The sequence below is a fragment of the Scyliorhinus canicula genome, chromosome 6, assembly GCF_902713615.1.
Source record: "Scyliorhinus canicula chromosome 6, sScyCan1.1, whole genome shotgun sequence".
NCBI lineage: Eukaryota > Metazoa > Chordata > Chondrichthyes > Carcharhiniformes > Scyliorhinidae > Scyliorhinus > Scyliorhinus canicula.
The window spans coordinates 81,209,300-81,281,388 of NC_052151.1; positions in this window are offsets into that span (position 1 = coordinate 81,209,300).

Sequence of the window (72,089 nt, forward strand, 5' to 3'; positions counted from 1 at the left end):
GCATTCAACTCTAGTCTTTGTGTAATTGATCATGCATCAATTTATTACATTAAGTTTTCAGAAGATGGACCTCCGTATCAAGCCGGATCGCCTGCAGCTGGATCCACAATCAGACAACGCCAAAAAGGACTTTCAACATTGGCTAGCCTGTTTCGAAGCATATATCGGGTCTGCACCAGACACAATCCCAGAACCTCAGAAGATTTAGATCCTCGACAAGTGGCTGAGCTCCAACGTCTTTCGGCTTATCCAGGATGCACTGACCTACGCAGACGCCATGGCGCTACTGAAAGAATACTACGCTCAGCGGACTAACACGCTCTACGCCAGGCACATCCTCCCCACTCGTCAGCAACTTCCCGGTGAGTCAGTGGAAGATTACTGGCGGGCCCTGATTCCCCTAGTTACAGACTGTGACTGTCAGGCTATCACGGCCACGGAACACTCAAACTTGGTTATGAGAGACGCTTTTGTCACAGGGATAGGGTCCGATTACATCCGACAGCGCCTCTTAGAAGGGGCCACGCTCGACCTCGGGGAAACTAAAAAGCTAGCGATCTCGCTTACAGTCACTTCGCACAACATCCAGGCCTACACCACCGGCTGCGCGGCCCCTCCTGCACATTGTGGACTCCGCAGACGGCTGCCCCATCGTGAACCTCACCAGTGAACCCCCCCCAGCCAACACCACGCCTGTGCCAAGTGGCAGCCAACCAACCCTGGGGGGACCCAAATGTTACTTCTGTGGGCAGCCTAAACACCCTCAACAGCACTGACCGGCCCAGAGCGCCCTTTGCAAGGCCTGCGGAAAAAAGGGACACTTTGCTGCGGTGTGCCAGGCCCGCGCAGTCACCGCTATTGTCCCGACTCCCCCCACGTGCGACCAGTTGACGCCGACGTCTTCCCCTCCTCGGACTACATGAGACCAGTGGGAACCGCCATTTTCCCCTCCTCAGACCACTTGCGGCCCGTGGGTGCCACCATCTCGTTCAGCCCCCACCACGTGCTGCCCGTGGGCGCCACCATTTTTTTCTCCCCAGGATCGTCGGGCGCCGCCATCTTGTCTTCCTCATGACACGTGCGGCCTGTGGGCGCCGCCATCTTACCAGGTCCCATGCCCCCCCCCCCCAGCACCTCATCCGCCCGCCACCATCGACGACTAGCCATGCGTCTCTCCTCGGTCACGATTGACCAGTCTCACCCACACAACCTGTCAACTGCTTCCACCAACATGAAAATCGATGGGCACTAGATCTCCTGTCTGCTGGACTCCGGGAGCACCGAAAGCTTCATTCATCCCAATACAGTAAGGCGCTGCTCCCTCGCGATACACCCCGCCAACCAGAGAATCTCCCTGGCCTCCGGGTCCCATTCCGTGGCGATCCGGAGGGACTGCATAGCCACTCTCACCGTCCAGGGCGTGGAGTTCAACGGCTTCCGCCTCTACGTCCTCTCCAACCTCTGCGCTGCCCTGCTAGTCGGCCTGACTTCCAGTGCAACCTCCAAAGCCTAACCCTGAAATTCAGAGGGCCCCTACCACCCCTTATTGTGTGTGGCCTCGCGACCCTAAAGGTCGACCCACCTTCCCTATTGGTAAACTCAACTCCGGATTGCAAACCCGTCGTCACCAGGAGCAGACGGAACAGGGCCCAGGACAGGACCTTCATCGGGTCTGAAGTCCAGCGACTGCTTCGGGAAGGCATCGTCGAGGCCAGCAACAGCCCCTGGAGAGCCCAAGTGGTAGTGGTGAAAAATGGGGAGAAACACAGGATGGTCGTGGACTACAGCCAGACCATCAACAGGTACACACAGCTCGACGCGTACCCCCTCCCACGAATATCTGATATGGTCAATCAGATTGCGCAGTACCAGGTCTTCTCAACTGTGGACCTGAAATCCTCCTACCACCAGCTCCCTATCTGTAAGGCGGACTGCTCATACACTGCCTTTGAAGCAGATGGCCGCCTTTACCACTTTCTCAGGGTTCCCTTTGGCGTCACCAACGAGGTCTCGGTTTTCCAACGGGAAATGGACCGAATGGTTGACCGGTACGGACTGCGGGCCACCTTCCCGTACCTGGACAATGTCACCATCTGCGGCCACGATCAGCAGGACCACGACACCAACCTTGCCAAATTTCTCCACACTACCACTCTCCTCAACCTAACTTATAACAAGGAGAAGTGCGTGTTCAGCACAAACCACTTAGCCATCCTCGGCTATGTGGTCCAACCCGGAGTTCTGGGGCCCGATCACGACCGCATGCGCCCCCTCATGGAACTCCCTCTCCCACTGCCCCAATGCCCTCAACAATGCCTGGGTTCTCTTATCACGCCCAGTGGGTCCCAAACTATGCGGACAAGGACCGTCCACTCATTCAATCCACTCTGTTTCACCGGACAGCCGAGGCTCACCAGGCCTTCAACCGTAATAAGGCTGACATCGCCACAGCCGCGATGCACCCAGTCGACAAGACGTTACTATTTCAAGTTGATAGCGACGCATCAGACGTCGCTCTAGCCGCCACCCTCAACCAGGCAGGCAGACCCGTGGCATTTTTCTCACGAACCCTACATGCCTCCGAAATTCGCCATTCTTCCGTCAAAAAAAGAGGCCCAAGCCATCGTTGAAGCTGTGTGGCATTGGAGGCATTACCTGGCCGGCAAGAGATTCACTCTCCTCACTGACTAACGGTCTGTAGCCTTCATGTTCAACAACACACAGGGGGGCAAGATCAAAAACGATAAAATCTTGAGGTGGAAGATTGAGCTCTCCACCTACAACTAAAAAATTTTGTATCGCCCCGAGAAGCTGAACGAGCCCCCTGATGCCCTAAACCAAGGTACATGTGCCAGAGCACAAGTGGACCGACTCCGGACTCTGCACGACAACCTCTGTCACTCAGGGGTCACACGTTTTTACCATTTCATCAAGGCTCGCAACCTGCCCTACTCCATCGAGGAAGTATGGACAGTCATCAGAGACTGCCAGGTCTGCGCGGAGTGTAGACCACACTTCTACCGGCCAGACCGTGTGCGCCTGGTGAAGGCCTCCCGCCCCTTTGAACGCCTCAGCGTGGACTTCAAAGGGCCCCTCCCCTCCATCGACCGTAACACGTACTTCCTCAGTGCGGTCGATGAGTATTCCAGATTCCCCTTCGCCATCCCATGCCCTGACATGACGTCTGCCACAGTCATCAAGGCCCTCAACACTAGCTTCGCGCTGTTCGGCTTCCCCGCCTACGTCCACAGCGACAGGGGATCTTCATTCATGAGTGATGAGCTGTGTCAGTTCCTGCTCAGCAGGGGCATTGCCTCGAGCAGGACAACCAGCTATAACCCCCGGGGAAACGGACAGGTGGGGAGGGAGAATGGGATGGTCTGGAGGGCCACGCAGCTGGCCCTATGGTCCAGAAATCTCCCGTTCTCCCGCTGGAAGGAGGTCCTTCACTCCATTCGGCCACTCCTGTGCACCGCAACTAATGAAATACCCCATGAACGTCTCTTTGCCTTCCCTAGGAAGTCGACCTCCGGGGTGTCGCTCCCGACTTGGCTGGCAGCTCCAGGACCCATTCTCCTCCGCAAACATGTGTGACTCCACAAGGCGGACCTGTTGGTTGAGAGGGTACAGCTACTTCACACCAACTCATGGTACGCCTACGTAGCGTACCCCAACGGCTGCCAAGATACTGTCTCCCTCAGGGATCTGGCACAAGCTGGTTCCCCACACACACCCCCCCCGACCCGACGCCACCCTCCCCTCCCCCGGCGCACCCCACCACAGCCCACGCCCCAGGACAATCCGTCCTCCCTTTGCCCACACCCGAGGATGAAGAGGGTTTCGACACGCTCCCGGAGTCACCGAAGACCAAACTGACACCGGAAACACCGCCAGCATTGCGGCGCTCCCGATGGCAGATCAAGGCTCCGGACCGACTGAATCTGTACCATGACCTGAACTTTTAAAACACCATCCCTTTGTACATAATTTTCCCCTCCACCCCGCTGGACTCAATTTTTTTGCTCTCTGTACTTTGAAAAGTCTACCTGTATATAGTTCACCACCACCCCCGTCGGACTCAATCTTAACAGGGGGTGAATGTGGTAGTCACCACTGATGTATATATTGTATATAGAGGATGTCAGTGTTGGTGTTTTGTGGTAAGGCCCTGTACTACAGGTACGGGGGTAGTTCCCTGCCTGCTAGCTCCACACAGTAGGCGGAGTGTAAATATGTGTGCTCCCAGTACAGCAGCCACTTCAGCAGCTGCTGTAGGAGGCCACACATCTTTGTGTAATAAAGCCTCAATTGCCTCCAACTCTCGTCTTTGTGTAATTGATCGTGCATCACAGGAGACAGCTGGACAATTTTCCACATTGCCGGGCAGATACCAGTGTTGTAGCTGTGCTGGAACAGCTTGGCTAGGGGTGTGGCGAGTGCTGGAACACAAGTCTTTAGTACTAATGCCAGGATATTGTCAGGGCCCACCGTCTTTTAATATCCATGTTTTGCTTGCTTTCAGTGATTGGTATGCAAGGACACCCAGGTCCCTTTGGACATCAATATTTCCCAATCTAGCACCATTTAAATAATACTCTGCAATTTTGTTTTTCCTACCAAAGATGTGCAGGCTAGGTGGATTGGCCATGATAAATTGCCCTCAGTGTCCAAAATTGCCCTTAGTGTTGGGTGGGGTTACTGGGTTATGGGGATAGGGTGGAGGTGTTGACCTTGGGTAGGGGGTAGGGTGCTCTTTCCAAGAGCAGGTGCAGACTCGATGGACCGAATGGCCTCCTTCTGCACTGTAAATTCTGTCTGTGTAAAAAATGGATAACTGCACACTTATCCACATTATACTGGTGCAAAATATCTGAAGGATGAAGAAACATTTAGCCGATGATGCTATAGTCTCATCATTGTTACAAACAAGGAAGGCTGTCATATCATGTGGTCCTTCATAGTTCAATGTGATTATGTTTAACCTGGATATTTGTGTGAAGCCATTACCTGGGGATTGGAGACAATCACCACTTTAGTTCTGAAAAGGCACTTTCAAGAAAGGAAATCTCTTCTGGATGGTCTCAGGTTATGAGTATTGACAATTCTTAGGAATATGTCACTTTGTTTTGATGCAGGCTGGAGGCCAGACTCCATGTGGAAGGGGCCGCTGCACACCCTCAAGCCCCAGCCGCCCATCAGGCTGATGAGAAACTTGGAGGGGGACGTCAGCCATGTGCAAAAGTATGCAGGTGGTCTTAGTCTTTTGAGGAGATAACAGGCAGCATATGCTGCAGGAAACACCATCTCAATAAAGAGACAGTGCGGCACCTGTGTCATGTCCTCACAGACTAGGCACTCCATGGAGGAGGTCACCATGCCCCTGTAGATGGATGCCCTGTGTGCCCGGGCATCAGGCTATATTAACTTTGAGCTGGACCAAGGCCACCAACATGCCTGAGCAGCAGGATTCTCTGGCAACACCGGATGCCCCAGGTTCAGGGGGCAATTAATGGCAGTCATGTCGCCTTACACCAGGGAATAAGGGAGCATCTTTCATTAACAGGAAGGGGGTCAGCCCAATGGATTAGCATTGCTGCCTCAGTGCAGTGCCAGAGATCTGAGTTTGATTTTGACATCAAGTGGGTGTCTGTACAGAGTCTGCACGTTCTCCCCGTGTCTGCGTGGGTTTACTCCGGGTGCTTTGGTTTCCTCCCACAGTCCAAAGATGAGCAGGTTAGGTGGATTGGCCAGGCTCAATTGCCCTTAGTGTCCGGGGATTTGCAGGTTAGATGGGCTTATGGTGATAGGGTGGGGAGTGAACCTAGTAAAAGTGCTCTTTCAGAGGGTCAGTGGTGACTTGATGGGCTGAATGACCTCCTTCTGCACTGTAGGGATTCTGTGACTATAATTCTACGATGACTGCCTCTGGCTCATGCATGTGTGTGTGTCTACACTTGCCAGGGAGCTTGCATGACAGCTACCTTCTTGGACAATCAGAGATCACCACCCTCTATGAGGACTACCCCAGGATGATGGATTGGCTCTTGGGAGATAAAATGAACCCCCTGAGGTCCTGGCTGATGACGCTAGTGCAAAGGCCAGAGACCGAGGTGGAGACGCAATATAACGGGGCCCATGTTGCCATGTATTCTGTCATTGAGCAGTGCATTGGTCTGCTCAAAATGCGTTTCTGATGCCTGGACCGCTCTGGTGGTGCACTGCAGTACACCCCCTCAGAGGATCTCCCACTTTGAGGTGGTCTGCTGTGCCCTTCACAACCTGGCACAACAGCAGGGCAGCATGCTTGAGGAGGAGGAGGGACATGCGGCCTAATCTGAGAAGGAGGAGGACCAGCAGAGGTCGAGCTCGGGGGGGCCTCGCAGGATGAGTCAAAGAATGGAGGACAGGCGGTGGTGGCAAGGGTCCAACAACCCGGACCAGGCAGGCTATCATCCTCACCCACCTCATAAGACCAAGATTTATCTGTCAGCTCACCCCTCGCCCTCCTTCCCCCTGCCATTCCTCTCCTTGTTCTCCCCCCAATCCTGGCTACCCTGTTCCACTCTCCCACGATCTGTATAAAACCACCCCAAGGTAATGGGCCTGTGTAAACACTGTATGCGGGTCATTATACAAGGCAGCGAGTGATGAGGTTAGCTCTGGTGCTCCTCAGTTTATGCTGACTCCTGTCGTTCTGCTGACAGCGCGCTCATACCCATCCTCTGAATGGGGTCTGCGTCGGGGGCATTTCATCTTGGACCACTGTGGCCGGGGTAAGTTGGGCGGAGCAAAGGGCGATAGGAGGTGGGGATTCAGGCAGACCCGCTGTGAAGATTAAAGTGACAGAGACATCAGGTGTAACATGCTTTAGTAGTGAACATTAGACATTTACATTTTCCCTAGCTACATATAGTGACCCCCACCCCACCAGTTCCACTCAGTGATCCTCTCTCTTCTTTATCTTACCTGGTCTAATGCTGTGACTAGGTGTGTCCTCAGGATGCACATTAAAGATGGAGGCAGACTGCTGTTTTCCATGCTCTGTGGCCTTTGATGCCCTTGGTGGATGTCCTCTGGAGGGGCCAGAGCTGGAAGGCACAGCACAACTTATCAGTATCACTGGCATTGTTGTGCTACCCTTGTCCGCCAGCTGCCCTTTGGATGTACTGGTGTCAGAAGGAGGTATTCAAAAGAACCGCCATCAGCTCCTTCATGGCAGGCCCTGTTTTGACATACAGCCCTTGCTCTTTCCTGGTGGTGCCCGTAGGGACCTGGGTATTCCCATGGGATGGAAGGGCAGCTGGAGCGAATTCCAGATTTCTCCAACCCTGGCACTCTCCATTGTCTGCACCCTGGTGTCGATGTCCTCAGCAATGCTCCTCAGTGACTGGGTCACACTCTACAGTGCCTCAGCAATGTCCAACTGTGTCTGGCTCAGCGATCCCTCAGCAACAGGGACATGCTATGTAGTGCCTCAGCAATATCCACCTGTGTATGGGACATGTCCCTCAGCGATTGGAACATGACATCGAGGCCCTCAACCATGAACCATGCCCTGGACACCACCACTTAAGATGCTGACCTCATGCTGCATGCTTTCCACTGCAGTCGCCACCCTAGTAGTGTTTGCCTCAGTGCCATGCATTGTCAGCATAATTTCCTGCGCCCGTAGCCTTTGGGACTCCTCCAATCAGCTATGCATGCACTGGAATGTCGCTGACATCGCTCTGCATCAGCTCTGGGATATCCTTGTCCATTAGACTGAAACTCAGCTGTGTTCTGGAATCCAGCAAACCTCAAACTGCTGCCTCCCTTGGATGTTCCTTCCTCCATCTGATGTGCATCAGCAAATGTGTGTGCTCACCAGATTATGCCCCAGAAGCCTGGCCACTAATCTCGCCCACCAAGGTGTGTGTTACTGCGCTCATCGAAGGTAGGAGTGAGCGCTGCGACACCTCAATGGTGGCATCCTCTGAGCTCTCCCCCGAGGTGGCCTTTTGTGAATGGAGCTGGGGGAAGGCTCTGGATGGCTGCTCACTGCACACTGCCCACTGAACATTACCTTATATATGGCTCCCTGGGGGGTGGAGCCAGAGGCGGAGTCCCCCAGGGTTCCAAACCCGGTCTTAAAGGGATCATTACATTAAAGATGCAGTAATCATTCATCACAGGGAAGGACCACCTTGTCTGACATGAACAACTCACTTGAGACAAGTCATCTGGATGAAGGGGCAATGGATCCTCACCTCTGAGGTGCAGGCCAACCTTGCTGTTGGTGACTGCTGTCTCCTCAGACTACACCATGATCTCCAGGACCTGTTCTTAATGGAGGGGTGAGGACTCAGGTCTCTGGTCCTCTGTCCCCAATGACCTGGGGGTTCTGAGGAATAAGCACGCAAATCGAATGTGAGGAGGATGCGTGGTGCCAGCCAGTGATTTATTGGGGGGATGGTGAAGTTTGGGAATTTGAGGAGTAGCAGGCGAAACTGATGCCAGGAAAAAGGTAACGTAACCTTGCAGCTCGGTGCAGGGCGTTGGTCCTCTTCTGACATTGGACGCTGGCCTTCCTGGTCATGCTGCTTGTACTGCAACTGCCTCCCAGGCAGTATTGGTGACCCTGCTGCTGGTCCTTGGGGGAACATGATGTCCATTCTCTCAATCACAGTGTTGAGAAACCTGCCCAGATCGGCATCTCCAAAGCGAGGAGCAGGTCTGTATGCTGCCATGTTTGTGTGTTAATTGGGAGTGAGTGGTGAGGGAGCGTTTAAAAATATCTCCCCTTTGTTAGCGGTGAGATGCTGAGGTGTGTGTCCAGCGAATCAAGCAGCGAGATAGCCAGCAATGTTGAGAAGCTTATGGGGGCTCATTTCCGGCATTAAGTGCCATTCGATAAGGGCTGTGATCTCACCAACACGGCCATCGAGAAACACTCCGCCAAGCACGCCCAAAATGACACTTAGAAATGTTTCTGTCAAATCACACCCATTCTCTTCACATTCACCCTGTCAAGGCTGTTCAGGAGATTATATATATTTGAATCAGGTCACCTCTTATTCTTCTTAACTCCAGCAGATACAACTCTAGCCAGTCCAACCTTTCCTCATGAGGCAACTTGCCCATTCCAGATATTAGTCCAGTAAACCTTCTCTGAGCTGATTCCAGCGCATTTATGTCCTTCCTTAAATAAAAGACTGAGACTGAAATAGTACTCCAGATATTGACCACAAATGCTCTGTATAACTGAAGTATAACATCCTTAGTTTTGTATTAAATTCTCACAATAAATGATCACATTCTTTTAGCCTCCCTAATTAGGTGCTGTACCAGCTTACTAGCATTTTGTGGTTCATGCAATGGAAACCCAGATATATCTACATATCAGAGCTATGCAATCTCTCACCATTTAAATAATAAGGTTTTTTTTACTCTTCCTGCCAAATTGGACAATTTCACATTTTCCCACGTTATACTCCATTTGCCAGGTCTTTTCCCACTCACTTAACCTATCTATGCCCTCTGTGGCCTCCTTATGTTCTCATCACAAATTACTTTCTTGCTTATCTTTATGTCATTAGCAAATTTAGCAACCATACCTTTGGTGCCTTCATCCATATCATTTGTATAAATTGTAAAAGGTTAAGGCATTGATTCCTACAGCGCATCGCTCACTATAAGTTGCCAACCAGAAAATGATCCATTTCTGCCAACTGTTTCCTGTTAGTCAGCCAATTTTATATCCAGGCGAATATGAGCCTTTATTTTCTGAAATAACCTTTGATGTGGCACAATATTAAATGCTTTCTGAAAATCTAAGTAAAATACACCCAATGATTCCCCTTTATCCACATGTTACTTCTTCAAATTGTTCAAACATGATTTCCCATCTACAAACCCACGTTTATTCTGCCTGATTACCTTGAATCTATCCAAGTGCCTATGACGTCTAACTACTTTTAGCGGTCCTCTTTTGCAGCATTTAATGGATATACATTTATAAATAAATGCTAGTTCCAGAAGTTACCAAACTGATTACAGTTCAAGTTTTAAAAGTACAATACCCCACCAGTTATTCTATTTCATATTTTATTATATATTTTTTATGTTGGGGTGTGCCCTTCTCCTCTAAATATGTGTATATATATATATATATATATATATGTTTCTTATTCTGTGTACATAACGGTAATTATACTTTGTTCAAAAACCCAATAAAAACATTTATTAAAAAAGTTTTAAAAGTTATGGATATGGCATGGGCTTGTCACTGTATTTGCGCAAAGGTGAAGTAAGGTTCTGTGTCTGTGAGAAAGGTTGCAGTTAATATTTGCTTGACACTTCATTTTTTACTTGTCTGTAAATCATATTAAAAGCGGTCATCACACCCCTCACGCACAACGTAATTGTGACTACAATGATCTTACTAATAATAATCTTTATTATTGTCACAAGTAGGCTTACATTAACACGTAATGAAGTTACTGTGAAAAGCCCCTCGTCGCCACACTTTGGCACCTATTCTGGTGCACAGGGGGAGAATTCAGAATGTCCAATTCTTTTTTTTTAAATAATTTTTATTGAGATTTTCACAAAACATCAAAAACAGAAAATATCAACAAGAAAAAGAAAAAAAGAAAAAAAAAGAAAAACGCGCAAAACCAACCCCCCCCCCCCCCCCCTCCCCCCAGTAATTACAAAAAGAAGGAATAGGTTAGCACCCATGTACACATTCCTCCCCTCCACCGAGGCCTCGTCTACCTCCTGCATTACGTGGTACACGTCCAAAATCCTCCCTCCTCCAACCCACACCCCCGAGAGCACCCTGTCCCATACCCCACGTGGGGGCAACAGAGGGAAACCCTCCACTTGCCGCCTGGCAAATGCCCTAACCTGCATGTACCTAAACATGCTCCCCGGGGGGAGCCCAAACTTCCCCTCTAACTCACCCAAGCTCATAAACCTCCCATCTACAAACAGGTCCCCCAACCTCCTAATACCTACCCTGTGCCAGCTAAGAAACCCACCATCAATGCTCCTTGGAACAAACCGGTGGTTCCCCCGTATCAGGGACTCCGTCGAGCCCCCCACCTCCCCCCATGCCGTCTCCATTGCCCCCAAATTTTGAGGGTAGCCGCCACCACCGGGCTCGTGGTATACCTCGTTGGAGGGAGCGGCAACGGCGCTGTTACCAGCGCCTCCAGGCTCGTGTCCACACAGGATGCCATCTCCATCCTCTTCCATGCTGCCCCTTCCCCGTCCATTACCCACTTATGCACCATCGCTGCGTTAGCAGCCCAATAGTACCCACAGAGGTTGAGCAGCGCCAGGCCCCCCCCCAAACCTGCCCCGCTGCAAAAACACCCTTCTCACCCTCGGGGTCCCATGCGCCCACACAAACCCCGTAATGCTCCTGTTGACCTTCCTAAAAAAGGCCTTCGGGATAAGGATGGGGAGGCACTGCACCAGGAACAAAAACCTCAGGAGCACCGTCATCTTGACTAACTGCACCCTGCCCGCCAGCGACAGCGGCAACATGTCCCATCTCTTAAACTCCTCCTGCATTTGCTCCACCAGCCTTGTGAGGTTAGGTTTGTGTAGGGCCCCCCAACTCCTAGCCACCTGGACTCCCAGGTACCTAAAGCTCCCCCCTGCCCTTTTCAGTGGGAGCCAACCAATCCCCTCCTCTTGATCCCCCGAGTGCACGACGAACAACTCACTCTTACCCAGGTTGAGCTTGTACCCTGAAAAGCCCCCAGATTCCCTGAGAATCTTCATCACCTCCGGCATTCCCCCCACTGGGTCTGCCACATGTAGCAACAAGCCATCTGCGTAAAGTGACACTCGGTGCTCCTCCCCACCCCGCACCAGACCTCTCCAATTCCCCGACTCCCTCAACGCCATGGCCAGGGGCTCAATTGCCAACGCAAAGAGCAAGGGGGACAGGGGACACCCCTGCCTCGTCCCCCGGTGCAACCGAACGTACTCCGACCTCCTCCTATTCATGGCTACGCTCGTCATCGGGGCCTCATATAACAGCCTCACCCAACTGACAAACCCCTCCCCGAACCCAAACCTTTCCAGCACCTCCCACGTATCCCCACTCAACCCTATCAAAGGCCTTCTCCATGTCTAATGCCACCACTATATCTGCCTCCCCTTCTACCGCCGGCATCATTATAACATTCAGAAGCCTACGTATATTGGTGCTCAGCTGCCTTCCCTTCACAAACCCCGTCTGGTCCTCATGAATGACCCCCGGCACACAGTCCTCTATCCTTATGGCCAAGCTCTTCGGCAACAGCTTGGCATCCACATTTAACAGTGAGATCAGCCTATACGATCCACACTGCAGAGGGTCCTTGTCCCGCTTAAGGATCAAGGAAATCAGCGCCCGTGACATAGTCGGGGGCAAAGCCCCCCCCCTCCCTTGCCATGTTAAAAGTCCTAACCAGCAGGGGGCCCAGCAGGTCTGCGAACAATTTATAAAATTCGACCGGAAACCCATCCGGCCCCGGCGCCTTCCCCGACTGCATGCTGCCTATCCCAGGCCCCTCCACCTGCCCCTCCTCCACCTTCAGAAATCTCAGCTTGTCTAAAAAGCGCCCCATTCCGCCCCCCCCCCCCTCCCTCCCCCCTCCACCGGGGGTTCAAACTGGTACAATTCCCCATAAAAGTCCCCAGAATGTCCAATTCAACTAACAAGCACGTCCTTCGAGACTTGTCGGAGGAAACCGGAGCACCCGGAGGAAACCGATGCAGACTCGGGACAGCGTGCAGACTCCGCACAGACAATGACCCAAGCGGGAATCGAACCTGGGACCCTGATGCTATGAAGCAACAGTGCTAACCATTGTGCTACTGTGCCGCCCATCCCTTGGTATTCCAACCTCTTTTCTCTTCACAGCAGAAAAATGTTTGCTAACGCTTTTTTTATCTTGTAGATGCTATCCTTATGAAGTGTATTGATGGATGGTATAGATCCTGGCACACTAACCGTAATTTAACAGCGATGAGCTACGTGTAATACACATGGTGTATTGCAGAGATTTCTTTTCTGTGATGTAAAATACACAGATGGAAGGATATTCGACTAATGTCAACATGTTAACTAGACAACTCTGTTTTTCATTTCTTAAAGCAACTCCATTTAAAATCAATGCTGTAGTTGATAGACGAACTGTCAGGCAAAATAACTGGCAATTTTTTTAGTGAGCATTAAAGATTCAAAAATAGGGATTCAAAATTCAGAAGCTGTACATCTTTCCATAGAAATTGTCAACAAATATACACTATTCCAATTTTTCATATCAAGCACAATCTATCCTTGCCGAACTACCGAATTGCAAACTTGATGACTTTCATTACCATCTGTCAAGTGCTGCAGAGAAAAATCTAGAGTTGTAAAGAGGTGCCAGAATTGTGAAATTTGCCAGAGTATTGTTCTGTGTGGCGCACTGCATAAAATTATAGCGGAGTTGCATTTATATTGTCAAGTGTCTGTTGGCTTTTAGTAATTGTGGGAATGCATGAAAGTGAAACTTATTGGCTGTTGGACAACATGAGAGCTTGAGATTTATTTATTTTGCTAGATTTGCAAACTTGCCATGGATTGATAAGAAATTATTTCTGCTTGTAGTTCCCCACATTTGTAATATCTTTGGATTTTGCCAAAATATGGCGATAAGGTGCTTGCTTGTTTGGAATAAGGCAAGATCAGAATGAATGGTCCTGAACTACTTTCATGCAACTCTTCACAGCTTTTTACACAGAGGTTCTGACAACAACCTGGAGCACCTGGCTTGATGATCAGCCCGAAGACTGGCATTTGAGGTCCTAAAAGAGAAAAAAGAACCTGAGAAAACAGGTGATCAAAATAGCACAGTCACTCCAGACAATAAGGTAGCAGTAGAGGTGGGCGGGGAGGACAACAAAAGAAGGAGAATGGTGGGGAGGAATGGAGATATGAAGAGAGGACAGGAAAATAGAGGAAAGAGAGAGGGAGGAGATGAGAATGAGGAGAACACAGAAAGGGAAAATGATAGGGAGTTTTTCAATGATTAGTGGCGATGGAGAAGAATATCTCACCCCATTTGTTAATCTCAGCCATGTGCTGTGTATCAGTTTCTCTGTTCTACGGAATTGGAGATCTGAAAAATTACTAATGAGTGCAGGGCTAAGCAACCACAGTAAAGTTGATCATTGAAGAGGGAATGTTTATGGTCTTCAGGGAAACAGGACTTCAGCTTGCAGTGGCAATAAACAGAAGGGATGGCCTATAACCACCAAAGGGTAGGGCCCTGAGTAATTGCCTGTGGGTATCAAGGTGGCTATGTGTGACCAACTGGGCCACTGGAAAGGAGGCTGCAGATGTCAGCAGCAACCTGTCGTGAAAGCCTGAACCTCATGAAGTACTCAGCACTCTGATTCAGACATGGTGTGATAATTAATCCTCTGTCTATAGACTCTGTGATGAGGGTATTTCCTCCATCAATATGGATCTCTGTGCCTATTCCTTCTGTCTTGCTGGGTGACATGTGGCTCAGGAAAAGACAGCTGGACCTGGGTTGTATCAATTGCTACTGGTACATCCAGGTCATGACCAACTCCAAAAAGAGACACTCTAACCAGCTTTGTGTTGAACGGCATGATCATCTCTGACTCCCCCCGATATCACATCGTGAGGGTTACCATTGACTAGAAGCTTAACTGGACTAGCTGTATTGTAAGGGTCTGTAGGATCTCTTATTTTCTAATAAGAGACGGGGTCCGGTAGAAATTTGAGACTGAGTTTATTGCAAAACTTGGTTAGTACACTTTCAAATATAAATAAAAGAAATAAAAGCCCAGCAGAGCATAAGGAAGAGAACAATGGAAAGAGAACAAAGAAAAGAAAGAGCACCAAGTTCTCCAGGAGCTTTTTACCTGCTCTTTCTGGTACCGCCACCTCTCTGCCCCTAATTGGCTTACAAGTTTTGAATTGTGACTTCTGAACGGTGCTCCATACCATCACTGGTATCTAACTTACTGGCTCTGCACATTTGCAGTCTGGATCCTGAAAGGCTGGTGTAACATTTCACTCTTATCATCACCAAATTGCAAATGTATAATCTGACCTTGACTCAGGACAATACAAGCTTGAATTTCATCTACAACCCAACTAATTCTTTATTTGACTTTCCCACAATTGCAATACTTTCAAAAATTGGTTTTAATATTTCCCCACAATGTCGGAGCCAGGGTCTGGCAGTCAGCGGGATGGCACAGAGCAGGCAACTGTGCTCCGGAGTGAAGCCGAAGCTGAAGCAATGGCAGAAAGGGCAAAGCAGCAAATTTAACCTGGAGACCCAGTGTAACTGGGAGGCTGCACGGAGCCACTTCTTCAGCAAAGCGGCAGGAAAGAGTGATCTGATGGTAGATGTACTGAAACTGCACAATGAACTCCAAGAGTTTATCATTTGGACCAAGAGGGACTTCGTCAGAAGAGCTGTTTGATGAGTGTGAGGAAGGTGCTCTCACAGAAAAAGTAATTGTGTTTAAATTTAAAAACCAGATGACTGCATTTATTGGGCAGCAAGAGCCAAAGGCTACAAGTATTTGTCTAAGAATTTGTGGTTAATTCACTTGCGTTGTCACTCCAGCTCAATTAGGGCTAGCCAGGGTTCATAACAGTAAAAACAGTGTGGCTGTAAGAACAGGTGAGGGGCTGAGACTTCTGTGCGAAGTAATGCACCTCTCGTCTCTCTCAAAGTCTATCTACCATCTCAGGCACACCTCAGGAGTGCAATGGAATGCCCTCTACTTGCCTGGATGAGTGCAGTCCCAACAACACTCAAAAAGCTTGACACCATTCAGGTCAAGGCAGCCTGCTTGATTGGCACCCCATCAACCGCCTTAAATGTTTGCTCCAACCACCAATGATGTACAGAGGCAGCAGTGAGTACCATCAATGCTGCAGAAATCAGTCTGAGCTGCACGCTAGCCATTTACACATTTGGGCCTCAACGCAAGGTTGGAGCTACACCTCCTTCTGTCTCTCTTTCCAGTCATGTGATCTGACATCATTATTGCATCAAGCATCATGTATAGTTCTTTTTTAAAATAAATTTAGTGCACCCAATTCATTTTTTCCAATTAAGGGGCAATTTAGCGTGGCCAATCCACCTTCACTGCACATCTTTGGGTTGTGGTGATAAAATCCACGCAAACACGGGGAGAATGTGCAAAGTCCACATGGACAGTGACCGAGAGCCGGATTGAACCTGGGACCTCGCGCCATGAGGCAGCAGGGCTAACTCACTGCGCCACCATGCTGTCCCCCCATCATGTATATTTCTGATGCTAACACTTTACTCTACATCTCCCCAAAGTCTTTACTCCTTTCATATTTACATCCTCCTCCATCGACCCCCAAAGTCTAATTTCAGAGTTAGTCTCCGAGATTTCTTGATCAATCTCCCTGATCACACTCTGACCTCCTTTTGAGGTTAGGAGTATTCTGAACTTTCCCTTATGTCAGTGTTAGTGTTCTTCTCCTGGCTGGCTGTAGAACTTGTCGTGAGTCTTTCTTCAGGATCTGAACAATAAATCCAAGTTTTTATTGCTTTTCTCCTCAAGGATGGATGGCAAAGTTTCCCAATGTTTAGCACTGTTGCTTCACAACACTTGGGACCCGGGTTCGATTCCTGGCTTGGGTCACTGCCTGTGCGGAGTCTCCGTGTTCTCCTTCTGTCTGCGTGGGTTTCCTCTGGGGGCTCCAGTTTCCTCTGACAAGTCCCGAAAGATGTGCTTGTTAGGTGAATTGGACATTCTGAATATTCCCTCAGTGTGCCCGAACAGGTGCCGGAATGTGGCGACTAGAGAGTATTAAAATTGCATCAAACATTTGATTTATCTCTGAAGTCTGCTGTCCCACTTTAAATCTGATCATTGCAATTCTCTTTAACTCAGAACTCTTCCTTTTTTACTCTTCCTTGATTTCTCCTAGACAATACCTTGTTCTCTGTTCTCTTAACTCCAGTCATCTTAAGACAATCTTTCTGTGCCAATTCCCTAGTTATCTGATTGTACCTTGTACCTTAGGAAGCCTGCATCTTTGCAACTCCTTTGTCCTGTCCAGTCCATTCTGGCAGAGTTAAGCAATGTTCATTCCCTAGTGTCCTGTCTGCAACTTCAATATATGCAGCAAAGCTAAAACTTAAAAGCTTTTCTACCATACAAGGGCCTCAGTTGCTAAACAGCAGCCACCTGTTTTGGCCTTTTATTTATTTTTCATACCTTATCCCCCACTGAGCAAAATAGAAACACAGTTGGAACTTTAAAAAATATATATTCTTATTAGGGTATTTGCAATTTTTATAATAATTATTTTATAATAATAATAACAGCAACATAAACATGGTACAATAATCATTTCCCCCCATCACAAACTTCACACACCCCAACCATAATACCCCCGCCTTTGGCATTCTGCTTCTGCTGCCATTTTAATTTTCCCTGAGAAAGTCAACGAACGGCTGCCACCTCCGGGTGAACCCATAAATTGACCCTCTTCAGGCGAACTTTATTTTCTCAAGACTGAGAAACTCAGCCATGTCACTAAACCAGGTCTCTGCACTCGGGGGCTTTGAGTCCCTCCACATTAATAAGATCCGTCTCCGGGCTACCAGGGAGGCAAAGGCCAAGACGTCGGCCTCTTTCGCCCCGTGGGCTCCCAGCTCTTCCAACACTCCAAAGATCGCCACCCCTGGACTCAGCACCACCCATGTTTTTAGCACCGTGGACATTACCCTAGCAAAACCCTGCCAAAACCCTCTAAGCTTCGGGCATGCCCAAAACATGTGGACATGAGTTGCTGGGCTTCCCACGCACCTCGCACGTCTGTCTTCCAGTACAAAAAACTTGCTCATCTGGGCCACCGTCATCTGTGCCAGGTGGACTACCTTGAACTGTATCAGACTAAGCCTGGCACATGATGAGAATGTATTAACCCTGCTTCAGGCATCTGCCCACAGACCCGCCACTATCTCTCCCCCCAGCTTGTCTTCCCACTTGCCCTTGAGCTCCTCCACCGGAGTTTGCTCCGATTCCAAAAGTTCTCTGTAGATATCTGATACCTTCCCCTCTCCCACCCATGTACTGGAGATCACTGTGTTCCTCTCGCACCCATGTACTGGAGACCACTCTGTCCTTTATCCCCCCTGGCTGCAGCAGCGGGAAGGCCGGAACCTGCCTTCTCGTACCTGAAGATTCCTAAACCCATTCCCTGCTGGCAATCCAAATTTATCCTCCAAGGCTTTCAAGCTGGGCAGCTCCCGTCTATAAATAGATCCGCCATCCTCCTAATTCCTGCCCTTTGCCATCTCCGGAACCCACCATTCAGCCTACCCAGTACAAACCGATGGTTATTATAAATCGGGGTCCAAACCGATGCTCCCTCCACTCTCTTATATCTCCTCCACTGTCCCCAGATTCTCAGAGCCACCACCACCATCGGACTTGTGGAGTATCGTGCCGGCGAGAACGGAAGAGGTGCCGTTATCATTGCTCCCAAACTTGTGTCTTTACATGACGCCGCCTTCATTCGCTCCCACATCGAACCCCCCCACCCCCCACTACCCACTTCCTAATCATGGATATATTAGCCGCCCAGTAGAAATTACAAAAGTTCAGCAGCACCATCCCACCCTCCCCCCGACTGCGCTCCAGCGACACCTCTTCACTGGCGGGGTGTTACCTGCCAACACAAAGCCCAAAATAACCTTATTTAGACACAGTTGGAACTTAACCAACGCCTACACATATGAAGAACCTTTGTCCAATACGAACCGATCTATAAGTTTTACCCCTCCAGATGCAGAAACATTAAATTAATCCAATTAAAACTATATCTTATTTCAGCTGACATGTCTTCCTTCTTCCTTTATCATGGTTTTCCACCTACTATGGTTGATAAGGCTCTCAACCATGTCTAACCCATCTCCCACACTTCTGCTCTCACCCTATTCCCTCCCTACAAGAAGCAGGATAGCGACCTCTTGTCCTCACTTTTCACTCCACCAGCCTCCGCCTTCAAAGGATCATCTTCCCCCAGTTCCGCCAACTCGAACATGATTTCACCACCAAACACATCTTCCCCTCAATTCCCCCTGTTGGCATTTTGCAGGTACCGTTCCCTCTGGGAACCCTAGTGCACTCATCCATCAGCCAACACCTCACCCTCTTCCCGCAACACCTTCCCATGCAATCGCAGAAGATGCAGCACCTGCTCCTTTACCTCCTCACTCACAATCCAAGGGCCTAAACACTCTTTTCAGGTTAGGTAGAGTTTCATGTGCACCTCCATAAATCTGGGCTCTAGCATTTGCTGTTCCCTATACCCTACATTGAAGAGACTAAACGCAGACTGAGTGACCACTTTGAATAACACCTTTGGTCTGTCTGCAAGCAGCATCCAGACCTTCCTGTCACTTTAACACACCATCCTGCTCTCATGTTCGTAGGTTCGTCCTTGGCCGGCTGTAATGTTCCAGCTAAGCCCAATGTAAACTGGAGGAACAGCACCTCATTTTTCGATTAGGTATATTACAGCCTTCCAGACTTAACATTGAGTTCAACAACTTCAGACTGTGAACTCTCTCCTCCAACTTCACCCCATTTTTCGTTTGATCAATTTATTTAAATTTTTTCCATCGATTCGTTTTTCCCTCACCATTGTCTCCCCTTTCCCCACCTCATCTCACTCGGGCCCTGCCCCAAGTTGACCTTGCGCGGTTGTTTGAAGGCAAGTAGTGGGGGTGTGGCGATGACCTTGGCAAGATCTTCGTCTTCATCGATGACGTGTTGAAGGCTGCGAAGAAGATGTTGTACTTTCTCCACTCCAGGGAAGTATTGGACGACGAAGGATACTCTGTCGGTTATGTCCCGTGTTTGTCTTCTGAGGAGGTCGGTGCGGTTGTTTGCTGTGGCACGTTGGAACTGTCGATCTTCTCGTCTGAGCAGATCCTGTGTATAAGGAGGGTTTGTCCATAGGGGATGGCTTCTTTAATGTGTTTAGGGAGAAGTGGAGCATCGTGAGGTTATCCGTGGGCTTGCAGTAAAGCAAAGTGCTGAATGATGCGATGGCGGTGCCTAAGTGACGTCAGCCGCGCATGCGCAGGTTGGCCGGCTCCAACCCGCGCATGCGCGGCTGACGTCACGACGGCTGATGGCTCCAACCCGCACATGCGCGGTTGCCGTCTTCCCCTCCGCTGCCCAGCAAGACGTGGCGGCTTGATCTTGTGGGGCGGCGGAGGGGAAAGAGTGCGTCTCTTGGAGACGCTGGCCCGACGATCGGTGGGCAACGATCGCGGGCCAGTCCCCTCCCGAGCACGGCCGTGGTGCTCACTCCCCTGTCCGCCCCCCACAAGCCACAAACGGAACTTTGGCGCCCATGTTCACGACAGTAGTGACCAAGTGTGGTTGCCGCCGTCGTGAATCGGTCGGGAACGTCAGGCCGCCCGGCCCATTCGGGCCGGAGAATCGCCGGTCGGCGTGAAAAACGGCGAGCACCGATTCATCCAAGCGGGGGGTGGGAGAATCGCGGGGGGTGCCAGGGCGGCGTGTCGTGAGTCGCCCGGCCCTCCCGCGATTCTCCCAGCGTGGGGAGCGGAGAATCGCGCCCACTGATCTCCATCAGGACGGTCACCTCAGCACTTTGCTTTTTCTGGCCTGGGCATACAAAATCCTACCAACTGTCCTGGCTTGAGACAATTCACATCTCTTTAACTTGTGATTGTCCGTCTCTCCAGTTGCTCCGTCTGGACCTGTAGGCTTAATTACCCGCAAAGACTTGCATTCAAAGTACCGTATTGCATCTTTGACTTTGTCTCTATAAATGTTTCTGGAATGCACCTTTCCATTCACTTGAGGAAAGAGCAGTGCTCCAAAAGACAGTGATTCGAAACAAATCTGTTGGACTTTAACCTGGTGTTGTAAGACTTCTTACTGAATTATTGGTAACATAATCTGAAAGTTTTTGACACATCCATGTTTCCAAAGTATGCTGCACAAGTCTGTAGTTTCTCAAGAATATTACTCTTTATTTACTGCCAGTATTTACACGTTTGGAGCTTTACTCAAGGTTGGAACTTTTCCTTCTTCCAGATTTCTGTTACTTCTCAGACATGCAGCCTGACATCATTATTTCATCAGCATCATGTGTGCTTAACCCTTTACTCTACTTCTCCCCACCTGCCCCCCCCCTCCCCCCCCCCCCCCCCCCCCACACACACACACTCATCATGACTTTCTCCATGTCATATTTGCATCCTCTGATTGACACTGAGTCAAAATCCTGGAGCTCCCTGGGTCAAATCTTGGAAAACCCTTCCTAACAATACTGTGGGTGTTGCTACAACACATGGACTGTGGCAGTACAAGAAGTTGCTTCACCCACCACCTTCTCAGGGGCAGTTATAGACTGACTAAAAATGCTGATTTAGTCAATGATGCCTGCATTCCATGAACAAATAAATTTAAAAAAACTAATGGCCACGCCTTCAACTAGCAAGGCCTTAAGCTCTGGAGAACCATACCTAAAACGCTCTGCCTTTCAACCTGCCTTCCTTCTTTTAAGATGGTCTTTAAGGCCTACTACTGACCATCTGCCCTAGCATTGCATTATATGTCTCTGTGTCAAGTGTTTTTTTATAATGCTCCTGTGAAACTTAAAAAAAACTTTTATTGCATTAAATGTGCTATAACTCCAACTTGTTGCAATTGTAAAGTGCTTTGGGACTTCCTGCGGTTATGAAAAGAGCTACATGGATGCAATTTTTCTTTCAGATAAAGAATGGTTTTAAAACATAATTATAATTATAGCCTCTATTGTGAATTTTTTTTGGATTCTTCCTGTAATTTTGATCCTCCAAATGTTTTTGTTGTGTAGTTGTTTAAAGGCCATCTGTTCCATTGTGCAGCGTGAGTCAACCAGTGGATATACATAAGCCCTCGGGGGGTAAATTTAATACCACTCATTAATCTACTATCTATTCAAACAGCACATTCTAATAGTTCAAGTTACACAAACTCATCATCTGTGACACCTTCTCCTCAGGTGACAGAGGCAATGAAATTGTTCACTTTTAGTAATAGTTTTATTGTACAAAAAACAATTTGCTCTGGCAGGTTTGAAGTAAAAGTATAGATGAGAATATAAATCTAACAAAACGATTTCACCAAGAAAGTCGATGCTTTCTGATCAAGGCCACCAAAATGGCCTGAGGCACACAGGGCAGAGCACTGCTCTGAACAACTCTGACTCAGGATATAATTGAATATAATGTATAATCTCGGTAATCTTAAATATACAATACGAAAAACATATATAAGATCTTCCAAATATAATGGGAACAGATAAGAGCTATTTTAGTCATGAAAATAATACATATTTAACTAAATATATACAATTTTGTAGAGTTTGAATCGGTTACCTCCAAAACCAAAGTAGTTTCCTGTCTCCTCCCACTGACTTGATTCCTTTGAAATGTGCACTCCTCTTCTATGAAGTACCCTTAGTTGTCTGCTATTAAATCAAAACCTAACTAACAATTTTGTTTTGGGCTCCTGACATTCTTTGGTAACAATAATTTTAAAGTATACTGTTTTGAATGTGAACATTTCTTTCCAGAATCAAGATTCTCTCACACTGCAGGCAGCAGAAAATAGTCCAGAAAGTAATTACTTGAAAACAATTAATGTTTCTCAAATGGGTTTTGCAGTTTGACATCAGGACAATTCTCTGATTGGATTACAAACAAGCATATGAACAATGAGCAAGGGTAGGCCATTCAGCCCCTCGAGTCTGCTCTGCCATTCAATAAGATGATGGCTGATCTGATAGTGACCTCAAATCTGCATCCGCCTATCAGCGATAACATAGAAACATAGAATTTCTACAGTGCAGAAGGAGGCCATTCTGCCCACCGAGTCTGCACAGACCCTCTGAAGGAGCACCCTACCCAGGCCCAGTCCCCTGCCCTATCCTCATAACACCACAACTCCACCTAACCTGCAGATAACTTTTCACCCCCTTGCCTACCAAGAATCTGTGCACCTTTGTCAGAAAAATATTCAAAGACTCTGCTTCCGCAACATTTTCATGAAGAGAGATCCAAAGATTCACGACTATTCGAATGAAAACAATTTGTCTCATCTCCGTTTTAAATCGGTGAACCCTTTTATTTAAACAGTACCCCTAGTTCTAGATTCTCCCACAAGAGGAAACATCCTCTCCACATCCACCCTGTCAAGATCCTCAGGATCTTATTCAATCACATCACCTGTTACTCTTCTAAACTCCAGCAGATACAGGCCTAGCCTGTCAAACCTTTCCTCATCAGGCATTCCGCACATTCCAGGTATTAATCTGATAAATCTTACCTGAACTACTTCCATTTACATCTTTCCTTAAATAAGGAGACTAATACAGTACATCATACTCTAAATGTAGTCTCATTGGTGTCCTGTACAACTGAAGCATAACCTCCCTACCTTTGAATTCAATTCCCCTTGCAATAAGTGATAACATTCTATTTGTTATCCAAATTACTTGCTGTACCAGCATACTAGCCTTTTGTGCTTCATGCACTATGACACCAAGATCTCTCTGAATCTCAGAGCTCTGCAATCTCTCACCGTTTAGATAATTTGCTTTTTTTTATTCTTCCTGCCAAAATGGACAATTTTCCCACGTTATACTTCATGTGCCAGATTTTTGCCCACTCACTTAACCTATCTATGCGTTTTTGTAGCCTCCTTACGTCCATTTCACAAGGTACATTCCTGCTCATCTTTGTGTCACCAGCAAATTTGCCTACCATCCCTTCAATCCCTTCATCCAAGTCATTTAGATATATTGTAAACAGTTAAACTCCAAGCGCTGATCCCTGTGACACACGATTCATTAAATATTGTGAACCTTAAAAGGGGACCCATTTATGTCTATTCTTTGCTTCCTGTTAGCTAGCCAATCTTCTAACTGTACCAATATGTTAGCCTCAATAACGAGAGCTTTTATTATTCACAGCAAACTTTGATGTGGCACTTTATCAAATGCCTTCTGAAAATCTAAGTGCAGTACATCCACTGGTCCCCCTTTTTTCCAGACAGGTTACTTCCTCAAAGCACTCCAAATATGTTGATTAAACATGATTTCCTTTTCACAAAACAATGTGGACTTTGCCTGTTTTCCTTGAACTTATCCTCCAAGTGTAACTTTGTTTTATAATAGCTTCTAGCATTTTCCCTGCAGCCAATGTTAGGCTAATTGACTTGGGAGTTTCCCACTTTCTGTCTCCTTCCCTTTTTAAATAATGGAGTTACGTTTGCTATCTTCCATTCTAATGGGACTTTACATATACTTAGGGAGTTTTGGAAAACTAAAAACAATGTATTAACTGTATCTTTAGGCATTTCTTTTAAGACCCTAGGGTGAAGTCCATTAGGACCTAGGCACTTATCAACCCACATCTCCAACAATTTTCTCAGTACCACTTCTCTGGTGACTAATTTCCTGAGTTCCTCCCTCTTTTCCATTTCTTTGTTTCTGTTACTTGAATATTGAAGACTATCTATCTTGAAGACAGATGCAAAACACCTGTTCAATTCTTCCTTGTTTTTCATGATCAATTCTCCAGACTCACTTCCTATGGGATCAAAACTCTTTGTCAACACTTTTCTTTCAAAACATTGATAACAACTCTTACTATCTCTATCTTTTTTATTATCTTTTAATCTTGGCGAGCTTTCTCTCATACTTTAATTTCTCCCTCACTATTAATGTTTTAGTAATCCTTTGTTGTTCCTTATATACTCTGTCCAATCTTCTGATCTGTCACATGTCTTTGCACATTTTTTAAAGTGTATTGACACACACACACACTTTTTTTCCTTTGGGGAACAGTGGTGGAAGGATTCCCAAGCTGATTATCAGCCCACTAAATGTGTTATGAATGGCAATGCTTGGCGTTGGACTGGGATCAGGAGCTTCTGGTCTAAAAATTGGGATGCTGCCACTGTGTCATAAGCCCTCCTCCTGCTTTGCATAATTATATATATTTTCTTTACGTTTGATACTATCTTTAACCTTTCTAGTTAATCATGGATGGTGGGTTCGTCCCTTGGATTTTTTTCTTATTCTAATTTTCTGTAACACCTGCACAGGTCACACAGGTGCAAGAAAGAGAATCAAGCAAGCAGGCCCCAAGCGTGTTCTCACCTGTGACAATCTTCGACCAAATCTAGTTTTGAGCATTATGACTATCAATTGGTTTGTACAGTAGAATGAGAATCAGGCAGATTTGTTAGCGGGAAAACAACCTGCTCTGCCAGGTTGGCAGCAAACATCAACATTTAGAAGTCATAGAAGTCATTTCTCCCAAGATCTTCACTTGGACCTGTTCCTCAAAGTACAAATAGAAACAGTTTTTAAAAATTCATTTACGGGATATGGAAGTCACTGGTTAGGCCTGCATTGATTGCCCATCCCTAGTTGCCCTTCAGGAGATGGTGGTTAGCTGCCTTCTTGAACCGCTCTAGTCCCTGAGGTGTAAGTACACCCACAATGCTGTTAGCGAGGGAGTTCCAGGATTTTGACCCAGTGGCAGTGAAGGAATGGCAGCGATATATTTTCCAGTTGGGGGTGGTGAGTGACTTGGAGAGGAACCTCCAGGTGGTGGGGTTACCAGGTATCTGCTGCTCTTGTCCATCGAGATGGACAAGGGTTTGGAAGATACTGCCGAAGGAACCTTGGTGAGTAACGGCAGTGCATCTTGTAGATGGTACACACGGCTGCCATTGATCATCGTTGGTGGAGGAATTGAATGTTTGTGGAAGGTGTAATAATCAAGCGGGCTGCTTTGTCCTGGATGGTGTTGGGCTTCTTGATATTTCTTAGAGCTGCACTCATCCAGGCAAGTGGATAGCATTCCATTACACTCTGACTTGTGCCTTGGAGATGGTGGACCGGCTTTGGGGTTCAGGAGTTGTGTTACTCATTGTCGGATTCCTATCCATTGACCTGCCCCAGTAGCCACAAAATTTATATGGCTAGTCCAGTTCAATTTCTGATCAATAGTAACCCCCAGGATGTTGACTGTGGGGGATCCAGCAATGGTAATGCCGTTGAATGTCAAGGGGCAATGGTTAGATCTTCTCTTGTAGCAGATGATCATTGCCTGGCACTTACGTGGTGTGAATGTAACTTGCCACTTGCCAGCCCAAGCCTGAATATTGTTCAGGTCTTGCAGCAATTGGACATTATTGCTTCATTATCTGAGGAGTCGTGAATGATGCTGAACATTGTGCAGTTATCTGGGAATATTCCCACTTCTGACCTTATGATGGAAGGGAGGTGATTGATGAAGCAGCTGAAGATGGTTGGGCTTAGGACACTACCCTAAAGAACTCCTGCAGTGATGTCCTGGAGCTGAGGTGATTGACCTCCAACCACCACAACCATCTTCCTTTGTGCCAGGCATAACTCCAACCAGCGGAGAGTTTTCCTCCCCGTTTCCCATTGACTCCAGTTTTGCTAGGGCTCCTTGATGCCACACTCGGTCAAATGTTGCCTTGGTGTCAAGGGTTGCCGCTCTCACCTCACCTCTGGCATACAGCCCTTTTGTTGATGTTTGAAGCAAGGCTGTAAGAAGTCAGGAGCTGAGTGACCCCGGCGGAAACTAAACTGAGTGCCCATGAGCAGGTTATTGCAGAGTAAGTGCCGTTTGATAGTACTGTTGATGACTCCTTCCATCACTTTGCTGATGATGGAAAGTAGACTGATAGGGCAGTAATTGGCTGGGTTGGATTTGTCCTCTTTCTTGTGTACATGACACACCTGGGCAATTGCCGGGTAGATGCCAGTGTTGTAGCTGTACTGGAATAACTTGGCTAGGGGTGTGGCAAGTTCTGGAGCACAAGTCTTCAGTACCATTTCCGGAATATTGTCAGGGCCATAGCCTTTGCAGTATCCAGGGACTTCAGCCATTTCTTGATATCATGTGGAGTGGATTGTATTGGCTGAAGACTGACATCTGTGATGCAGGAGGCCTCCGGAGGAGATTGAGATGGATCGTCCACTCCACACATCTGACTGAAGAATGTTTCAAATGCTTCAGCCTTGACTTTTGCAGAGATGTGCTGGGCTCCTCCATCATTGAAGATGGGGATATTTATGGAGCAAATAAGATTCGCCTCCATGCCACCGATATGGCATAGACCACCACATCAGCTCTTTTCCCTTCTATTAGTCCTTGGATTTCCGACACTCCAAAAATTGCCTCATGAGGCCTTGGTAATACTTTCACCCCTACAATTCTTGATAATGTTTCAAATACTGAGGTCCAAAACTCCACTAATCATGGACCTGACTAGAACATGTAGACATGGTTAGCTGGTTCAACTTTCCATCTTTCACATTTATCTTCTACCTCTGAAGAATTTGCTCATGCTTTCCTGTGTCATATCTTGACACTATCTTGAATTGTATTACACTCATCCTAGCAGAGGAAGATGTGGTATTGACCCTGTGCATATTTTCACACCATAGCCCCTATTCCAATTCCATAGCCATCTTCTCCTCCCACTTTTGTTTTAGTTCTTCAATCTGTGTTTTCTTTGTGCCCATTAGCCATCTATAAATGATGTGGAGATGCTGGCGCTGGACTGGATGGGCACAGTAAGAAGCCTCACACCACCAGGTTAAAGTCCAACAGGTTTATTTGAAATCACTAGCTTTCGGAGCACTTCAAAATCATTCAATACAAAGAGGTCATCCCTTGCCACAGGGTGAACTCAGGAGGATGAGAGCTCATCGGAGGATGAAGATCCTCGGAAACTTAGGAAGCTGCTGAGGGTCTGTTTGCGTGTGATGACGCCATGGAGAAATATAACGGAAATGTGCCCATGACATTTTAATTGTTGACAAGTTCCAGGAAGAATAGAATTAATTTAGGGCATATGGCCACATCGCTCCAAGCCCTCAATGCCATTCCTTTTCATCTCAGGGGCTGTGCAACCACTCACAGTGAGAAAGAGTCTAGCATTCACAATTGCATGTTCAATTTGATGAATCACCAGACCATGATTTCTGCCTCGGTCCGCAGTGCCCTGTGAGTGCATTCAATCTTGGAACTGAGAGTCCATTGAGGAACAAGAGCAGTGCAAGAGAAGTCTTGAAGCTTTCACCATAATCTAGTCATGCAAACACTGCTGCCACTGAGATAAGGACATGCCAAGAGGTCTCTTCCTCCTGTGCATGTCTTGGCTTCTGCCGGTACCACAGAGGAGCCACAAATACCACTGGAAAATCAGTGCTGATGGGCTGTCCTCACTCAATGGTGTTCATTGAGGAAAAAGAGTTAAAAACACTTACATTACGCACTTCAGATAAAGTTTTAAACACATATCCCTGACATCACACAAGGGTGTGGAGGCTAGTCCAAGTGAGGTTGACATCCCAAGAATATTCGTCTCACAGTAGGACATTATCACTGAGTGGGTGTTAAATCCTCCCCAAAGGAACTCCTGCAATTTATTATATTTTATTGCATTTCAGCAATTATTGGATGTCCTTTGGCCCATGATTGGATAAAGCATATTACAGGCTTCCAATGATGACCTGGCACATTTGCAGTAGCTGTGCTTCCTACATGTTGGCCGTCATTAACATGCTCATATATATCTCTGTCAAAGTTCAAATGGCGAGTCTGAATTGTGAAACCAGTGACTCCTGCAGTCTCTCTTTAAAGTGCAAAAATAGACAACAGCAACTTCTCAAAGAAATCTTCCTCTTTCCTATCAGCTCTGACTCCATTTCATTTTCTTCAGTGCAAGCAGGTTACAGCTGCCTCGTGAAATGGGATCTTGCTGAGTGTAGCCCTGGACTCTTCACACATTGACTCGGACTCTTCCCAGTCAGATTATTTGTTACCTTTCCCCTGAGTCTCTGTACACGCCTTACCCAAGCCTGTCATAATCTTGTGCACCTCTATCAAGTCTCTCTTTGATCCCCTGTCCTTCAAGGAGAAGAACCCTATTCTCTCTGATCAACCCTAGTAGCTAAAATCACCAGGCATTAGTTGCCAAAGGAAAAAAAGAATCATTTTCTTCAGTGTAGTTTAAGGGCTTCATATGTACAAAACTTGCTGCTCGAACATTCCTGCTCAGTGTTTTTTTGACTCACGGAATAGAAGACACTGCAGTGTTCAACAGCAGTCACTAATTGTTTTGAGGGAATGCAGGTGATTTAAGAACAGAACTCAATGAAGATGCCCCTGCACTTCAAGTATTAAATGTATTCTTTTCTGACAATCTATTCTGCTATTCACACTTTCCTTTCTTAGGCGACTAGCATCGATATCATATCAGAAAAAGAGCAGAATGCATGGTGCTCTTCCTCCCTCTTTTTTGTATGAAATCATGTTTTTTTGGCCATAATAATAATAATCTTTCTTAGTGTCACAAGTAGGCTTACATTAGCACTGCAATGAAGTATTGTGAAAATCCCCTCGTCGTCACACTCTGGTGCCTGTACAGCTACACTGAGGGAGAATTCAGAATGTCCAATTCACCTGACAAGCACGTCTTGTAGAATTTTTGGGAGGAAACCCGAGCACCCGCAGACACGGGGAGAACATGCAGACTCCACACAGACAGTGATCCAAGCCGGGAATCGAACCCGGGACCCTGGCGCTGTGAAGCAACAGTGCGAACCACTGTGCTACGTGACGCCCCAGAGTGAGCATTAACCAACGTCTTTCTCTTAGGCATTTTGAATTGGTGAATGGTGGTGGGTTTAGGGTGTGAGAGTGATGAGGGCAATGTTAGGCTTTCTTTTTCTGGACACTCGCTGACATGGAAATGATTATTAATGACTGATGTTGGTATTAGGCAAAGAGGCTGATTGGATAACATCGCATAACGTCATAACAATAGAGGACAGGAAGGTTTTTCATAGAGACACGCGTGTCCGGGAAGGGCTGACATTTATCCAATTGAGGATGGCAGGGTGACCTTTTTGAACTGCCCAGTCATTCCAGTTGGATGATTTTTATGTTATTCATTTGTGAATCATCTCCAAATTAGCTGGCGAGTGCCCACAAATGAATGGACATAGCGTTCGGCTGGACCATGACCTTGCGAACTGTGCAAGCTTCAAAATACCAGACTTAAGGGTGTCCGGTACTAGAATAGGGTCCAATGGTCTGAAATCAGTACTTTCCGGTACAAAACCTATCATTTGTCTACCTTATGAAGCCCTACATCTGAGAGTTCTGCATTCCTTCAACTCAAACCCTTTTGCATTGCTCACCTCCTTCACCCCACCATTGGCAGCTATACTTTCAGTTTTCTCAGGTCTAAACTCTGGAATCAACTCTCTAAATCACTTTACCCTTCATCTCTATCCCTCTTTAAGATACTGCTGAAAATCTATACCTTTAATCAAGCATTTGGCATGTCCTACTGAGCTGATTTCAGTTTTACAAGAGGGAGGGACATGGGGTGAATAGCCAACAAGCTCTGAGGAGGCCAGTTGGCAAATTAAATACTTTAATAAGACTGGCAGCTTTATTTGCAGGTTTAACAATGGACAGCTGGATTTCCCAGGCATCAGAAGACATGGCGGCTGAAGAGCATTAGGGCAACTTCGAGAGAAGATGAATGCATTTACAGCACTGCTCGTGGATCAGAAAGGGTTTGCGTGTTTCCTCCCTCCTCTGTCCTGGCACACAGTCTCCCTGTGCAATTAGACCACTTCCCAACAGCACTGCTTCCACCCCCCATTCCCGAGGCCCACCCCCCTCCCTTACTAAGACTTCCAGGTGGGGGATCTATCAAGTAGAAGAGATGCAGTCTGTAGAGTGAAAACTCCATAGATGCAGGGAAACCCAGACTGCTGGGCATTTTTTTATTCATTCACAGAATGTGGGCATTGCTTGCTAGGTCTGCATTTATTGCCCATCTGCAATTTCCCTTGAGAAGGTGGTGATGAGTTGCCTTCTTGGACTGCAGTGCTTTTCACTTCATAGACTGCATCTCTTCTTCTGTCTGAAACTCCACCCACCTCTATTCACCAACGCAACCCTCCCCTGTTAATATCCAGACATCTTTTCTTTTTCAATCATGGCATGTGGCTGCCGCTGGTTAGCATTTTTGTCCATTCCGAATTGTCCTTAAGAAGGTGCTGGTGAGCCGTCTTCTTGTACCGCTGCAGTCCATGTGGTGTAGGTACACCACAGTGCTGCTAGCCATTGATTCCCTTACTGGCTTATTGTTTTTTTAATTCTGATTCTGCTCCTGTGATGGGCATTGGAATGTTTTTGCTAATTTATAGGTGCAATATAAATGCAATTTGCTCTTGTTGTTTATGCCCTGCCTGCATTGTGGCAGTGTGAAAGATTTGACTTTATGATGCAAAACACAGTTACAAGTGCACAATGACGTGTATTGAGTCTGCTTATTAATGGATTTTTCAATTATACTATTCTGCGTAAGTATGAATCTCAATAGACTTAACAACGTGATGAAATTGAGATTGCACTATATTCTAATTGTGCTTGCAACACATTAAAGAAGCAGCAACAGATCTGAAGTCTGTGCGATATGATACAGTGTGACTCTGAAGTGGAAACCTGATTGACGACTAGGACATCCAGGTCACCAGAACCGTTTGAATTGCAATTCATTCTGCCAAATGTTAGAAGACTGAAACTGTGTTATCCATGATAGGATTATACCGCACAAAGTTAAATGCAAACTCTACCTTGCGAGGGAATGGGAAAATGGCATAAAATAAAATTGAAGATGTGGTAAAATAATGTGAAGAAACGGCATTCAGCAAGTTTGAAGTAAGCCAATGTATATTTTGTGTCAGTTCTATTTAAGGTAAACTTTTTCATGTGTAAAAGCAAATCAATGAAAACACAAATGCCTTGGAACACTTAAAATGGCGACATCAAGCTCCTGTGATTTCCACCCCTGCCACAGTACTGAAAACACACTCTTATCAAAGTCACAATGGCATCCTATGTGACTGGAACAAAGGTTACTTTGCCTCCTTGTTCTTTTCGACTGGGCCACAGCCTTAACAAGGTTGACCGCACTATCCTCCGCCAAAGCCTTTTCACTGTTGTCCAGCTGGGTGCATACGTAAATATGCATATGCAAATTAGGAACAGGAGTAGGTTATTCAGTCCCTTGAGCCTGCTCCACAATTCAATAAGATCATGGTTGATCTGACTGCCTCAACTCCACGTTCCACCCGCCCGGTAACAACTGACTCCCCTGGTCGTCAAACGTAGAGTAGAGTAGGAGGGATAAATTGGCGGGTAGTATCGGTGGGAGAGGAGCGGGCTTGTGCAGTATGTTACGATTGAAGTATTGAATGTACGTGGATGTTTCCATATTTTTGCCTTTTTTTCTTTCTTTCTGTTGATGTCTGTAACTGTTTACAAAGCCAACAACTACCTCAATAAAATTGTTTATTAAAAAAAAAAGAATCTATCTACCTCTATAGAAAGAGAGTTCCAAAGATTCACAACCCCCTGAGAGGAAAACAGTTCTTCTCAACTCCATCTTTAAATGGGAGACCCCTAGTCTTTCCCACTGGAAGAAAAATCCTTTCAGCATCCACCTTGTCAAACCCTCTCAAGATCTTATACTTTTCAATAAGATCACATCTTACTCTTGAAAACACCAATGGCTACAGCCTCTCGCCGTCCCCCACCCCCCCCCCCCCCCCCCATCCCCCCACTCTGTCTAAACTTTCTTCACAGGATAAACCCCCATCCCAGGTATCAATCAAGTGAACCTTCACTGAACTGCTTCTAGAGCATTTATATTGTTTCTTAAATAAGGAATCCAAAACTGTACACGGTATTCCACATGTAATCTCACCAATGGCCAGGGTGGAACTGATCTAACTTGGTTCCATTCTTACCTGCCTAATCATACCTATAGCATAACTTCCATTGATTTATCTTTCTGCTCCTGCACCATTACCATTGGTGTCTCCTAAGGATCTATCATTCCACCCCTCAATGACATCATCCAAAGACACATTAGTTACTTTTCACATGTACACTGATGACTGCCATCTGTCCAAGATGGTGGCGAGTATCTTGAGTGTTGTTGGAGCTGCACTCATCCAGGCATGTGGAGAGTATTTCATTACATGCCTGACTTGTGCCTTTTAGATGGTGGATAGGCTTTGGGGAGTCAAAAGGTAAGTTACTTACCGGAGGATTCCTCGCCTCTTGTAGCCATATTATTCATACAAATAATCTCCAATTCAGTTTCTCGTCAGTGGTCAGGTTGGGCGAGTGGGCAAATCAATGGCAAATGCAGTAAAATTTGAATAAGTGTGAGGTTATTCACTTCGGAAGCAAAAACAGGAAGGCAGATTACGACCTGAACAGTTGTAAATTGGGAGAGGGGAATGTGCAGCGGGACCTGGGTGTCCTTGTGCACCAGTCACTGAAGGTAAGCTTGCAGGTGCAGCAGGCGGTAAAGAAGGCTAATGGTATGTTGGCCTTGGTTGCGAGAGGTTTCAAGTACAGAAGCAGGGATGTATTGATGCAATTATACAATTATACACACCTAGCATATTGTGTGAAGATTTGGTCTCCTTCTCTGAGGAAGGATGTTCTTGCTCTCAAGTGCAGTGAAAGTTTACTAGACTGATTCCAGGGATGGCGGGACTGTCATATGAGGAGAGATTGACTAGGTTGGGATTGTTCTCACTGGAGTTCAGAAGAATGAGGGGGGGATCTCATAGAGACTTATAAAATTCTAACAGGACTAGACAGGGTAGATGCAGGGAAGATATTCCCGATGGTGGGCATGTCCAGAACCAGGGGTCACAGTCTGAGGATTCATTGTAAACCATTTTAGATAGAGATCGGGAGACATTTCTTCACCCAAAGCGTGGTGAGCCTGTGGAATTATTTACCACAGGAAGTAGTTGATGCTAAAACATTGAATATTATCAAGAGGTGGCTAGATATAGCACTTGGGGGGGAATGGGATCAAAGGTTATGGGAGAAAGCAGGATTAGGCTATGGAGTTGGATTATCAGCCATGATTGTGATAAATGGCGGAGCAGGCTCGAAGCACGGTAGCATAGTGGTTAGTACAGTTGTTTCACAGCTACAGGGTCCCAGGTTCGATTCCCGGCTGGGTCACTAACTGTGCGGAGTCTGCACGTTGTCCCCGTGTCTGTGTGGGTTTCTTCCGGGTGCTCCGGTTTCCTCCCACAGTCCAAAGATGTGCGGGTTCGGTGGATTGGCCATGTTAAATTGCTCTTAGTGTCCAAAAACATTACGTGGGGGTGACTGGGATATGGAGATAGGGTAGATACGTGGGCTTGAGTAGGGTGCTCTTTGTAAGGGCCAGTGCAGACTCGATGGGCTGAATAGCCTCCTTCTGCATTGTAAATTCTATGAAGGGCCAAAAGGCCTCCTCCGGTTCCTATCTTTTATGATGTCTCCTTCTTCAGAGACCTGCGCATTTTTGTGGTGGTTCATTTTTAAGCATGACTTACACTATTGCCCTCGACAATGGACATGGTGTTTTGAATCTATGAGTAGCTCCACAATGTGGGATCATTTTTGAGGACATCTGACCAAGATAGAGCAAGTGTTGGTAAAACTATTCAGGTGTTTTTGTCTATAATAAACCTTGCACCTGAGTGAAAGATTATAGCAAATTATTATTGCAAACGCTGGAATCTGAAACAAAAACAGAAAATGCCGGACAATCTCAGCAGGTCTGATAGCATCTGTGGAGAGAGACCATGGGCGGAATTCTCCGACCCCCCGCAGGGTCGGGGAATCGCCCGGGGCCATCGTAAATCCCGCCCCTGCCGTGGCTAGGATTCTCCGCCACCCGGGAATCGGCGGGAGCAGGAATCGCGCCCCGGCGATCGGCATGCCCTCCGCTGCGATTTTCCGGCCTGCGATGGGCCGATGTCCTGCCACTGTCAGGCCTCTCCCGCCGACGTGCTTTAAACCACCTCTGTGCCGGCGGGATTGGCGGCGCTAGCGGGCCCCCGGGGTCCTGGGGGAGGCGCGGGGCGATCGGACCCTGGGGGTGCCCCCACGGTGGCCTGGCCCGCGATCGGGACCCACTAATCGGCGGGCGGGCCAGTGCCGTTGGGGCACTCTTTTTCTTCCGCCGCCGCCACGGCCTCCACCATGGCGGAGGCGGAAGAGACCCCCTCCACCGTGCATGCGCCGATGGTAACGTCAGCGGCCGCTGACGCTCAGGCGCATGCGCGGACTCACGCTGACCGGCGAAGGCCTTTCGGCCAGCCCCGACGCCGATCGGCGTAGCGTCAAAGGCCGTTGGCGACAGTTGTGGCGCCAGTTGGCGGAGCGGGAGCCTCTGCGGCACGGGCCTAGCCCCTAAAGGTGCGGAGAATTCCGCACCTTTGGGGAGGCCCGACACCGGAGTGGTTGGCGCCACTCCGCTACGCCGGGACCCCCCGCCCCGCCGGGTAGGGGAGAAATTCGCCCCATGTTTCGATTTTGGATGACCTTGAACCAGTTGGGCAAACTGTGAATTCAACCCTGTTTGAGAGAGCATTGAGAGTAATCTCTTCAAATCAGATGTGGTGGATTTGATTTGGACTGCCAAGGTCATGGCTTTTCCCAAGGTTAAATCATCATCCTCCATGACCAAAGGTTTCCTCATTCATGAAATTGAAGTTTTTTCAATTAATTGATTCCAAATTAGTTTGTTGGTCAGTGTGCCAAATTGACATGTGGAAGACAACTGCTGCAATGCTGCCATGTACTGTTTTGTGGGCTCACTATTTACCAGGCATTCCTAGCAGAATATACGTTGTTCGATCATCATACTTTTCTTTGACCCGAAGAATGTTTTAAGATTCAGATAAAGGCTTGTCTTCTGTGAGCTCCTCAAATACCAGCTAGCCTCCTGCCCTGAGACAATGACTGGGTAGCACCTTATTATGGATCACTACTACCTATGCACTATCCAAATCTGTCTCAAATAATTGAGTCTTGAACCCAGAAATCAGCTGATCTGAGAGCAGGGGCGAAATTCTCCGACCCCACGCAGGGGGGTCAATCAACCATTGATGATGGTTGACGCCGTTCAGTGTCGGGGGGGGGGGGGGGGGGTTGCGGCATCGGGGGGGGGGGTTGCGGCATCGGGGGGGGGTTGCGGCATGGGGGGGGTTGCGGCATCGGGGGGGGGTTGTGGCATCGGGGGGGGGGGGGTTGTGGCATCGGGGGGGTTGCGGCATGGGGGGGGTTGCGGCATCGGGGGGGGTTGCGGCATCGGGGGGGTTGCAGCTGGGGGGGGGTTTGGGGGCAGCAGCATGCAGAGAGGGGGGGCGACGGATGCCCGGGGCCAACACACCATCGCCCCCCCCTCTGTACGCCGCTGCCCCCTACCCCAACCACCCCCCCTCACCACCCCTACCTCCCTCCAATACCCCTACCCCCCTCACCACCCCTACCCCCCTCCCCACCACCCCTACCCCCCCTCCCCACCACCCCTACCCCCCTCCAACGCCGCCCCCCCATCTCTCGCAACGCCGCAACCCCCCACCCTCAACGCCGCAACCCCCCCTCATCGCCGCAACCCCCCCCCTCTCAACGCCGGGTCCCCCCCCTCTCAACGCCGGGTCCCCCCCCTCTCAACGCCGGGTCCCCCCCCCAACGCTGGGTCCCCCCCCCCCCTCAACGCCGGTACCCACACCCCGTCCCCCTCCCTCTGAAGGCCGGTACCCACACCCCCCTCCCTCTGAAGGCCGGTACCCACAACCCCCCCCCTCTCTCCTCCTCCCCCCCTTCCATCCTCCTCCTCCCCCCCTTCCTTCCTCCTCCCCCCTTTCCTTCCTCCTCCCCCCTTCCTTCCTCCTCCCCCCCTTCCTTCCTCCGTTAGTGGGGGGGGGGGTGCGGCGTTAGTGGGGGGGGTGCGGCGTTGGAGGGGGGTAGGGGTGGTGAAGGGGTAGGGGTGGTGAGGGGAGGGGGTTGGGGTAGGGGCAGCTGCGTGCAGAGGGGGGGCGACGGTGCGTTGGCCCCGGGCATCCGTCGCCCCCGGGCATCCGTCGCCCCCCCTCCTCTGCACGCCGCTGCCCCTACCCCAACCCCCCCTCACCACCCCTACCCCCTTCACCACCACTACCCCCCTCCAACGCCGCCCCCCCTCTCTCAACTCAACACCGCAACCCCCCCCCCTCTCAACTCAACGCCGCAAACCCCCCCCTCTCCTCTCACCTCAACGCCGCAAACCCCCCAACGCCGGGTCTCTCTCTCCTCCCCCCCCCCCCCCCCAAATGCCGGTCTGTCTCTCTCCTCTTCCCCCACCCTCCCCCCCAAATGCCGGGTCTGTCTCTCTCCTCCTCCCCCCCCCCCCCCCAATGCCGGTCTGTCCTCTCTCCTCCTCCCCCCCCCCCCCCAAATGCCGGGTCTGTCTCTCTCCTCCTCCCCCCCCCCCCCCAAAATGCCGGTCTGTCTCTCTCCTCCTCCCCCCCCCCCCCAAATGCCGGGTCTGTCTCTCTCCTCCTCCACCCCCCCCAAAATGCCGGTCTGTCTCTCTCCTCCCCCCCCCCCAAATGCCGGGTCTGTCTCTCTCCTCCTCCCCCCCCCCCCCAAAATGCCGGTCTGTCTCTCTCCTCCTCCCCCCCCCCCCCCAAATGCCGGTCTGTCTCTCTCCTCCTCCTCCTCCCCCCCCCCCCCCCCAAAAACGCCGGGTCTCACCACTTCCGCAGCTGGTGAAATCGCGTCAGTCCACTGCTGGCCCCTCCGGGAACGAAGAATAGCCGCCTAAAAGAAGGCCCCCACGCCGGAGTCATCTACACCAATTTTGCTCGCCGGAAATCGGCGTTACGACGGTCTGCAGAGAATTTCGCCCCTGGGGTGGATCTCCCGGGGAAGGAAAAAAAGGCACTTGAACTAGTAATTTTAAACTTTTCTCCATCCTCTTTTCCAATTATTGTGATTTGGAGATATGCAGAGATGACACACATCAGGTTCGAGATGCAAACAGGAACTTGTGAAATGCTCCACAAACCTCCAGCTTGTTTTTAGTTACTCTTTCTAGCTGGCGTCACATCCACAGGAAAGACCATCAACATGTTAAGGACATTTGTCCTGACCTTTCAGTTGGCTTTGCTAATGATAAGATTTGATATTGGCCCCAGCTGTTGTGCAGAAAAGACATGTTCCACAGCTCATCTTCCTCAGTCCATGGCCGGGATTCTCCCCTACCAGGCGGGGCGGGGGGGTCCCGGCGTGACGGAGTGGTGTGAACCACTCCGGTGTCGGGCCGCCCCAAAGGTGCAGAATTCTCCGCACCTTTAGGGGCCAAGCCCTCATATTGAGGGGCTAACCCCGCGCCGGAGTGTTTCCCACTCCGCCAGCTGGCGTGAATGGCCTTTGGCGCACGCCAGCCGGGGCCGAAAGGACTTCAGGACTTCGTCGGCCGGCGTAAGTCCGCGCATGCGCTGGAGCGTCAGCGGCTGCTGACGTCATACCGGCGCATGCGCAGGGGAGGGGGTCTCCTCCGCCTCCGCCATGGTGAAGACCATGGCGAAGGCGGAAGAAAAAGAGTGCCCCCACGGCACAGGCCCACCCGCTGATCGGTGGGCCCCGATCACAGGCCAGGCCACCGTGGGGGCACCCCCCCCCCCCCGAGGTCAGATCGCCCCCCCCCCCCCCCCCCCCAGGACCCCGGAGCCTGCCTGCGCCACCAATCCCGCCGGTCAGGTAAGTGGTTTAATCCACACCAGCGGGAGAGGCATGGTCAGCGGCGGGACTTCGTCCCATCGTGGGCCGGAGAATCGCCGCGGGGGCCCGCCGACCGGCGCAGGGTGCCCGCCGACCGGCGCGCCGTGATTCCCGCCCCCGCCGAATCTCGGGGGGGGGGGCGGCGAATTCGGGACACGGTGGACGCGGGATTGACGCCGGCCCCGGGCGATTCTCCGACCCCCGGGGGGTCGTTGAATCCAGCCCCATGTTTTTGTAAATATTTTGCAGTCCACATTTAGCCTCAAAAATCAGATATGAGGAAAGGGAGGGTGGGGGAGAGGGGGGTGCGGTCTTGGTTCCTACAATATTGCTAGGTAGAGAAAAGGGAGTTTGTGGTGCAATCAGCTAATTACAACAAATGGCTAGTATCTGGTGTTCTAAACAAAAAAATTCACAAATCCATCCCAAAGATGGGAAAGAAAGTAAGAGATAGTGAGGAAAGAGAAATTAAATTGGAGAGATCTCCCTAGTGACAATAAGGAAAGGTAACTCTTTCATGCATGAAAAATCCAGAACTCACAACTATTATAAAAAATCAATTGAGTTCTAAGTATCTCTTGAACAGGGCAAAGAACGCTTGGCACTCAGTAGCATTAATAAGCCATTGGGGTTTCTACAGGAGTAAGAGTCTTAGGCCTGGAATTTCTGTCTGCTCATTCTGGTGGGGTCTTCTGGTCCCACTATCGGCGCACCCCCACTGCGGGTTTTACGACAGCGAGGGTGTGTTCAATGGGAAACCCCGTTAACAACGGTGGGACTGGAACATCCCCCCCTCTGGCCACTGGCGAGCCACTTTCCGCCAGTGCAGCACATGCTGTGACGTGGGCAGAGAATCCCACCCTTAGTATTCACATTTTTTAAAAAGTTAAGTTTACTTATAAATAATTATGATACTTTTTATATTTTTTCTCTCTATTTTAGTGTTATTCTCCAATGTTCTCATTTCTTCCCCTGTTATTGTTGATCAAAGTTGATGCAGAATATCACAGGTAACAGCTGCTTTTGGTTGCTAACGCAAGTAGTCATTTGCAATGGTGAGACTAATTATTGAATAATTCAACTGTGGAAGGTGAGACATCTGAGGCCAATTCTCTCTTCAGTCACAGATGCACTTTCGGGAGCAGTTACTGGATAGGAATGAAGCCTCGCTTACCTTCTGATTATTTTATGATCAGCCCTGATGAAGCAATGAGACCTACAGTACTCCAGCTGAGATCAGCTAATTAAACACAAACTGCAGGTTGAAGCTGGGACCTATTGGTCTATGACGCAGTTTAGTACTCATCGGTGTATCTATCTGCTGAGCAAAGAATGGGAGTTTAACTGTGTATTTATATTTAGGGCGATATGATCTCTTGTGGGATAGTCCGAAATAAGGTGGCGTGTTCAGCTGTGACTGTTAACCATAGCTGTCTCCTTAAGGTCACAGTACAACCAGTTCCTATGGAAAATACCCCAAAATAATCTTCAAGGGCAATTAGAGGACGGTACGGTAGCACAGTGGTTAGCACCGTGGATTCACAGCTCCGGGGTCCCAATTTCGATTCCCGGCTTGGGTCACTGACTGTGTGGATTCTGCACGTTCTCCCCGTGTCTGCGTGGGTTTCCTCTGGGTGCTCCGTTTCCTCGCACAGTCCAAAGACGTGCGCATTAGACGTGTCCAAAAAGGCACAGGGGGGATACGGGGATGGGGTGGGGGTGCAGGCTTGGGTGGGGTGCTCTTTCCAAGGGCCAGTGCAAACTCGATAGGCCAATTGGCCTCCTTCTGCACTATAAATTCTATGATTCTATGAATTGCTTGGGTCAATTTTCTTAATCATTGTCCTTGGGCAATGCCCATTTCCCAGGCTGAAGAGGCTGATGGAAAAGTGGGAAATTTTCAATTTTCAATGCCTTGGCATATTTTAGTGACCCTGGAATTTCCCTTGAATAGCAGCATTCACCCTCTTGTTGTGGGAGGAGGGGTTCTCATGTTTCTGCTACAACATTCACTTGATGCCATAGTCAGCAGCAGGCTAAAAACTGAAATGTAAACTCAAGGGGGGATAGCTCCTGTGTACTTCTCTCAATCTTCCATTCTTACCTTAGCTAAGAAATGCAGAAACTCTGCCGAAACAGCTTGTGACCTCTGTTGTTCTGAGGAATTCACCAATCTTTCCCCAAAGTTACAGTGATAGGTTGGGAGATTCTCCAGAGAGATTTGCTGCAAATTTCTTGGAACCACCTTGTTGAGACATTCTGCCTGCTGAACTGTACCGTGAGTGATAAAATATCAATCATCAGCTGTTGGCGTGAAACTCCGTAGCTGCACTTCAATTCTCTGCTCTTTCTGTCAGTGCAATGCTGTTCCAGTGCATAGCCTGAATTATTTCTTTTATTTTATGGGCTGTGGATGTCACTGCTATTTGTTGCCCGTCTTTAATTGCTCCCTATAATATAGATACATCCACAGTGCTGGTAAGGAAGGAAGTTGATTCAGCAACAGTGAAGGAACAGGGATAAAGTCCCAAGTTAGGTTACAATTTGTCGCTTGGAGGGAAAACTGCAGGTGGTGGTGTCGCCATGCATCTGCTACTCTAGTCCTTGATGGTGGAGGTTGCGGGCTTCGAAGGCTCTGTTTGAGAAGCTTTAGTGAATTGCTGTAGTGCATCTTGTAAATAGTACACACTGCTGCCACTGTGCGTTGGTGAATGTTTGATTTGGTGGATGGGATAAGGTGCTGCTTTGTTCTGGATGGTGTTGAGCTTTTTGAGTGTTGTTGGAGAGGCAGGCAAGTTAGGGGCTGGTTTAGCTCACTGAGCTAAATCACTGGCTTTTAAAGCAGACCAAGCAGGCCAGCAGCACGGTTCGATTCCCGTACCAGCCTCCCCGGACAGGCGCCGGAATGTGGCGACTAGGGGCTTTTCACAGTAACTTCATTGAAGCCTACTCGTGACAATAAGCGATTTTCATTTTCAAGTGGAGAGCATTCCAGCGCACTCCTGACTTGTGCTTTGGGCTTTCAAGGGGGGGGTTACTTGCCGCATGATTCCCAGCTTTTGTATCCACAGTGTGTATTTGGCTGGTCTAATTCAGTTTCTGGCTAATGTTCTCTGGCCTGGACTTTCATAATGGAGGATTAGAGATACCAATGCCTTTGAATGCCAAGGGGAGTTGCTCTAATTCTCTCTTGGAGATAGTCATTGCCTTGTGTAGCATGTATGTTACTTTCCACTGACCAATTAGCCAAGGCTGGACATTGTCCAGTTCTTTGGCGTATGGATATGGACCACTTTGATATCTGAAGGAGTTGCAGACAGTACTGAACATTGCGCAACCATCAGCAAACGTCTACTTATGACCTTATGATGGAGGGCAGGTCATTGATGAAGCTGAAGATGGTTGAATATCAGATACTACCATGAAGAACTTTTGTATTAAGTCCTGGCACTGAGATAATTGTACTAAGAATGATTGCAAGACTGTAATAAGGCCAGGCACTGAGTGAGCTTGTAACCTTCAACTTTAATGATAATCAAGAGGAAGGGGGGGGGGGGGGGGGGGGGGGGGTGTTAATTGCCCAGATTGGATTTGTCCTTTTTGTGGACAGGACGTACCTGGGCAATTCCCCATGTCATCAGGCAATGTTGTAGCTGTACTGGAACAGCTTGTTTAGGGGTGTGGCTAGGTCGGGAGCACAAGTCTTCAGTAATGCTGAAATGTTACAAGGGTCCATAATCTATGCAGCATCCTGTGCTTTCAGCTGTTTCATGATATCATATAATGTGGAGATGCTGGCATTGGACTGGGTTGGATACAGTAAGACGTCTTACAACACCAGGTTAAAGTCCAAGAGGTTTATTTGGAATCACTAGCTTTCGGAGAGCAGCTCCTTCATCACCTATTCTCACCCACCTCAAGCCCAGTCTGGAAAAAATGTGTCCTTCAGGACTCGGTCAGCAATGGTGCTACCAAACCATTCTTGGTGATGGACATTGAAGTCCCCCACCCAGAGTACATTATGTGCCAATGCCACCTTCAATGCTTCTTTCATAGAACATACAGTGCAGAAGGAGGCCATTTGGCCCATCGAGTCTGCACCGACCCACTTAAGCCCTCACTTCCACCCTATCCCAGTGACCCAATAACCCCTCATAACCTTTTTGGACACTAAGGGCAATTTAGCATGGCCAATCCACCTAACCTGCAGGTCTTTGGACTGTGGGAGGAAACCGGAGCACCCGGAGAAAACCCATGCAGACAGGGGGAGAACGTGCAGAATCCGCACAGTGACCCAGCGGGGAATCAAACCTGGGACCCTGGCGCTGTGAAGCCACAGTACTATACACTTGCGCTACCGTGCTGCCCTGTGCCCTTTCAAGTGGTGTTTGACACAGTGGAGTGCTGATTAATCAGCTGAGGAACAATGTAGACGGTAATCAGCAGGAGGTTTCCTTGCCCATGTTTAATCTGATGCCACATGACCTCAAAGGGTCCACAGTTAATGTAGAGGAGTCATAGCGTTTTACAACATGGAAAGTGGACCTCTGGCCCATCATGTCCATGCCGATCATCAAGCACCTAACTATTCTAATCCCATTTTCCAGCACTTGGTCCATAGACTTGTCTGTAATGGCATTTCAAGTGCTCATCAAAATACTTCTTTAAAGCTGTCAGGGTCCCTGCCTATACGACCCTTTCAGGCAGTGAGTTTCACATTCCAACCGCCCTCTGGGTGAAAAGGTTTTCCTCACATCTTCTCTAAACCTCCTGCCCATTACTTTAAATCTGCCCTTCTAACCAGCCAGTCTAAATCATCCTGTAATCTGAGGCCTTGTTCCTCACTATTTACCACACCACCAATTTGTGTGCCATCTGCAAACTTACTTATCACACCTCCTAATGTGAAAAGCCCATAGTCGCCACATTCTGGCGCCTGTTCGGGGAGGCTGGTACGGGAATTGAACCCGCGCTGCTGGCATAGTTCTGCTTTACAAACCAGCTGTTTAGCCCACTGTGCTAAACCAGCTCCTCTACATTCTACATTCACATCCGGAACATTAATGCGCACTACAAACAACAAGGGACCCAGCACTGATCCCTGAGGAACACCAATGGACACCAGCTTCAAATCACAAAAACAACCTTCAACCATCACCCTCTGTCTCCTATCACTCAGCCAGTTTGGGATCCAGTTTGCCAAATTACCCTGGATCCCATGGGCTCTTACCTTCTTCATCAGTCTCCCATGAGGGACCTTGTCAGAGGCCTTCTAAAGTCCATATGGACTACATCAACCATACTACCCTCATCTACACACCTAGTCACCTCCCCAAAAATTCAATCAAATTTGTAAGATGTTCTCCGTCGGCAGGATGCTCCATTTTGCCAGCAGCTCGGGGGTTTCCCGACGTCATTGGGCTGCCCCACAGTGGGAAACCCCATTTACCAGCCGGCATAACGGAGCATCCCACCGGCGGGGTGAAACAGAAATGTGGCGCGGCAGGGTGGAGAATCCAGCCCATGATCTCCCTTTGACAAAACCATGCTGACTATCCTTGATTAATCCTTGCCTCTCCAAGTGAATATTAATTCTGTTTCATGATATCATATGATGGTCCCTCAGAATTTTTTCCAGTAGTTTCCCGACCACTGAAGTTAGACTCACTGGAATTCACCTCAACTCCATTCACCTGAGGAAGGAGTTATGCTTCGAAAGCTAGTGATTCGAAACAAACCTGTTGGACTTTAATCTGGTGTTGTAAGACTTCTCATAACTGCACACCCCAATCCAACGCTGGCATCTCCACATCATGACTTTTCCTGTGACCGGAGAAGATTTGAAATTTTTTGTCGGAGCTGCTGCAGTCTCTTCCCTTGCCTCCCACAGCAGCCAGGGATGCATCTCATCTGGACCCCAGGGCAACTTTTTCCCTTCTGTATATCACTATGTTGCCAGCTTTGGTGGTACATCTGCAGGGATGGTCATTGTAGGATCCAGGAAATTGTTTGCAAGATATGATTCCATGAGTATGGACATGTCAGGCTGTTGCTTGATTAGTCTGTGAGACAGCTCTCCCAATTTTGGCATTAGCCCAGAGATTTGATTTGATTTATTATTTGATTTAATTTATTATTGTCATATGTATTAGTATACAGTGAAAAGTATTGTTTCTTGCATGCTATACAGACAATACAGACCGTACATAGGAAGGAAGGAGAGCCTGCAGAATGAAATGTTACAGTCATAGCTAGGGTGTAAAAAGAAGATCAACTTAATACGAGGTAGGTCCAATCAAAAGTCTGATGACAGAAGGGAAGCTGTTATTGAATCAGTTGGTAAGTGACCTCAAACCTTTGTATCTTTTTCCTGACGGAAGAAGGTGGTGAGATTGCATCCGAGGTGCGTGGGGTCCTTAATATGCTGGCTGCCTTTCCGAAGCAATTGAATTGTAGACAGTCAATGGATGAGAGGCTGGTTTGCGTGATGGATTGAGCTACATTCACAACCTTTTGTTGTTTCCTACAGTTTGGGTAGAGCAGGATCCATACCAGGAGATGTTACTAAGGAGGACTTTGCAGGGTTGGTAAGGCTGGCTGTCCATTGTCGCTTCCAGTGCCGAAGTCAATGCCTGGTGCCAGTCCATTCTTCAAGGTCATGTTAATGACCAAGGGCATGAAATTCTGCCGTTCTCAGGTTTGGACAGGAACAAGGCAGGTTGGGCAGTAAAATTAGTCATCCTGTTGCTCAGGTAAATTCCTTGTGAATTTGGTAGCTTCTCTTTAAACCTCTCATAGTTATCAAACTCAATCGTAACCCATAGAAAATAACTGACTTTCTTGTTCTGATTTATGAATATACTATTACGCTAATGAGAATGGAAGGATAACATATATTTCACGCCTGTTACTTTTACGTGTTAAATTTTGAGATGTGTTGGTTTCTCTTGACACACATTATTTTAAATCATATTTGTTTCAATAGTGATTTTCCCATGATATCACCAAAAGATTTAATTAGCAGTTACTGAGACCAATAGTGTTAAGCAGTTAATGTACTCAATCAGAGTAACAAGATTGTCGACACATCCTGCATTAATGGCTTTATGTTCAAGTTATCTCCCTTAATCAGCTGATTTTGGTAATGCCTTCATATTCGTTCTTATTATAAACAATTCTCTCTCCCTGTTGAAACAGAAATATTGTAACAGATGGATGGAATATGCCAATGAGAAACAACAGGAAGTTAAAAGTTTATACGAATACATAACCCCAACAGGTGAGAAAAGAAGCGAAGAGATAAACATACATTTATACACAAATCTATGAGCAAAATCCTATCAAGTAATTATTAGCAAAATACCTTCAGAATGATTATTGTTATTAGATCAAGATGATCAATTATCCAAAGTTATTTTCTTGGAGTAAAATTTGAAGCTTCAACTGCACTGACAACAGTACCAACATGTTTCATACTTTGTACGTTGAAACTAGCACATTGGTTTTGTTTCTGACACCAAACAAGCTGTAGTTTACAACTTAAGCAATAAAGCCTCTATATTCTAGCTGAATAATCCAGGCTGACAGCCATTTATTAAGATCATTTAGACTGTAAACTGCTGCACATTGTGGGAGGTCTCTGCAAATGTATGCTGCGGTAAATGAAATTGATATTTAAAGCATCCACAGTGAAAATGTGTTGAAAAATTAAATAGGCATTTTCAGATGAAATGTTGTTCTTTTAAATTGTAACCTTTGGAAGCACTGAAGCAAAAAAAAAGAAAGCTTCCGTAATCTTTCTTGCAGTGCGCACATTACAAACAACAACAAGGAGGCAATTTACATTCATTGTACCACCAGCTAGAGAGCGATAAGGCGGCACTGCTGGTGGGATTGATATATAATAGGGTACCAGCAGTTTAGGTGTGGATTATTATAGGCTAGCATATAGATCCCCATTGTGAGCTACAGTGATTGAATCTGACAGCTTAACATAAAAAGAAAAGTTCTGTGCATATTAGGTCCACATACATGAATAACCAAATTCATATCGAAATGTGTTCTCACACTGGGACCCATATGATCATCTTCTTCCGGCAACAGACAAATAATTTATGGGGTAATTATCTAATTCACAAGTGGTAATGGTTCTGAAACATAATCGTTAGGATGACAGAGCATAATGATCAGAAGAGCTTAAAGTAATTCCTTCCAAACAGTATCTTGAATTATTGCTGATGGTAACTTAAGACATCCAATTGGAAACAACTCCAATCCTGCAGCTCAAGGTAGACACTTGCGTGGTGTGATGTGCATGAGCACAAATAAATCAGATTGGTACACTGGGCCGTATTCTCCATCTGAGGATTAAGTCCTGTGGCAAGGGCAGGAACATGGAATGGTTCCAATTGTGGAGGCCGGTGGGAAAACACATCCAAGAGCAGGATTCTCGGGTCCACCAGTCGCGTATTCTGGCATGGCCTGCACCTGTCGGCAGTGAGATTCTCCGCTCTCTCAGCTGACCAATGGGGTTTCCCATTGTGGACACCTCACGCCATCGCGAAGCCCGCGGGTGTGAATGCACTGCCGGTGGATCAGAGGATCCCTCCGACGAAGAATTCCGTGGCAAATCTTCCGGCCCTAACCTCCTAAATTATGCAACCGGGTGTTTTGCGCCTTGTTCCGTGGCGGAACAGGCCTGATGGCACATAATCCGCCATTGTATTGCGCACCATATTGAGGAGACTCCCACAATCACAAAGATCCACTCACAGATGCTCACCCCACTCATTGCTGTGGTGTTCCTGAGTCTAGGATTGCTGTCGGCCTCCCTCCAGAACTCTGGCGGCAGCCCCCAGCATTGTTCAGCTGAGTCCCAAATTCTGCACGTCATGTTGTTCTGGACATGGGGCGAAATTCTCCGCAGACCGTCGTAACGCCGATTTCCGGCGAGCATAATTGGTGTGGATGACTCCGGCGTGGGGGCCTTCTTTTAGGCGGCTATTCTCCGTTCCCGGAGGGGCCAGCAGCGGACTGACGCGATACGCGTCAGTTTCACCCGCTGCGGAAGTGGTGAGACCCGGCGTTGGTGAGGGGGGGGGGGGGAGGAGAGAGTCAGACCCGGCGTGGGGGGGGGGGGGAGGAGGAGAGAGACAGACCCGGCGTTTGGGGGGGGGGGGGGGGAAAGAGAGACAGACCCGGCGTTTGGGGGGGGCGGGGGAGGAGGAGAGAGACAGACCCGGCATTGGGGGGGGGGTTGCGGCGTTGAGTTGTGAGGAGAGGGGGGGGGTTTGCGGCATTGAGTTAAGAGGAGAGGGGGGGTTGCGGTGTTGAGTTGAGAGAGGGGGGCGGCGTTGGAGGGGGGTAGGGGTGGTGAAGGGGGTAGGGGTGGTGAGGGGGGTTGGGGTAGGGGCAGCGGCGTGCAGAGGAGGGGGGCGACGGATGCCCGGGGCCAACGCACCGTCGCCCCCCCCTCTGCACGCCGCTGCCCCTACCCCAACCCCCTCCCCTCACCACCCCTACCCCCCTCCCCACCGCCCCTACCCCCCTCCAACGCCGCCCCCCCCTCTCTCAACACCGCAACCCCCCCCACTGACGCCGCACCCCCCCTCCCCCCCACTAATGCCGCACCCCCCCCACTAACGGAGGAAGGAGGGGGGGAGGAGGAAGGAAGGGGGGAGGAGGAAGGAAGGGGGGAGGAGGAAGGAAGGGGGGGGAGGAGGAAGGAAGGGGAGGAGGAAGGAAGGGGGGAGGAGGAAGGAAGGGGGGGAGGAGGAAGGAAGGGGGGGAGGAGGAAGGAAGGGGGGGAGGAGGAAGGAAGGGGGGGGAGGAGGAAGGAAGGGGGGGAGGAGGAAGGAAGGGGGGGAGGAGGAAGGAAGGGGGGGGAGGAGGAAGGAAGGGGGGAGGAGGAAGGAAGGGGGGGAGGAGGAAGGAAGGGGGGGAGGAGGAAGGAGGGGGGAGGAGGAAGGAAGGGGGAGGAGGAAGGAAGGGGGGAGGAGGAAGGAAGGGGGGAGGAGGAAGGAAGGGGGGGGAGGAGGAAGGAAGGGGGGGAGGAGGAGAGAGGGGGGTGTGTGTGGGTACCGGCCTTCAGAGGGAGGGGGAGGGGGAGGGGGGTGTGGGTACCGGCGTTGAGAGGGGGTGTGGGTACCGGCGTTGAGAGGGGGGGGGGTTGCGGCGTTGAGAGGGGGGGTTGCGGCGTTGAGAGGGGGGGTTGCGGCGTTGAGAGGGGGGGGGTTGCAGCATTGAGGGGGGGTTTGCGGCGTTGAGGGGGTGTTTGCGGCGTTGAGGGGGGGGTTTGCGGCGTTGGAGGGGTTTGCGGTGTTGAGGGGGGTTTGCGGCGTTGCAAGAGATGGGAGCGGCGTTGGAGGGAGGTAGGGGTGGTGAGGGGGGGTGGTTGGGGTAGGGGGCAGCGGCGTGCAGAGGGGTGGGCGACGGTGCGTTGGCCCCGGGCATCCGTCACCCCCCTTCTCTGCACGCCGCTGCCCCCAAACCCCCCCCCACCACCCCTACCCCCTCCAACGCCCCTACCCCCCTCCCCACCACCCCTACCCCCCTCCCCACCACCCCTGCCCCCCCCTCCCCACCACCCCTACCCCCTCTCAACGCCGCAACCCCCACCACGAAACGCCGCAACCTCCACCACGAAACGGCGCAACCCCACCACGAAACGCCGCAACCCCCACCCCGAAACGCCGCAACCCCCCCCCCCCGAAATGCCGCAACCCCCCCCGAAACGCCGCAACCCCCCCCCCCGGAAACGCCGCAACCCCCCCCCCAAACAGCCGCACCCCCCCCCCACGAAACGCCGCAACCCCCCCCCAACCGAACGCCGCAACCCCCCCCCCCCGACACTGAACGGCGTCAACCATCATCAATGGTTGACGCCGTTTTAAAGCTACTCTGTTTTTCGCCGACGTGACCCGTGGCCACGTCGGCGGGACTTCGGGGCCGGAGATTTGTTGAAAGAAAAAAATAATGAAATCCCGCCGGCGCCAGCTGTTTTCAGAGGCTGCCAGCGGGATTTGCACAACGCCGGTTTTTGGCCGGTCAGAGAATAAAAAACCCTGCGGGAGCGGGATTAACGCCGCTGCCGGCCGATTCTCCGACCCTGCGTGGGGTCGGAGAATTTTGCCCATGTTTCGCACAGGTGTGTTTTCCCACTGTTGCCACGGAGAATCGGACATGGATGGCCGGGCTGACATTTGTATCCCATTACCGGCATGCAAATGAGTTTTACGGCAGCCTCCATTGGTCTTCCTGATCTGCATGGTGGGCACTAGCAGAAGATCCCATTGTAAATTCACGCCGACATAAAACTGAACTTTAATTCTCCCATCATATCCCCCCCTCCCCGCCGTCGCCAAGGAATCCACTGGCAGGAGCTTGGGAGAATACCACTCGCCAATATTTATTGCCCAATCCGAACAGACTTGAGCAAGAGGTAGTGAACGGGCCTTTTGAATAACTACAGTCCATTTTCTTTAAATGGGATGTAAGCAATGGAGGAAGACTTTCATTTTTTTGTTCATCCCTAATTGCTCTCAAGAACATTGTTGTGAGTCACCTTCTTCAACTAGTGCTGTCCATCTGAGGTAGGTATACCCAGAGTGTTGTGAAGGATGTCCAGGAGTTTGATCCAGCAACAGTCAAGCTATAGCAGTATAGTTCTAAGTCAGGATATACGGTGGTGAAGAAAGCAAATGTTAAATCTGGTAGGTAGGGTGCCACGCAAGTATCCGATGATACTGAGCATTTTGAGTGTTGCTGGACTTGCACTCAACTGAGCAACTCATTCTGGCACTTGTGTGGCATGAATGTTACTTGCCACATATCAGCCCAAGCCTGAATGTTATTCAGGTCTTGTTGCATGTGAGCATGGTTACTTCATTATCTGAGGAGAAGTGAATGGTACTGAACACTGTACAATCATCTAAATGTAATATCTTTGATCTGTGAGGAGGTTGCAAAGATGCTTCAGAGTGATTTGGACGAGTGGTGGGACAAATCATAGGATCATAAAATCATTGAAATTGCAGTGCAGAAAGAGGCCATTCAGCCTATTGTGTCTGTAACAACCGTTGGAAAGAGCAGCCTACTTAAGCCCACGCCTCCACCCTATCCCCGTAACCCAATAACCCCACCTAACCTTTTAGACACCATGGGGCAACTTTAGCATGGTCAATCCACCTAACCTGCACATCTTTGGATTGTGTGAGGAAACCGGACCACCCGGAGGAAATCCACACAGACATGGGGATAAAGTGCAAATTCCACCCAGACAGTCACCCAGGGCTGGAATTGAACCCGGATCCCTGGAACTGTGAGGCAACAGTGCTAACCACTGTGTCACCGTGCCACCCAAACATCTGGCAGATGCAGCATAATGTGGATGAATGTGAGGTTATCCACATCGGTAGCAAAACCACAAAGGCAGATTATTAACTGAATGACTATAGTTTGGGAGAGAGAATGACTTATCACATGGCTTCAGTGATGTCATTGTGTGAGTGGAGCTGGTGAGTGGCTCTGTGAGTTTTTACTTTCAATTTCACATTTTGGCTGCTGTAGACTCTGACAGAGAACTATTTTGGCCTGTCTCACTATTTTCAATTTTAAACAGTTATTCCAAGGAAGACACCCAATGATTATAGTTACCTACTGTTTTGGTAAAAAGGGATTTTTGGTTTATGGGATCTTGTTATTGAATTGGAACAGTTCAGGGGGAATTCATTAAGGGTTATACATAGATTACTGTAGCTATGTGGGGTCTTTATGTTTGCAGTTGATAAAATTCTTACTGTGTTTTTATACAAATGTTAACTAAATTTGTTGAATAAAACTTGTTTTTTAGAACATAGAATATAATATGCACCGACCCACTTTAAGCTCTCACTTCCACCCTATCCCCATAACCCAATGACCTCTCTGAACATTTTGGACACTAAGGGCAACTTTAGCATGTCCAATCCACCAAACCTGCACGTCTTTGGACTGTGGGAGGAAACCAAAGCACCTGGAGGAAACCCATGCAGACACAGGGAGAACGTGACCCAGCGGGGAATCGAACCTGGGACCCTGGTGCTTTGAAGCCACAGTGGGAACTACTGCACTACAGTACCGCCCTAAAATGATTAAAAGTGCCTAAGAACTCTGTTGAAGAACACCTGACAGGCAGGCTCATCTGCTCATCCTAGCCAAAATCAATAAATGGTTGTAGATCAGGTGAACTCCATGATATACTTTGGAGTTTTCAAAACTCTGGCACAAATTGAGTATAAGGGCCTCCCTAGCCCTCCGGGCTTGCCAGACCCTAGCCGTTACCGCCAGTCCTGCAGCCTCCGGCTAGTCCTTGAGTTCCTACCCAACCCAACCTTGTGCTCCAGCTCCTGCTGGTCTGCCACGACCTCGTTATCCTCGAGGCGTAAACATTCAGGCCAGGGCTGTGGTAACCTTAATGGCCACAGAGAGAGGAGTCCTCCTCCATGTGGTGCCAAGTCCATGAGGATATGGCGCAGGTGATGGACCGTCTCCTTGTTAAGGCGGAGCCTCCTGTGGCATGCGCTGTCCAGCATCTGTTCGAACAACCAGCGAAGGCTGTACACACTGGGCTGTCGCGGGACTCCCTCTCTGGGTCCTTCCCTGGCCTAATGGGTGGTTGGGTCCTCACAGTATGGGGCGGGGTCCGCCACATGGGCCGTCGCCTCGAGCATATGTAGATGATGCTGCTGTTGCCACTCTCTCCAGCGCCTGGCTGCATCGCATAACATCAGCACCACAAGGGCAACTTCTGTGGCCAATATCTCTGCCACATAGCGTTCAATCTCTGTAAGGAATTGGGAGAGGGTATTAGACTGACAGATGGCGGTGGCTCCCACTCCGGCTTCCTCCATTCCCACATCGATCCTGCCCCCCACACCCCGCCGCAGGAATGTCCTCCCCATGCACACCGGCTGCAGCAGAACCCCCTCACCAGTACCCAGGGCACTTGCTCGGAATGTCATCTGGACCCGGCGCTGGTCCCCTCCCTGTGGCACTCACCCACCCTGCAGCCATGGACATGTCCCCAGAGCGGTTGGCTGCTGCATGTGTGGTGTTGCCTCCCGCAGTGTTCAAACAAATTGTCCATGCACCATGGTCTGATTGGAATGCTAGGCAATGACTCCCACATGTCACATGGCCCGTCCGCGTGAATCCACTTGGGATATATGAAGTGCTCACTTAACCACGATTGCTAATTTCCTATCAGCAATATCCTTTAGTCGCATGGCCAGAGGCCTCGGCAATCGGTGGGGGTTATAGGTGGTCATTGGGGCAGATGGGCAAGGACAAGGTTTGCCTCCAGAACAGGTGCACACGATCCAGAGGTTGGCATGGTGGTGCCGCAAGGAGTTACCCCGCGGAACGTCCCCCCACCCCCCGCTGAGCACCTGGGGGGGGGGGGGTGGCAAGCCCAGCACCCCAGGCTCTTTGCCTGTGAGCAAAGGTGGCTACTCACCTCCATGGCTCCACACAGAAGCATTTGTGCCAGGTTCACATTTTTAAAAGGAGTACCAATCGGCGCAGTGTGACCACCTGCTGTGGAGGCCGATGAATAACAGTAGGCCATTGGATATCGGGTGGCACTCGATAATTGTATGGAAATAGGGCTTAAGTAATGATCATTTGTTTCTCGTTTCGCTAGGACAAGATCCCGATTTCGCATACGGGAGCAGGCCAGTTGCATCACAAACTGTCTGCTGCCTGGTGCGCTTCTGTTTTTGGCCTCTCCCGCTGTTCACCGGCCTCGTTTCGTTTGAGCGAAAGCATAATGAAGCCGGGGAATCGCGCCCTCAGGCTGGATTCACCAGTCCCCCGGCCCTGTGGTTTTGAATGCGTGCCGTTCGCTGATGGCAGGATTCTCTACTATGCCACCTGTCAATGGGATTTCCCATTGTGGCCATGCGACGCTGAAGGATACCCACCGGTAGAGGTGTACTGCCGTTGGGAAAAGAGAATCACAACAGCTGGAGAATTCCGGCCCACATTTCCTGACAAATTTGTGGTCTTGATACAGAAAAGAGCACAGTAACAAAAAAAGTAAACTGCAGCCTCTTGTCTATGTCACATCTACATCATTTTAATTGACCTCTTCACTGAAGTGGATAAATGCAAGGATAAAAACCTAGAAATTACTATTGTTGAGTGCTTAATGCATTTGTATATAATTCTTCTGGTTGCTATTTTAATGCCAGCATTAACCCATTCATTTTAAATAGTTTTATACCATGATTATATTAATGGACAGGAAGAACTCATGTGAACATGTTTGTGTTAAATGTTTGTCCACTAATATCACCCACTGTAATTTGATGGTAAAAAGAAAAAGAAACCACTCATGCTGAATCTGAAATAACTACAAAGAAATGTTGGCACGCACAGTAAGTATCAAGTGACAGATGTAGGTGCCTTGCAAATTCTGTCTCTTATAACTGCAGCAAATCCTCCTTTCCAATCACCTTCTGAAGTTATGGTCCAGTTGCTCACTGTCCTGAAATGAAAGCTCACATTTTGAGCTCACAGTTTCTCTCAATTCTAATGTTGATAACAAACCTCCCTACTTTGCTCCATTCTATTACCAACAACATCAATGGCAATGCCATTCTCTTTGTGACATCCTGAGCCACTCTTCAATACACTGACACCCGCATCCCCCTACCCGCAACAACTTTCCATGCAAGCACAGCAGATTCAACACTTGGCATTTCACCCCATCCATTCTCACTCTATGGACTACAAACACTTTTATCAAGTGAAACAGAGTTTCTGCAGTACTTTTTTCCAATTTAGTATCCCATGTTAAATGTTGCTCATGATGCAATCTTCTCAACATTGAGGAGACTAAATGTCATTTTTAAATGGTGCCCCGATCTCTCGACCCCCTCCCCCAGACACTACCCCCAGACCCACTCAGCCCCAATGCACCTAAAAGGGGGTCCTCAAGCACCCCCCTGTACCCCACCTTGACAGGGCACCTTTAGTCCGATCCCCAGCGTGGGCAAAATGCCAAACTGATTGTGTCAGGGTGCCAGGCTGGTAGTGGCAAGATGGCACCAGAAGTGTCAGGGTACCACCCTGCCCAGAGGCCAACCACCCAGGGGCTTCTAATCCCCTGGAAAACACCCTCCCCAAGTGTGTTTCCACTTGGTCTCTATTTGTTAGGACCAGCACTGAACAACGCTCACTTAAGGTCTCCAAGACAGAATCACAAAATCACAGAATACCACAGTGCAGAAGAGGCCCTTTGGCCCATGGAATCTGCACCAATGCATGACCTGTACACCTAATTCCACTTGCCAGCACTTGGCCCTTAGCCTTGAATGTTATGGCAATGGAATGTTAAGACAAAGGGGTTAGATCCCAGTGTCTCAGGGAGATCCGGCGAGCTGCACATGAGAGTGAAACTAGCTACTGTACTCACTTTAATATGCAGATTTGCCAAATAGTGATCCCATCCACAATGGGTAGGGTCCAGATCACAATGCCTCGTGGGATCCCTTTAGATCTCGCGAGAACAGCAAGCCATGTAGATCCCGGGAGGGGGGGGGGGGGGGGGGGGGGGGGGGGCTCACCTGGTATCTACCGGCCACGTTGTGCCCCCCAACGCCCGAAAAGGGTCATGATCTGCTCGGTAGATCAGGCCCAAAATCTCTAAAGGCTGCTTGCCAGTAAAACTACAAAACAGGTCCTGCACTCAATCTCACTGCATTCTGGAGGGACATAATTGCACAACAGAAAGGCTTGTGAAATTAAGCTGCTTGTGGAACCAAAGACAAACCAGCCAAGCCCTTGGCCTCATCCGGTGACTTGGTGCCACTGGTGACATTCTAGGTTACCTCGCAATAATGATATTTTAGAAATTCAAGGCTACACAAGCACTGGGGGTGCAGAAAGAGAGAGAGAGGCATTCTGTCCTGGTAACTGAAATGAATGGGGAACAGAATTGCATTCAATTTTCCACATTGCCAAGGAGCTCAAGCTGAAGAATTCAGTGCTACTTTGTACAAACAATCCAAATAATCAAATGTACCAGCCTAGCTTTGAGCACTCTGTATGTTCTGACTGTATTGACTGTTTCGCTCTGTATGTTTGACATCTTGTCCCATTTCTTAAATAACGTTTTGTCTCTTCAGCTTATTGATTCTAAAAAAGAGAAAGTCGTTCAGTTGCCTGCAGACAGCACTGTAAGGAACTGGATTCTGCCAAAAGTATCACTTAGAGCAGCAAGTGGTCTCTCATCAATCAGCCTTTCCACCACAATCACATTTGTTTTGTCCCTTGACTCCCTTTGGCTTCACACAGTGACAGGCTACCATGCTGACCTGCTGCCTCAACACTTAGTTTATCAGCCAGTGGGAAATGCCTTGTCAGGCGTTATGTACCAAACACAACAACACATGGCTTACACTAACAAGAAATCCAACATCAGCTGAACTGTCTCTTTGGGTGCCAGTGCATTAGGGAGCCATGTTTGCAACAGATGTGTGGAGTTCATATGCAGATTATGTAAGGTGGATGGAAATTTTGACATGCTAATTTTGCTTTCAGAATTTTCTGTTTTTGCGGATAAATTGTTTTAGCTATCTTCTTGACTGGGATCTCACTTTTTTTCTCTCCTTCACCACTGTAGGTATTGACTTTTACTATTTTGTGGCTTTTAGTTTTTTCTGATACCTCTTCCAGTTATCATTGTTCATGTATGACATTAGATAATGTGTTAGATAATATATTCAACACTGGATGCATCATAATTGATCTCAATCAGTCCAAAGCCAACGTCCAGGTGGCACGGTAGCACAGTGGTTAGCAATGTTATTTCACGGCGTCAGACCGTGGTTCGATTCCCGGATTGAGTCACTGTCTGCGCGGAGTCTGCACGTTCTCCCAGTGTCTGCATGGGTTTCCTCCAGTTTCCTTCCACAGTCCAAAGAGGTGCAAGTTAGGTGATTCTGGACATTCTGAATTCTCCCTCGGTGTACTCGAACAGGCGGCAACTGAAGTGTGACAACTAGGGGATTTTCACAGTAACTTCATTGCAATGTTAATGTAAGCCTACTTATGATACTAATAAAGATTATTATCCACACGTACATTTCTAGCAGGAACTACTTTGTAAGAATGCATAGAATCCATGGAATCCCTAAAGTACAGGAGGCCATTTTGCCCATCATGTTTGCACCAACCCTCTGAAAGAGCTCTCGACCAAGGCCTACTGCCCCCCAAAACACACGCACTGTGCAAGTAACCCCGCACAATGATCATGGTCAATCCAGCTAACCTGCACAACTTTGGACTGTGGGCACCCAGAGGAAACCCACGCAGACACAGAGAGAATGTACAAACGCCACACAGTCAGTCACCCAAGGAACCAAACCCAGGTCCCTGGCGCTGTGATGCAGCAGGCGTAACCACTGCGCTACCATGCCACCCATTTGGATTTTGGAGTTTTCTCATTCCCAATTGTCACTGGGTAAACTTTCTCAAGTCACTTTACCATCTTCAGTAAATATTAAGTGCCAGAGAAATCAGTAGTTTTGGAAAACATTCTATTTGATAAACCTGGGCTTCTGATTCAAAATCCCTATATTGCTTTTCATGCATCAGTGGACACTGTAGCACAGTGGTTAGCACTGTTGCTGCACAGCACCAGGGTCCCAGCTTGGGTCACTGTCTGTGCGGAGTCTGCACGTTCTCCCCGTGTGTCTGCATGGGTTTCCTCCAGGTGCTCCGGTTTCCTCCTACAAGTCCCAAAAGACATACTTGTTAGGTGAATTGGACATTCTGAATTCTCCCTCTGTGTACCCGAACAGGCGTCGGAGTGTGGCGACTAGGGGATCTTCATAGTAACTTCATTGCAGTGTTAATGTAAGCCTACTTGTGACACTAATAAAGATTATTATTATTATTACAATGCACAAAGAAGTTATTAGGAGGGAAGACATCTTTAAATGAACAGATAGGGTGCCTCCATGGCTCGGGCAGAAACTTCTTCCCCACCCAACAAGAGGCCAGTTTCACATTGCTTGAAACACCCTCCAGTAACCCAACAATTATTATTATTTATTATTAGCCAGCCAACAAAATTTACTTTGAAACTCTTACGTTATCGCCAATTGGTTTTCAACTTGCCATCTTCCATGCACTTGCCTTCTGGGCCTGACAATGACATCTGCTCATCTTTTTGATATTTTTACTTTGAAAACCAATTATTTCAGTCTTGTTCCACTGCATTTATCTAAAAGTGCGAGAGTTTCAGTTACGCTCAGTTCTGCTTAAAAAGCCATGACATCATTAACTAAAACATTGATTTAAACATTGATGTATTTCAAAATTCAATATTTTGAGGGACTGAGTGGTCATGTGACTTTTCACGTCTGTGACCAGAATTGAAGCATAATCAGGACATTCCATGTACCAAAATGAACTTGATGCTTGAAAGAGAAAGGAGGTAAGGAATTTTTTGTAACCTAGAGCTAAAAACGATGAAACTAGAACAAAGGAGCAAAGAACTACAGGGAAAACTCTGCTCCTACAATTCCGGTAGGGCACTATTTTAGCAGTGGCACAACCTATGGTATTTAATTGAATAATTTTAATGGGGTAAAAATGGTAAGTCCATATTTTTACAGCAACAAACATTTAACAGTGAGATGAACTGAGCGCAATTTGGATGTGGGGGAGGCTGGATTAGCTCAGTGGGCTAGAGAGCTGGTTTGTGATGCAGAACAAGGCTAGCAGCGCGGGTTCAATTCCTGTACCAGCTGAGAATTCTGAATTATCCCTCTGTGTACCCGAACAGGTGCCAGAATGTGGCCACTAGGTGCTTTTCACAGTAACTTCATTGCAGTGTTAATGTAAGCCTACTTGTGACAATAAAGATTATTTACATTTAAGTGCTGATTCCATTGCTAAAATCATGAAGCCAATGGGCGGAATTCTCCGCTCCCCACGTGGCGTGGGAGAATCGTGGGAGGGCCTCCCGAAATTTTTTACGCCCCCCTGGCGCCCCCAGCGATTCTCTTCCCCCCCCCCCCCACCCCGGTCGGAAAAATCACCGCTCGCCGTTTTTCACGGCGAACGGCGATTCTCCGAGCCCGATGGGCCGAGTGACCGGTCCTTTATGCCAGTTTCACCACGGCAGCAACCACACCTGGTCGCTGCATTCGTGAAATGGGCGCCAGATGCCCGTTTGGGACATCTAGGGGCCTGATTGGGGCGGGAGCACCACGACTGTGCTCGGGAAGGGACAGGCCCGCGATCGGTACCCACCGATCGTCAGGCCAGCATCCAAAACAGACGCACTCTTTCCCCTCCGCCGCCCGGCAAGATCAAGCCGCCACGTCTTGCCGGACGGCTGAGGATAAAGACGGACACCGCGCATGCACGGGTTCATGCCATCTGCGCGATGAAGTCATCCACGCATGCGCGGGTTGGAACCGGCAACCCGCGCATGCGCGGATGACTTTACATTCTCGGCGTGACGAGGTCACTGCCGAGAAAGACGGAGGCCCGCTCCTAGCCCCCCGGGTAGCGGTGAATTAGGTGCGGGGAGTGGGCTCCGAGGCCGTCGTGAACCTCGGCCGAGTTCACGACGGCCTTCACGAATTCGGCCCCCTGCGGAGAATTCCGCCCCACATTATTGGCATTCTGGATGTTACTCTCCTTAAATATCTAAATTGGGAGCCAACCACTTGTTAAATTGGCCCCTTTACAAAAATTGGTAGCTATGCCTGCACCACTCAGAATTCTTTAGCTACCAAAAGGTAAGTTATAAAAAGAGACGTTTCTTTCAAATAAAACTCCGGAAGGAGGTAGGAGCAGCCGGGTTGTTCCCCGAGATTCCACAATTGTGTTCATCCCCAGACTGCAATGGGGGTTGGTGGATGCCAATAGGGTGGTGGGGGAGGGTTTGGAGGGTGGTGGTGGAGGGATGGGAGGGTGGTGGGGGAGGGTTGGGAGGGTGGTGGGGGAGGGTTGGGAGGGTGGTGGGGGAGGGATGGGAGGGTGGTGGGGGAGGGTTGGGAGGGTGGTGGGGGAGGGTGGTGGAGGAGGGTTGGGAGGGTCGTGGGGGAGGGTTGGGAGGGTGGTGGGGGAGGGTTGGGAGGGTGGTGGGGGAGGGGTGGGGGGGTGGTGGGGGAGGGTTGGGGGGTGGTGGGGGAGGGTTGAGGGCGGTTAGGGAGGGTTGGGGGTTGGTGGGGGAGGGTTGGGGTGGTGGTGGGGGAGGGTTGGAGGGGTGGTGGGGGAGGGTTGGGGTGGGTGGTGGTGGAACCCCTTAGCCCAATATATCCCTGCCCGGGATTTACATTATGGTCACATCCAAAGTCACAGTCAACGTCAATATCCACTTCATCAAGGAGTTGTCTGGAAATGTGACGTCTGCTGTTCATTTCTCCAATTAAAGGGAGATTGTCACCCCATTTTGACCAGGCCTCAGGCCTGCACAATCACCCACTGCACTCAGTTGGCATTGGCAAGCAGAGACCAGATGCTCATCTACAGCATAAATTTCCATCAAGTTGGCAATTGTAGTAAGCAACATAACAAGAATGTTTGTCTAGACAAGAAAATATTTACATCATGGGTATACTTTATTGAAGTTGAACAGATGTACCCTGACCCCACCCCCATAAAAATCTGTACGTTTGATGCTGGCACAAGGTGCAAAACTGAAGCTCCATTTAGACTCTCTACTTTGCTTCAAAAAATATTTTTTATTTTTATAAATTTAGTGTACTCAATTCATTTTTTTTCAATTAAGGGGCAATTCAGAATGTTCAATCCACCGACCTTGCACATCTTTGGGTTGTGGGGGCAAAACCCATGCAAACACGGGGAGAATGTGCAAACTCCACACGGGCAGTGACCCAGAGCTGGGATTGAACCTGGCGGCGTGAGGCGACAGGGCTAACCCATTGTACCACCGTGCTGCCCTTGCATTAAAAAAATATTAAGGGCATGATTCAGTGACCCCGTTATGCTCAGCAGGGTGCCAGGTGGAACAAATCGGGCTCTGCACCGGGAATATCGCAAGTCTCCCGACTTGCTCCACCTGGTGCGATCTGCATCTCGTGTTCACTATGCCTGATCCAAATCATCATATTTAAATGATCCTGTCATTTACATACCTGGAACGCAGGAACAGAGGATTCACCAGGCTTCCAGGACTCAATGGCCATGCCTGCGAGGCCTCGCCATGGCACCGATTAATTCTGGTCCACAAAAACGTGGGCCAGACATAACGGCACCTCTGGAGGTCCCACAGGCCTTTGGAGAGTGCCGGGTGGTCGGGGACTGGGTAGGGTGGTACTCAGGCACTGCCAAGGTGCCTGGGTGGCACTGCCGGTGTGCCAGGTTGACAGTGCCCATGTGTCAGGTTGGCACTGCACAGTGTTGGGCCCGGGTGGGCCTTGCCAATTGAAGGGTGGCCGGGGCCTTGACAATTGAAGGGTGGGGTGAGGGGTTCTGCCAGGAGCCTCAACAAAGTTGGGGAGGGTGAGGAGGGTTTTCAATAAAACAATACACTCCTGATAGGATTTTATGCATCATTGCATGGTGGTACAGTGGTTAGTATTGTTGCCTCACAGCTCCAGGGACCCGGGTTCAATTCTGGCCCTGGGTGACTGTCTGTGTGGAGTTTGCATTTTCTCCCCATGTCTGAGTGGGTTTTCTCCGGGTGCTCCGGTTTCCTCCCACAAATCCAAACGTGTGCAGGTTAGGTGGATTGGCCATGCTAAATTGACCCTTGGTGTCCAAAGGTTAGGTTGGAATATGGGGTTACAGGGATAGGGTAGGCGATTGGGCCTAAGTAGGGTGCTTTTTCAGAGGGTCGGTGTAGACTCGTGGGCCAAATAGCCTCCTTCTGCACTGTAGGGATTCTATATAATTCTATGTGATTGCAGTGTGTCGCACCCATCACAACCTGGCAATGCAAAGAGGTGATTCCTTGACCTAGAGTGAATGAGGGGGGGGATGAGAGCTCATTGGAAGATGAAGGTCCTGAGATGCAGGAATTCCTGCTAGCCAGCGATTTGGGCGCAACTGAAACTGCCCTACAACACTTCGTCTCATTAATAGAAAATTTCTCCCATGTTTCAAATCTGTGCCCTTTCATCAGAACCTCCATTTGGTGCTGATGAAATGTCGTATTTGGTTCTATTATCAGTCCTGATTGCAAAGGGTAACGAGAAAACAATACTGTTTGGTCAAACTATTTACCCTGACACAATATTGGCTCTTTATTATTTTGTCGGGCATCACTGGCAAGGCCAACATTTGTTGCCTGTCCTGCTTTGTCCTTGAACTGACTGCTTTGCTTGGCCATTGGCAGTGTGTTTGGAGTCACATGTAGGCCAGACTGGTAAGGATGGAAGATTCCCTCCCCTAAAGTACATCAGTGAACCAAATGTGTTTTATAACTATCATCAATAGTTTCATGGTCACTGTTGCTAGTTTTATATTTCAGATTTAATAATTGTGTGTTTGAATCCCACCCGTTGCCATGGTGGGATTTGAACCTGTGTCCCCAGAGTATTAACCTGGGCCTCTGGATTACTAGGCCAGTGACAAGATTGTCCTTCTGGATTTGCTTGTTCTGAAGTTAAAGTCATAGCAAACAGAACTAGGCAATCAGAAAACTAATCTTCAGGATTTTATTAATTGTGTTGTATTAGTCTTCTTCAATTATTTATTTCCAGTTTTGCAAAGGCCCCATTGAAAGTGGTAAAAACATGTGTGTTGAAGCTTTCTGCGATGCAATTTTTTTTTGAGGATTATTTAAATGTCCCATCAGGATATTGAGGACATCAACCACTCACTTATCTGGGAAGCAATATGTTCAGGAGATGTGTGGATGGAAAGATCGACATCCACACAAAAATTGCAAAGCAGTACCGGTTTGCCAGGCAGGAATGTTCCCTTCCAGTTGGGGAACACTTCAGCAGTAAAGGGCATTCAGCCTCTGATCTTCGGGTAAGCGTTCTCCAAGGCAGCCTTTAGGACGCGCGACAACGCAGAATCGCCGAGCAGAAACTTATAGCCAAGTTCCACACACATGAGTACGGCCTCAACCGGGACCTTGGATTCATGTTGCATTACATTCACCCCCCCACCATCTGGCCTGGGCTTGCAAAATCCTACCAACTGTCCTGGCTTGAGTCAATTCACACCTCTTTAACCTGCAATTATCCCTCTCTCCAGTTGCTCCGTCTGGACCTGTAGACTCAATTACCTGCAAAGACTCACATTCAAAGTATCGTATTGCATCTTTGACTCTGTCTATATCTATGTTTCTGGAACCCATCTCATCATTCACCCTGTGCCACCGTGCACCCAATTTCAGAGTGTTTCAGGTTCACCAGCTGCCGTGTTGGGATTTGTATGCATGTCACCAAAGCATTACTCTAGGCCTCTGGATTACTGGTCCAGTGATGTACCACTACGCCACTGAAACTCTTAAATTTGGAAACAGTACAATCCAAGCTGTCTGTCCAACAGGTAAATAACCCAAATAGTTTTGCTGCCTACTCATCTCTGTCGGCAGGTGTAAAATTCACTCCTCTATTCCACAGCAGGCAGAATGGTATTCAAATCAAATCTCTAGAAGTTCCTTTAAACCAATCTTTCTAATTGCATTTTATAGTTTATTTCATACAGTTCACGGAGGAAGTGATTGTGGAGACTTTGGTATCCATATGAGTGACAGATTATGAGGACTGTGGATGAGTGAGCTGGGGACCATAAAACAGATTAGGCCATTCGATCCATCGAGTCTGCTCCGCTATTCAGCCATGGTTAATATGTTTCTCATCCCCATTCTCCTGCCTTCTCCCCAAACCCCCTATTAATCAAGAACCTATCTACCTCTGTCTTAAAGACACTCAGTGATTTGGCCTACACAGCCTTCTGCAGCAGAGAGTTCCACAGATTCACCACCATCTGGTTGAAGAAATTCCTCCTCCTCTCAGTTGGGTGCTGGTCCATTGCAGTGAAATTGAGTTATTTAAGTAATAATAATAATCATCATCATTATTGTCACAAGTAGGCTTATATTATCCGTGTGTGATCAATTAAGACATTTCTCTTCACCTCAGTCCTAACAGGTTTACCCCTTACCCTCAGACTATGACCCCAAGTTCTGGACTCCCACACCAGGAATCTACCCTGTCTAAACCTGTTAGAGTTTTTCAAGTTTCTATGAGATCCCCCTTCACTCTTCTAAACTCCAATGAATCTAATCCTAACCGATTTAGTCTCTTCAGCAAGAACAATCTTAACCTAGTCAATCTCTCCTCATATGACAGTCCTGCCATCCCAGTAATCAGTCTGGTAAACCTTCGCTGCACTCCCTCCATAGCAAGAACATCCTTCCTTAGATAAGGACACTAAAACTGCACACAGTACTCCAGGTGCAGCCTCACCAATGACCTGGACAATTGCAGTAAAACATCTCTATTCCTATATTCAAATCCTCTCGCTATGAAGGCCAACATACATTAAACATAGAACAGTACAGCACAGAACAGGCCCTTCGGCCCTCGATGTTGTGCCGAGCAATGATCACCCTACTCAAACCCACGTATCCACCCTATACCCGTAACCCAACAACCCCCCCCAACCTTACTTTTTAGGACTATACGGGCAATTTAGCATGGCCAATCCACCTAACCCACACATCTTTGGACTGTGGGAGGAAACCGGAGCGCCCGGAGGAAACCCACGCACACACGGGGAGGACGTGCAGACTCCGCACAGACAGTGACCCAGCCGGGAATTGAACCTGGGACCCTGGAGCTGTGAAGCATTTATGCTAACCACCATGCTACCGTGCTTCCCCTAAAAGGATTGCCGTATTCTTCCAGAAGAGATACAAACTCCCCGTTGGGGAATTGAACCCCGGTCTCCCGCGTGACAGGCGTGGATACTAACCACTATACTAACGAGGATACCATTTCCTTATTCACTGCCTGCTGTACCTGTGCACTTTCTTTCAGTGACTGATGCACGAGTACACCAAGATGACACTGAGTATCTACTGTCAATTTACACCCATTCAAATAATAATCTGCCCTCCTATTTTTGCTACCAAAGCGGATAACCTCACATTTATCCACATTATACTGCATCTGACATGCATGTGCCCACTCACCAGCTTGTCCAAACCTGCTGAATCATCTCTGCATCCTCCTCACAGCTCACCCACCCAACTTTATATCATCTTCAAATTTGGAGATAATACATTTAGTTCCCTCTTTCAAGTCATTAATATATAATGTGAACAGTTGGGGTCCTAGCACAGATCCCTGCGGTACCCCACTAGTCACTGCCTGCCAATCAGAAAAGATCCATTTATTCTAACCTTTGCTAACCAGCTTTCTATCAATCTCAAGACACTGCCCATAATCCCGAGTGCTTTAACTTTACATATTAATCTGCTTTGTGAGACCTTGTCGAAAGTCTTCTATAAGTCTAAATAAATCACTCCACCGGTACTCCCTGGTCAACTAGTTACATCTTCAAATAATTCCAGTAGATTTGTCAAGCATGATTTTGTAAATCCAGGCTGACTTTGTCTGATTACACCACTGCTTTCCAAATGCCGTGCTATGAAATCCTTGATAACGGACTCCAGCAACTTCCTTACTACTGACATTAGGCTCACTGGTCTATAGTTCCTTGTTTTCTCTCTACTTCCCTTTTTGACCAGCAGGATTACATTTGCTACCCTCTAATCCATAGGAACAATTCCAGAGTCCAAAGAATTTTGGAAAATGAGCACCAATGATTCCACTATTTCTAGAGCCACTCCCTTAAGTACTCAAGGATGAAGATTATCAGGCCCTGGAGATTTGCCTGCCTTCAGTCCTATTAATTCCCCCAAAATCATTTATTTGCTAACACTAATTTCCTTCAGCTCCTCACTAAAACTTGCGTTTCTCAGTTCTTCCAGTACATTATTCAGGTCTTCCGCTATGAAGACAGAAGCAAAGTAAGAATTTAGTTCCTCAGCCATTTCCTTGTTCCCCGTTGTGAATTCCGTTGTAAGTCACCTACATTAGTTTTTATCAATCTGTTTCTCTTTACATACCTTTAGAAATCTGTATAGTAAGTTTTCATGTTCCCCGCTAATTTACTTCCAAATTGTATTTTCCCCTTTTTTTAAATTTAGAGTACCCAATTTTTTTTTCCAATTAAGGGGTAATTTAGCATGGCCAATCCACCTAACCTGCACATTTTGGGTTGTGGGGGTGAAACCCAATGCAGACACAGGGAGAATGTGCAAACTCCACATGGACAGTGACTGATTCAAACCTGGCTCCTTTAGCTCCGTAGTCCCAGTGCGTCAAATGCCACCCTTATTTTCACCTTCTTAATAAATTCCTTGGTCAGCCTTTATTGAATTTTAATCTGTTCCCAAACCTCAGGTTTATTGCTTTTTCTAGCTAATTTATATGCCTCTTCTTTTAATCTAACACTATCTCTAATTTCCTTTGTAAACCATGGTTTGGTCAAAGTTCCCTTTCTACTCTTGTGCCAAATAGGAATAAGCAAATCTTGGAGTTCACCTATTCATTCCTTGAATGCCTCCCATTGCTTGTCCGCTCTCCTTGCTGAAACACTTAGTTTAAAGTAAGTGATTTCGTCAAATTAAAATAAGAAAACAATCCTCTGGAAGACAAAAATAATACCAGTTTTGTGAAATTTAAGAGGAAATCATTTTCCAGAAATCACAATCTGTTGCCACATGTTGAGCTGTCGATAACAGAGTTGGCAGGAGAGTGTGAAAAAATGGCTTCACCATGCTGTGCACAAGTAAATGACTCATTTATTGGCTTTCTCTGGCTGCTAGATAAACAAGAACTCCATATGCTTAGCACAGCAAATGGCATGACCAGCCTTTCTGAGGGAATAGTATTCTTTTTACTAAAATAACATTACTTAGCACCATTTTCAAAGATATTGCGCATCTGCTATGGACATTGGCTTCTTTTACAAAATTACTTTTCAAAGATATACAAGGATTTTGTACTTTTTCCAATAAATTATGCTACACTTGAGGAATATAACAATTCCATAAAATAGTACAGATCAACGTCCACTCCAAAAAATTCTTCTTCTGGAGGTTACATTGCCAAATATGCACCTGTGTGGCCTTCATGTTTGTGTTTGTGTGGTGTTTGTGGCCTCGGTGTACGCTGGTTACCTTCGTGTTTGTGCATGTATGGTTTCTGCATGTGGACCTTATGTGTGGGTATGATATCCGTGTTTGTGTGTCTGTGTTTTGTGTTTGTTTGCATGTTTTAGTGTGGAGGTTCCCAACCGGAAGGATCCACAAGTGTGAAGCAAAAGAAGATTCAAAATGATTAAACATTTACTGTAAATAAACAATATCTAGGGCATGATTTAATATCCTAATCGTGCTGGACGTGGTGACCACGCAAGGCTGTTGAATCTCACGAGAGGCCTCTAACGAGATGCGCAATGCTCAAAATGCCTAGACCAGGCGTAACGGCACCTGGGGGATCTCCCAGGCCATTGGAGACACCTGGGCAGTTGGGCCCTGGGCAGGGTGGGACCATCACACATCTGCTGACACCTGGGCACCTTGGCACTGCCAGCATAGCACTTCGGCACTGCCAGCCTGGAACCTTGATAGTGCCATCCAGGCACCCTGGCAGGGCCACTTGAGTTGGCAGCGCCACTTGAGCTGGCAGCACCAAGGTGCCTGGTTGTCACCTTGCCCATGCCAAGGATTGGACCAGGAGGTGCCTTGCCCTTAAAGGATGGAGTGAGGGAAGGCTCAAGACCCCGTAAGAGCTATGTTGGAGCAGTGAGGGGGTCTGGAGGGGTGGGGTGGCTGAGAGGGGGGGGTTGAAAGATCAGGGCAGCATTTAAAACTGGGGCCCAATCGCCGAATACACTTCCCGCACTAACGAACTGAGGCCAGAAAAAATGGCAATATGCCTTTACATAGCGATGTCATTCTCGGCACTGCTGGTGCTGAGAAACACCCTGCTAAACGCGCCCAAAATGGGACTCTATTTCTGTCCCATTAAGATGCACCCTAATCTTCATTTTCAGCTCAGCACCTCCAAGCTTATGCAGCCCACTCATGCGCCAGCTAGGAATGGGCCACAGATGTACGGTTTGTTGTTTTAAGCACAGTAAGATAACACAGGCTGCAACTGGATGCAGCTTTGCCTGAGAGATACTCCACACCTTGAAGTTAGTTCAATATGATTTATTGAACCTGTCACACAGTTAGCTCAATCCTCTGTGAGTTCGATTCTCTGCTAACCTAGTATGATTAATCTGTCTGACTGAACCAGGCTACTCTTAGCCATGTGCTGTAGGAGTTATACGATATGTACACCCTGACTCACACTGCAGATGTCACCAGTGGAAAGAGGTGGAGTGTGAGTTCCTCGTGCCTTTTATAGTGGGAAACCACCCCCAAGTGTTCTGCCTGCTGATTGGTTATGTCCTGTTCTCTGTTTTCATTAGCTGCCTGTTTGTATCTCATTATGTGATGTCTGCACATCATGACATCTCCCCTTTTGAAATATTTTTCTATGGCCTATGTGAAAGTATTTACATGTGTAGGCTGAGAAACTAACTTATTTACATACAGTAGCAGATGGGAACATGTACATGTAAAAAAACAGGTGTCGAGGGTGCAAAAACAGAACATAGCAAAGAAAACAAGTATTCATAAGTCCTGTCTCTGGGGCTTGCATTTGATCCTGGTCGACCGCCGGAGAGGTGGTGGTGGAGACCACGGCGCCTTGATGGGAGGGATTGAAGCCTGACTGGTGGCTTTGTGGTTCGAGGTATCAGGAGGTGGCACAGTAATTGATGGAAACAATGAAGAGTGTGGTTGCGGGCGGGCAACTGTGCGCAGTGCCCATCTGTTGCGCCGCACAACAGAGCCATCAGCCATATGCACAGCATACGATTGGGGAGTAGCCTGTCGAACAACAAGAGCTGGAGCTGACCAGCCTCCCTCAGGTAGCTTGATCCGAACGGCATCCTCTGGGAGTAGCACAGGGCAGCACAGTAGCATTGTGGATAGCACAATTGCTTCACAGCTCCAGGGTCCCATGTTCGATTCCGGCTTGGGTCACTGTCTGTGCGGAGTCTGCACATCCTCCCCGTGTGTGCGTGGGTTTCCTCCGGGTGCTCCAGTTTCCTCCCACAGTCCAAAGATATGCAGGTTAGGTGGATTGGCCATGATAAATTGCCCTTATTGTCCAAAATTGCCCTTAGTTTTGGGTGGGGTTACTGGGCTATGGGGATAGGGTGGAGGTGTTGACCTTGGGTAGGGTGCTCTTTCCAAGAGCCGGTGCAGACTCGATGGGCCGAATGGCCTCCTTCTGCACTGTAAATTCAGTGGCATGAGCATCATAGTTCTGCTTTTGCCGGTCACTGAGTTTCTGCACCTTTTGCAGAACCGGGAGCTGATCCAGGTCAGGCAAGTGTATGGCTGGAAGAGTCGTCAGCAGGTCCCTGTTTATCAGGAGTTGAGCCGGTGACAATCCAGTAGACAGAGGGGTTGCCCGATACGCAAACAGCGCAAGGTTGACGTCAGAAGCAGAATCTGCAGCCTTGCAGATGAGCTGCTTCACTATGTGCAACCCTCCCATTGGAGTGCGGGTAATGCGGGCTGGAAGTGACATGATGATACTGATATACCTGGGCAAATCTTGACCACTCTTGGCTGCTGAAGTGGAATACCATGTCTGGGGAACGTCTCCTTATAGGCCTTGATGGCGGTCTTGGATGTGAGGTCCAAGAGCTTCACAACGTCTGAGTAGTTAGGAAAATAATCAACGATTAACACATAATCATGACCATTGGCACGAAAGAGGTCGATGCCCACCTTGGATTACGGGGAGGTCACGGTTTAGTGCTGCTGAAGCGTCTCCTTGCTCTGTGCTGGCTGGAAGCGTTGACAGGTCGGACAGTTGAGGACCATATTTGAGATGTCCTGACTAATCCCAGGTCAGTAGACAGCCTGCCTGGCTCTGCGCCTGCACTTTTCGACACCCTGATCTGCCTCATGGATTTGCTGGAGCACCAAGCTCTGGAGACTGAGTGGAATGACAATGTGGTCCAGCTTGAGGAGGATACCATCAACTACCGTCAGGTCGTCCTTCACATTGAGGAATTGACGGCACTGCCCTTTTTGCCAGCCATTGATGAGGTGGCGCATGACACGCTGCAGAAGCAGGTCTTTGGCTGTCTCCTCACGAATGTGGATCACCTTTTTATCCGACGTCGGGAGGTTGCTGGCCCCACAGCTGTACCTGTGATTCTATCTGTTGGACGAATGGTGGCGGGTCAGCAGGCAAGGTTATGGAGCGGGACAAGGCATCCGCAGTAATGAGCTCCTTGCCAGGCATGTACACGAGTTCAAAGCCATACCTCCGGAGTCTGAGGAGGATGTGCTGCAGCCGGGGCGTCATGTCGTTCAGGTCCTTGTGGATAATGTGGACCAGAGGCCTGTGGTCCGTCTCGACAGTGAACATCGGCAGGCCATAGACGTAATCGTGGAACTTGAGAATTCCAGTAAGCAGGCCCAGGCATTCCTTTTCAATTTGGGCATACTGCTGCTCGGTGGGTGTCATCGCCCGTGATGCGTAGGCAACCGGTGCCCAGGATGAGGTGTCATCGCGCTGGAGCAACACCACGCCGATGCCGTCCTGGCTCGCATCTGTCGAGATTTTTGTTTCCCCGTCAGCGTCAATAAATGCCAATATGGGTGCCGTCGTGAGCTTGGCTTTCAGCTCCAACCACTCTGCTTGATGAGTTGCCTGCCACTCAAAGACAGTAGACTTTTTTACCAGGTGTCTGAGGGCTGTGGTGTGTGAGGCCAGGTTTGGGATAAACTTGCCCAAGAAGTTTTCCGTGTCTAAAAATCGCAGTACCACCTTCTTGACTTCAGGGGTCTTCATGGCTTCGATAGCCTTGACCTTGTCTGTGTCCGGGCGCACACCATGTTGAGATATCTTGTCACCTAAGAACTTAAGAGTTGACATGACAAAGCAACACCTGGCCCTGTTCAGCTTGAGGCCATTGGCATGGACACGGCAGAATACCTACTGGAGACGAGAGCTGTGCTCTTCGGGGGTCGTGGACCATATGATAACATCATCCACATACACACGGGCCCCTTCAATACCTTCCATCATCTGCTCCATGATTCTATGGAAGATCTCCGAGGCCGAGACAATGTCAAACAGCATACAATTGTCGCAGTACCTGCCAAACGGTGTGTTGAAGGTGCAGAGCCTTCAGCTGGATTCATCCAGCTGGATTTGCCAGAATCCCTGTGACGCATCTAGCTTTGTGAAAAACCGGGCGTGTGCCACCTCACTTGTGAGTTCCTCTCGCTTCGGGATGGGGTAGTGTTCCCGCATTATATTCTGGTTGAGATCCTTGGGATCAATACAGATGCGCAGCTCACCCGAAGGCTTTTTCACACATATCATCGAGCTGACCCAGTCCGTAGGTTCCGTAACTTTAGAAATGATGCCCTGATCCTGAAGAGCCTTGAGCTGTGCCTTCAGGTGCTCCTTCAGTGGAGCCGGGACCCGGCATGGTGCGTGGGCCACAGGCGTGGCATCAGGCCATAACAGGATCTTGTACCGATATGGCAGAGTGTCCATCCCGTCGAACATATCCGGATACTGAGCTAGGATGTCGTCAATGCCGGTTTGAAGATCCCTGTTGGGGGAGGTCATTGTGTAGACCCGCTGCACAAGGTTTAGCTGCTTGCATGCCTGTGCGCCGAGCAGGGAGGCCCTGTCTGGCTTGACGATCTCAAACCGTAGCCTTGCGTGATTGTTCTTGTTGGAGACAAGCAGATTGCAGGATCCCAGTGCTGTGATGGCATTGCCGTTATAGTTCAGGAGCTGGCAAGCTGCTGGAAGGAGCTTGGGTGGCTTCTTGATGCAGTTGAAATCCGCCTGTGAAAGGAGATTGGTAGATGCACCTATGTCCAGCTTGAACTGGGTTGAGCATTGACTTACTCGCAGCACCGCACACTATTCGTCTGCAGAATCCACATTGAGGATGGACAGGCGTCATGATGATGTCGGTGAGGCATGTTCACGTGTGGAAATGATGCCCACATGGTAGGCAGTCGTCCTCTGGGTCCGTTGTACTGCCAGGATCAGAATCCTGTAAACCTTGCTGTACACTCCTGACGCGTCTGCGTTGGAAGTGGGAGCGCTGGCCCTTAGCTGGTGGTGCAGACCTGCACAC